This window comes from Cannabis sativa, chromosome X (assembly GCF_029168945.1).
Source record: "Cannabis sativa cultivar Pink pepper isolate KNU-18-1 chromosome X, ASM2916894v1, whole genome shotgun sequence".
NCBI lineage: Eukaryota > Viridiplantae > Streptophyta > Magnoliopsida > Rosales > Cannabaceae > Cannabis > Cannabis sativa.
This window is the reverse complement of record NC_083610.1, coordinates 30,305,561-30,377,649: the sequence shown is the minus strand read 5'-3', so window position 1 is coordinate 30,377,649 and position 72,089 is coordinate 30,305,561. Positions and strand designations below refer to the sequence as shown.

The following is a 72,089-nucleotide window of genomic DNA, read 5'->3' as shown; positions in this document are numbered from 1 at the left end:
GGAGATCAATCTTGGAAAAGACCGTCTTCCCCTGAAGTTGATCGAACAGATCATCGATCCTAGGTAGTGGATATTTATTCTTCACTGTTAGCTTGTTTAACTCCCGATAATCGATACACATCCTCATAGTTCCATCCTTCTTCTTGACGAATAAAATCGGAGCTCCCCAGGGTGACACACTAGGCCGAATAAACCCTATGTCAAGCAACCCCTGAAGCTGAATCTTTAATTCCTTAAGTTGAGCTGGAGCCATTCTATACGGAGCCTTGGAAACTGGTTCCACTCCTGGTGCCAAATCTATAACGAAATCAATCTCCCGCTGAGGTGGTAACCCTGGAAGTTCTTCGGGAAAAACATCTAGAAATTCCCGAACCACCTTAATGTCCCCTGGCCGAATGGTATCTGGCCGAGTAGTGTCCATCACCACGGCCAGAAACCCTAAACAACCGCCATGCAGTAATTCCTTAGCTGACATGGCCGAAATCACCGGGATCTGAGATCCTCGAACTGAACCAACAAACACAAATGGTTCTTCACTTTCCGGTTGGAAGATCACCATCTTCCTCTTGCAATCAATACTAGCTGAGTATTTAGATAGGAAATCAATTCCTAAAATAATATCAAAATCTACTAAGCTCATCTCTATCCAGTCAGCACTTAACTCTCTACCATCTATTCTGATCGGCATAGACCTAATCCACCTTTTGGAGATAACTAACTCTCCGCCAGGTCATAGGGTTCCAAAACCTGATTCATAACTATCACACGGTCTATCCAATTTACTAAAGATTCTGGCTGCCACATAAGAATGTGTGGCCCCAGAATCAAACAGCACTGAGTAAAATGAGTTATTAAATGAGAGCTGACCTGTTACAACTGAGGGGGTGGCTTCTGCATCAGCCTGAGTAATGGCGAACACCCTAGCTGGAGTGGGTCTCGTCGGAGCCCTTGGTGCCTCTGATCTAAGCTGGGGACATTCCCTCTTGTAGTGTCCGGGCATGCCACACTGAAAGCATCACTGACCTTTGCACTCACCCAGATGGTGCCTTTTACAACTGGGGCACTCTGGGTAAGAAAACCGGGTCTCGGCACAACCTTGACGACTGTCTCTACTCTGGTTCCCCCGGAATCTCTTGTTCTGCCCTGAGCCACCGGATGCAGTGGATGTTCTCCTCTTCTGGTCCATGGCCGAACCACTACCTCCCCTGCTAAAGCCTGATGCAGGAGGGGTAGGAGCCCCGCCACTCGCTGGAGTCCTAACTGACTCCGACATACATCCAACTGCGCCCTCAGCTCGCAGTGCTTTCTCCACCATCTCAGCATAGGTGGTCTTGTCGTCTGTAGTGATCATAAGGTCATGCTTGATCTTCACATTAAGTCCATCAAGATATTTTTCTTTCTTACTGAAATCGGTTGGCACAATTCTCGAGGCCAACCTCGCCAACCGATCAAACTCGGTGGTATACTCAGTCACGCTCATGTTTTCCTGCTAGGTCAGGTGTGCGAACTCTTTTCTCTTGGCACTTCTAACGGCCTCATTGTAATATTTCGCGTTGAAGAGTTCCTGGAACCTTTCCCAGGTCATGGTGGTGACATCATGAATCTGGGACACCATGTCCCACCAAACTAACGCGTCCTCTTAAAACTGAAAGGTGGCACACACCACCCTGTCATTCCCGGTGACACCCATAAAATTCAATATCCTGGTGATCACCGTTAGCCACTGTTCGGCTTTCATGACATCTAGACCTCCCAGAAAAACTGGAGGTGCTTGCTTCTGGAACCTTTCATACAAGGGTTCCATTCTATTTGCCGCTACCACTATCTCGGCCTGAGCAACAGGGGCAGGTGCCACAGGAGCTTCTAGCACCGGCACTGCAGGAGCACCCTGCTGCCTCAATCTCTGAATCTCCTGATCTTGCTCCTCTATTCTGGCTTGCATTTCAGCAAACCTAGTCTCCCAATTCTGGGCTTCCTGATCGGCTTGGGCAGCCTGTGGCGGGTTATCATCACCCCGACCACGAGCCCTGCCCCTAGGACCTCTACCACGGCCCCTAACATGCGGGGAAAACTGAGCTCCTTGACCCTGTTTTGACCCTACCGAGTTGCCCTAACTCCTGGTGTTCCGCCTGGCGTCCATCTAGTCTGAACAGCCTACGAAATCAAGAGTTGGCACATCAGGTCATGATCAAAGAGAGCTTACTAATGCCGCTTAATTTGGAAATTAAAAACATGCGCCTATTCTACTATGAGGCTACTAACATGCTTCCTATCAAGCTTTTCTCATTTCATAAAAATTAAATAAACTACTAAAGCAATAAAAGCTTACTGAACCGTAGAACGAGCTAACTGTTGATGATGATTGTACATGTCGTGACGATCTTAGGAAGACAACCTGGCGGCTCTGATACCAAATTGTAACACCCTAACTAGCATAGGTGTATTACGTGATTTTTAAACGTACTGTGCAGCTCGTTGCTAATCAACGAGGTTTATGGAAATCGTGATTAATTAAAATTTTTTCTTTTTAATTAAACTTATAAAATATTTCATACAAAATACTGTGGGATCCCATTTACAAAAAGCTTTACAAAAGTTACTGTCTAATACAAAATACTTGTCGCCTAGCGACTAATTACAAAAAGCACTGCTGTCCCGAGGATCGTACGCCCCAGGCCTAACCGCCCCGACATGTACAATCTTCACCGGCTCGCTCTCACGGTTCCTCAGTCTTGGCCTTGCCCTTACCTACACATAAACATAGCATTGTGAGTCGACAGACTCATAAAGAAAAGCATAAATCATAATCATACATAAATCCCGAGTTATGATCAGACGCCCATACCCCTGACCATAACCCTAACTGTCGGGTCCCGCACGATACTGAGTCCCGAAATTTCATAAGACGGTACTATTGACAAGTAACAGCCCATACTCGGTTCACTGGTCATACTCCAGCTGCTAGTCATACTCTAGCCTAACCGATGTGTTACAGTATCAACCTATACTCGGTTCACTGTTCATACTCAAGCTGCTAGTCATACCTAGCCTAACCGATGTGATATGGTCACATAACATTGTACCACCAACCCTAGTATAAGCCTATACTCGGTATACTGGTCATACTTCAGTTGCTAGTCATACTCTAGCCTAACCGATGTGATATGGTCGGATGGTACGAAGCTAACATACGTATCTAACGTAATCTAACAGGCTTCCTAACATGCATGCTAAACATGTAATACATATGCATACTGTTATACTAATCTTACCTCAATTCCGAATTCAGGTGTGCCGGTCAACCTGACGTGAACGAACTGCGCGGCGGTTTACAGGCTCCTAAACCATAACAATCACAACACTAATAAGTGATACGCTAAATCACTTCCCGGGGACTTAAACTAGAAACTAAAATTTTCCCTATTGATAAAAAGCATGGAAATACCCCAAATAACATAAAAACGAGAAAAACTAGGGTTCTTGAAAATCTTCCAACCGGCAGACCGGTTGCACAACCGGAATTCCGGTTCTAGGAATTTTAGAACCCCATCCGGAATTCCGGATGCACAACCGGAATTCTGTTTCCTCGCAGGATTCAACCAAAAATTCATAACTCACTTAAATCAAATCCAATTCACCCCTAACCTTCCAGACCTGCTATTTAGACCCTAAGGAACATTTCTAAAGCATCAAAATCGAGCTTCAAGCAAACAATCCAAAATCACCATTAAAGCATCAAGCTTTGAGGTCCAAACTCAAACTTGATTAAACAACACTATCATGCATTCAAATCAGTTCAAACATACTTAAACATGCATAATATAACCTCTGAAAACTACAACAAGCATCAACAAAACAACAGCAACAGATTTCAACAATTTCTCTTTAAAAACCATAGTTTTGAGTAAAAGTTTCCAAGCTTGAATCAAAGCATCAACCATACATCATAAACAGCTCCAAGCTACTCAAATAATCATGCTTTTAACCTCAGAAACAACAACAAAATCACAGCAACAACATCAACCTAAACTAAGCATGCAAAACATCATTTTCTTCCCAAAATTTCCAAGAAACTTAAAAGAAAGTTACAGAAATCATACCAACAACTTACGAACACTAAATCTTGCAAAAAGAAGATTGAATCACCAAGAAAAACCCCCACTTCCTTGCTGCTCAAGGTGGGCCGAAAGGAGAGAGAGAGAGAGAGAGAGAGAGAGAGAGAGAGAGAGAGAGAGAGAGAGAGAGAGAGAGAGAGAGAGCTTGAGATTTTCTAATTTTCTAAGTTTTGAAATTTTTAAATAAATGAGAGTGAAATGCAAAATATAACTCTTTATTTCAGCCAACAATTAACATAGTAAATCACATAATTTCACCATATAAAGTCCACTAAAGGATAAAATAACAATGGGGCAAAATGACCATTTTGTCTCTCCACACTAAAATAACATACAAGGGTACTAAAGTGTATTTTTGGGAAATTCAAAATTCCCGACCACTCTCGACATTCCCAATGTCTAATTAACCGTCCCACAATACTAACATACTAAGTTGTGATTTTACTGAGCCAAACACCGGGTTCCATGTTGCCGGGCACCGGAAATGCAAAATTATGAAAATCATAAATGACATAAAATGCATTTCAGAATTCAATAATAACAGCATAAATAATTATTTAAATATCTATAAATAATTTTCCATAATTAAATATAATTAACTGCTAATTCCCAAATTAAACTAAGCGGTCTTTGTTGGAATTTATTTTACCAGGATCTTAGATCTACTCACAAGTATGTTTATTAACATCCTAAATAAGAACTTTCTAAAACGATAAATTAAACACATATAAAGTTTAAGAAACCTTACATTGGGTGCAGTGGAATTAAATGACTCCTTCCGTTCAGATCTCTAACCCTTGTATCCTTTCTGTAGCAGAGTATTATCAAGATCTGAACCTGGATCTCTTTCTCTGAATCCTTGATGTTGAATCTCCTTTGCTGATGATCTTTCTTCACGATCTTCCTCACTATGATTGAGGTATTGCTTGCTGTGTGTGGGCACTACTCTAATCACTAGGGTAAGTTCGAAAATCAAAGGAAGAAAAGAAAGAGTGAGTGGCGGCTAGGGAAGAGAGATAGGAGGCTCAGGTTTTTCTGATTCAGAAAGTGTAATTTTCCTAAAGCCTTCACTATCTATTTATAGCATTCCACTAGGGTTAGGTTTGAATTATTTGGCATTAAAATAATGAAAATATCAACTTAAAAAGCCTAAAAAGGTGGCCGGCCATGGCTTAGTGGATTGGGCCTTGCTTTTTACAATTTTGCAATTTTAACACCTTTTGTATCTGATTTTCTCAAAAATGCCAATTTCCTAATTCAACCATTTAAATGCCAATCCTAACTATTTAATAACTATAAATAATTATTAAATAATATTGTCATTTATCATATTTATTAATTGAACCATACAAAGTATCATAATTAACAAATATGCCCCTATTAACTCTTTCTTTACAATTTCGCCCTTACTTAGTGAAAATTTCACAAATAGACATAGTCTAACTTGTGAGTTATAATTGATTAATCAAAACCAATTACATGAGTCTTACAAACAATATTATCTCAACTAGTGCGGGGACCATGGGTCTATATAATCGAGCTTCCAATAAGTAGATCAAGAATTTAGCACTAAAATTCACTAACTTATTAATTCTTCGTTGAATCCACGCATAGAACTTAGAATTGCACTCTCAGTATATAGAATGCTCTATATGTTCCACCATATAGACACATCATTAGTTATCCATTGTTATAATCCTAATTTGATCAATGATCCTCTATATGAATGATCTACACTGTAAAGGGATTAGATTACCGTAACACCCTACTATGTATTTTATCCTTAAAACACTTGACCCCATATAAATGATATTTCAGCTTATGTGAAATGAGATCTCCACCATTTAATTTCGTTTGGTCAAGCTCGAAGGAGATCATCCTTTGCTTACTATTCGCCAGATAGAAGCTATAGATTCCATGTTTATGCTAGCGCTCCCACTCAATTGCACGACCGTGTTCCCAAAATGTACGTATCACCCTGACCTAAAAGTAGGCTTAACTAACAAATCAAAGAACACGAATAGCCTTTCAAGATTGAGCCTAATCATAACAGGATTAAGATCATTTGATCTAGGATCAACTTGGCGATATTGACTTGAATAGATTTTACGGTAAGTTTAATTAAATCTAAGTCAAAGTTCAATATCGATCCCTTCCGATGCATACTCCATGCATCCAACCTGAGCTTTACTTTAACCAATGTTCTGGAAAGAACATAGTATTTCTCCAAATACAAGTAAACTCTTGTTGTAGATTATCATATCAGTAAAACCCTGTGTCTGATAAATCTAGAAAACTTTATTCACATAGTCATGTTTACTTACTTTCCAATGTGATGACAGCACAATAAACATGATCAAGTATGTGAAAAGGGTTTAAGATGAATTTATAAATCAAATAGACAAGCAATTGATAAAGTGAACCAAAACATATACAAATGAATGAAAAATACTTCTGTTTCTTTATTGATGTTGAATAAAATAGATTACATTGAAATGGAGTTTTATTTAGGGCATAAAACCTAACAAACTCCCACTTGCACTAATATAAAACTAATTAGTACATATCAATTAATCCTAAATTCTGACGGTGCTTTTCAAAGGCTGTCACGGCCAGGACTTTGGTAAATGGATCAACTAGGTTGTCCTCTGTGTCAACTTTCTCAACTAGTACATCCCCTCTTGCCACGTATTCTCTGATAATGTGATACTTCCTTTCAATGTGTTTGCTTCTCTTGTGGCTTTGAGGTTCTTTACTGTTTGCTATTGCTCCATTGTTATCACAGAGTAGTACCAGAGGCTTTTCCATTCCAGGAACAACACCTATGCTGGTGAAGAACTTTCTTAGCCAGACAAGTTCTTTAGCAGCTTCGGCCGTCGCTATGTATTCGGCTTCCATAGTTGAGTCCGATATCGCGGTTTGTTTAGCACTTCTCCAAACCACTGCTCCACCCCCAAGAGTAAACACCATCCGGATGTAGATTTCCCGTCTTCAAGACTTGCTCGAAAATCCGAATCAAAGGTAGCCTATGGGATTTAAAGCACCACCCTTGTAGACTAACACAAGATTCCTTGTACTCTTTAAGTATTTCAGAATATACTTAACTGCATTCCAATGTTCTTGTCCTGGATTAGACTAATACCTGCTCACGATTCCAACAACATAACAGATGTCAGGTCTAGTGCATAACATTGGATACATTAGACTTCCAACTGCAGAGGCATAGGGAATTTTCGCCATGTCCTCTATCTCTTGAGGATCAGTCGGAGACTGTTCCTTAGATAGACGAATACCATATCTAGAAGGCATGTTTGCCCCATTGGCGTTGTTCATGGAGAATCTCTCTAAGACTTTGTCTATGTAGGTTGTTTGAGAGAGAGCAAGAGATCTGTTCTTCCGGTTTCTGATAATCTGAATACCAAGAACATAGGCTGCTTCTCCCAAATCTTTCATATCGAATTGAGTGTTGAGCCATTCCTTGATGTGAGCCATTTTCTTGACATTGTTTCCAATGATCAAAATGTCATCAACATAAAGGACCAGGAATACTACTATTTGGTCTTCCTTGAGTTGGTAAACACAAGGTTCATCTTCATTCTGAAGAAAGCCGTAGGTCTTGATGATTTCATCAAACCTTTTGTTCCATGAGCGAGAAGCTTGCTTAAGTCCATAGATAGACCTGTTTAACTTGCAAACTTTCTTTTCCTGCCCAGGAAGAACATAACCTTCCGGTTGCTCCATATAGATGGTTTCTTCAAGTACCCCATTAAGGAAGGCAGTCTTGACATCCATTTGCCAGATTTCATAATTGAAAGCAGCAGCTATTGAGAGAAGAATTCGGATGGATTTGAGCATGGCAACAGGACTAAAAGTTTCCTCATAGTCCACGCCTTCTCTTTGGGTATAACCCTTGGCTACAAGTCTAGCTTTAAAAGTTTCGACTTCGCCTCCAGCTCCTCTTTTCTTCTTGTAAACCCACTTGCATCCTATCGGATGATAGTCGTCAGGTGCGTCTACATATTCCCAGACTTTGTTCTTTTTCATGGAATCCATTTCTGAATCCATGCCGGCTGACCATCGTTTCCATTGCGGACTAGCCATTGCCTGTTTATAGGTTCATGGATCGTCATCAATACCGTCACCTACGACCATATTGATTTCACCATCCAAGCCATAACGAGCAGGTTTTGTTGAAACCCTCCCACTACGATGAGGTAGGGTTGTCTTCTGAACAGAAACTTTAGTAGTAGATTCCTCAGTTTGTTCAACTGAGGGAGTGGGATTGTCTTCTTCACGAGTGGAAGAGGACGGTGTTGGGTTTTATGCCCTAAATAAAACTCTTTACAATCTGATTAGTTATCAATATAAGAAATTTGAAGTGATTGATGTTTGCATGAATTCTACATGCTAATGGTTTAAATATGTTTATTACATTTACACACAGAATCAGTTAAATCCAGATCATATGTTTATTCACAATTACAGTATCGTCAACACAGTGGAATGTGATTGTGTTCATATGTATCAAAAGACTTGGTCCCTGTTTCATCAGTGTTATTGGATTTACACTAATGTGATAATCAGCAATGATGTGTACTTACACTTGGAGTAAGTGTTATGTTCTTTCCAGGACATTAGTAAAGTATACTAGTTTCGAATGTATGGAGTATACATTGGACTGGACCAATATTGCAACTAAGTTAAGATATTACAAACTTACCGTTATACATATCTTTCCAAATCAATATCAGTAGTTGATCTTAAGATTAAAAGAATCTAAATCCTGATATGCTTAGGCTCAACTCAGGAGTGTTATTCATGTTCTTTGATTTATTAGTTAAGCCTACTTTTGGGTCAGGGTGATACGTATATTTTGGGAACATGATAGTATGATTGAGTGGGAGTGCTGAACATAAATATGGAATCTATAGCTTCTACTGGTGTATAGAAGTCAAGTGATGATTCCCTTCGAGCTTAGCAAATAGAAGTAAATGGATGAGCTCTTGTTTAACTGAGTAATTATTAGATCACTAAACACCATTTACAGGTAGCTAAGTGTTTTAAGGGGCAAAATACATTGAGGGGTGAGAACGGTAAAGAAATCCCATCTCGATGTAGATCATCTATATAGAGGATCTTTAAATCACAATAAGATTATAACAATGGTTAAATGAGATAGCATATTGATATCGTGGAACATATAATATGCTTTATATAAGTCTGAGAGTGCAATTCTAAGTTTTAAGAGTGGATTCAACGAAGAATTAATAAGTAGGAATTTACTTGGTAAATTTGGTTCACTTATTGGAAGCTCAGCATATAGATCCATGGTCCCCATTCTAGTTGAGAACATTCTGCTTGTAAGACTCATTAATTGATTCGTGATTGATCAATTATAATTCTAAAGTTAGACTATGTCTAATTTTATGAATTTTCACTAAGCAAAGGTGAAATTGTAAAGAAAAGAGTTTCTAGGTTTATTTATTTATTAATGGACTTTATATGTCTAATTAATAATTAAATTAAATGACAATATTATTTAATAATCTATTTTAGTTATTAAATAATTAGTTTTGGCATTTAAAAGGTTAGAATTGGAAAATTGGCGTTTTTGAGAAAATAGAGATAAAATTTGATAAAACTGCAAAATCAAGTGGGGCCCACTAACACACCATGGCCGGCCACTTATTGTGGAATTTCAAATTAATATTTTCATTATTTTAATGCCAAATAATTCCTAACCTAAACCTAGTAGTTGCCTATAAATAGAAAGTGATGGCTCAGTCAAATTATAAGTTTTCATATCATCTTCTGACAGAAATTTCTCTCTTCAGAAAAACTGAGCCTTCCCCACTTTCTATACCTGGCCGAAATCCCTATTCTCTTTTCCCTTCATCAATTTCGAACCATGGTGAGAGAGTAAGTGCCCACACACAGCAAGCAGTAACTCAATCATAGATTGGAAGACTGTGAAGGATCAAACTTGAAGAAGAAGGACATTCGGGCTCAGATCTTGATTATACTCTGCTACAGAAAGGATACAAGGGTTAGAGATCTGAGTGGAAGGAGACATTAATTCCGCTGCATCAATGTAAGGTTTTCTTAACTTTATATGTGTTTAATTTATCGTTTTAGAAAGTTCATATTTAGGGTGTTTAAACAACATACTTGTGAGTAGATCTAAGATCCTGGTAAAATAAATTTCCAATAGACGGAACATTGGAAAAACTTATATCTGATAGCAATTCCTCTAGAACAAGTTTACTTTTCGGTTTGTAGTCTTTAATATAGTTCTCTTCAATGAAAGTAGCATTTGTAGAAACAAACACTTTGTTATCCTTGTGACTATAAAATAGGCCACCCCTAGTCTCTTTAGAATTTCCGACAAACATGCATACTTCAGTACGTGATTCAAGTTTGCCTTCTTTCTTTCTTAAGACATGAGCAGGGCACCCCCAAATTCTGTAATGGCGTAAACTAGGTGTTCGACCATTCCAAAGTTCGACGGGTGTCTTAGGGACTGCTTTAGATGGAACAACATTTAGAATGTCATTTGCCATCTGTATAGCATATCCCCAGAAGGACGTAGACAGAGTTGAATAACTCAGCATAGACCTAACCATTTCCAAAAGAGTGTGATTTCTTCTTTCTGCAACTCCATTTTGTTGTGGAGTGGCTGGGGCAGTGTATTGGGATTCAATTCCAAGTTCAATTAAATGATCTTTGAACTGCATATCCATATATTCTCCATCCCTATCAGTTCGCAAGATCTTTAATGATTTACCTAATTGGTTTTGGGCCAAAGCATGAAACTCCTGAAACTTTTCAAACGTTTCAGATTTCTTTTGCATTAGGTAAAGAAAACTATATCTAGAGAAATCGTCAATGAAAGTGACAAAATACTCATAACCACCTCGGGCTTTGACATTCAAAGGTCCGCAGACATCGGAATGCACTAACCCTAGAGGGATTTTGGCACGCTCTCCCTTTGCAGAGAAAGAACGATTAGTCATTTTTCCTTCTAGGCAGGACTCGCATACTGGCAGTTCACCTAAGACGACATTTTTCAATGGACCGTCTTTGGTGAGCCTATTGAGTCTATCAAAGCCTATATGACCTAAACGTAAATGCCATAGATAAGTTTGATCATCATTATCAATCTCTTTTCTTTTTAGGTTTCTAGGTCTAGCTACACTGAAAAGTTCACTATTTAGTGAGATTTGAGTACTCGGTCTTAAAATATAAAGCTCTTGTTCCATTATAGCAACACATATTTGAAATCCATTACGAGAAATTGAACAATTTGTACTCGAAAAATTCAATATATAAGATTGTGTTTGCAAGCATGAGACACTAATCAAGTTTCTACTAAAGTTTGGAATAAATAAAACATTTTCTAAAATTAAAAATCTTTGTTGAAACTTGATGCGGGTTTTTCCTCTAGCTTTGACCGATACTAATTCGCCATTGCCAACTTTAAGCTTTAACTCTCCTGGAAGCAGATTTTCCCAAGTTTCAAGCAACTGCAGTGAAGAACATACATGGTTAGTAGACCCAGAATCAACAATCCAGATGGATTTGTCTTTCTCTAAAACACATGACTCAAAGACAAAAGCATTACCTTCGTTTGAATTGTTTAGAAGCCTGGGACATCGTTCTTCATGATGTCCCTTTTCATTACAATTCGAACATAGAAGATTATGTCTGATAATTGTACTTGAAGAAGCAGTTTTGCTAGATCCTTCATACCTAGTCCTTTTCCTTCGATTATTGATTGCAAACCCAGGGGGACCCATTGCAATCAAGTTCCGTTCATGGGCTCGTAATTCTGCTTCGAGCTTGTCCATGTCGGAGGAGTTAGAATTGTTGATCATGTAAGAGATAACAAATTCATTATACTCCGGAGGAAGACTATTAAGGATAAGTTGGACCCATTGTTCTCTTGATAAATCAATTCCTAGTAGATTTGCCTTTTGGAACTTCAGATTCATCATTAACAGGTGCGAGTTAATGCAACTACCAGGATGCATTTTCACACTATAGAGTTCTTTTGCTAAGATAGTAACTAAGAGAGGATCGGGGTGAGGGTTATTCATAATGACACTACAACACATCAATAAAATAGAAGTAAGGTTTTGGCTCATAAATTCATACACAGTTTAGAAAATAACAAGTAATGACATATGTTATAGAAATACTAAATCTAACATAGTTTATTTTCCAAGGTATTTCAACAAACTGATACAGTGTCCCATTTAGGCGACAGTCAAAGCATCATCCATTGAATAGAGTTGTCAGCTCATCTAAAATGATAGCCATTCTAGCAACCTTTTATTCGATCAAGATTGGAATTCAGCGTTGTCCCGTTTAGGCGAGAGTCAAGGCAATTCTATCTTATGAGCTTCCACCATTGTTTCATAACTTGCAAGTCAAGTATGGTCGCCACCATTAGGGTGATCCATACCATACAAAACACTTACAAACTACTTATCATGCGAGGTTAAACGGTGCGAAATTGCTAATGAACATTCCTCCATTAGGTAGGATTACTCACTAAAACAAACGCGGTGTAAAACTCACAATGGAGATCGAATGTTTCTTGATTAAAAGCTCATTATTTAAAATATTATATGTATTTTGTATAATCATTTCAATTCGATATTATAATAATGAAAAATTACAAACTAAAGTTGGTTTAAATAAAAAATCAACTTTAATTAATTTTCAATTATTATTAAATTTGAAAAATAAATTCAAATAAATATCGAACAAGTTCCATAATATAATAATGAAAAATTACAAATCAAAGTTGGTTTAAATAAAAAATCAACTTTAATTAATTTTCAATTATTAATTAATTTCGAAAAATAAATTCGAATAATAAATGGAACAAATTTGAAAATATCTTGTTTAAGTTGTTTTAGAAGAATCTAAAAAATCAACTTAAATATCTTTCAAATCAGATTTAATTAAATTAAAATTAAGTTATAACCACTTAATTTGAAGATATTCCATTTTAAGTTAATATTCGAAAAGATATTAACCTAAAAAATATCTAAAATATTCCATTTTAAGTTAATATTCGAAAAGATATTAACTTAAAAAATATCTAAAGAATCTTAATAACCAATGCCTAAAATTCCTCAACTTAATTTTGAAATTTTAAAAATCCAAAAGATATTCAGATTTAAGTTGGTTAGTTGTAAATAACTAAATATCACCTTAAATAGGAATATTTAATGAAAAATTTAAATTAAGCTTCAAAAAGAATCTAGATGGTTATAATTCTATATTTAATTAAATACAAGAAAATACATATAGTTTAGCTTAGAATATAAAATTCTTTAAACTATGATTTTCTAAATTAATTTCAAAATAAATGAAATTAATTATGTTGCTAATCAATTTTAATTAGGTTAAACTAGTGTAATTAACCTAGTACAGTCATTCAAATCAGGCAAATGGGCCTTCACAATTGGGGTGGTTCATGTGAGGGGGTGTTGGGTTCAGTATGTCGTACCCACTTCTATGGCTCCCAACTCTCACACAAGGCCCAAAAGAGAGGAATTTAACCTTAATAAGAATAACTGTTATTAATTGAATAGGCCCAAAAACTAAATGGGCCTAAATAAATTTTATCAAGAACTATGATAATTTATTTTAGCAACAACAACCTATATGCATCTATAATAAAATTAAACACATAGGCTCACACAGGCACACTTTGGATGGGTCCTATCATGTTGCTAGGTCATACACAGATGAAAGAAGATTGTAAATATACCTGTTACAAATTATTATCTTCACCAAGGGAGCCATCAGATCATTAGATCTGGCAAAAAGTAACCATTGCTTTTTGCAATCAAGTAATAATAGGTTTTAAAAACTTACACACAAGCTAAAACACATACTCCTGCAACAAGGTTAGTTGGATAGTTGGATGTAGGATTTATTTAATTTTAAATTAAATAATTAATTTCAAAAATAATTAATTAAATAAAAAAAATTCGAAAATTTAAAAATAAAAAAAAAATTCGAAATTTAATTAAATATTTAAATTTAAAATTAAACCTACAATTTTGAAAAATTAGGTTTCAACCAACCTAAATATCATTTCAAAAATTTTGCTAACTACTTTTAAATTTTAAATGTTATTTTATAAATAAAAATTAAATAAAAAATTAGAAAAGATAAATGAATATCTTTTCCAAATTTTAAATGTAATTTAAATAAATAAAATAACAAAATTTAAAAAATTAGCAAACTATCTTATATCATTTAAAAATTACATGATTATAGTTATCTTATTTTAAATTTATATAAGGTCAAATTATTAAAAAAAAAGATTTAATTTAAAATATTTTAAATCTGACCTTAAATTTAAAAATAAGATAAGATATAATCAAATTTTAAAATAAGATAGATTATTAAGCAAAAAGATAGATACTAACTATTTTCAAATTCAAATTACACTAATATCTTGAATTAAATTTAAAAAATATTAAATTAATTCAAAATGATAATTAGAATTGAATTAGGAATAGTAATAGTATAAATACAGAACTACACAAAAAATTGGAAGTTAATTCCATGAAAAAGCATGAAAAAACGAAGAAAAATGAAAAAATTGTGAGCTGTACGGACAGTTTTCGCGATCGCAGGAAAATTTCAGCACAGCCCCGATTTTTTCGAATCTTCAAAAAATCATAACTAATTCAAATTAAATCGAAATTGAGTTCTGTAAAAAAGTAACTTGCTTAATTTTTTCCATAATATCCAATAAAAATAATTCCAAAAACAGAATCGCAATTATTTTTTACGAAAATTCACAAACATCAATCAATCATCAAATAACACTCAATACAACATGATACCATCCAAAAATAAACAAACAATCGTTTTAAAGTCCAAATTTCTTGCAAGTAAATCAATTACCATGGCTCTGAGGCCAGTTGTTGGAATTTATTTTACCAGGATCTTAGATATACTCACAAGTATGTTTATTAACATCCTAAATAAGAACTTTCTAAAACGATAAATTAAACACATATAAAGTTTAAGAAACCTTATATTGGGTGTAGCGGAATTAAATGAATCCTTCCGTTCAGATCTCTAACCCTTGTATCCTTTCTGTAGCAGAGTATTATCAAGATCTGAACCTGGATCTCTTTCTCTAAATCCTTGATGCTGAATCTCTTTTGCTGATGATCTTTCTTCACGATCTTCCTCACTATGATTGAGGTATTGCTTGCTGTGTGTGGGCACTACTCTAATCACTAGGGTAAGTTCGAAAATCAAAGGAAAAAAAAAAAGAGAGTGAGTGGCGGCTAGGGAAGAGAGATAGGAGGCTCAGGTTTTTCTGATTCAGAAAGTGTAATTTTCCTGAAGCCTTCACTATCTATTTATAGCATTCCACTAGGGTTAGGTTTGAATTATTTGGCATTAAAATAATGAAAATATCAACTTAAAAAGCCTACAAAGGTGGTCGGCCATGGCTTAGTGGATTGGGCCTTGCTTTTTGCAATTTTGCAATTTTAACACCTTTTGTATCTGATTTTCTCAAAAATGCCAATTTCCTAATTCAACCATTTAAATGTCAATCCTAACTATTTAATAACTATAAATAATTATTAAATAATATTGTCATTTATCATATTTATTAATTGAACCATACAAAGTATCATAATTAACAAATATGCCCATATTAACTCTTTCTTTACAATTTCGCCCTTACTTAGTGAAAATTTCACAAATAGACATAGTCTAACTTGTGAGTTATAATTGATTAATCAAAACCAATTACATGAGTCTTACAAATAATATTATCTCAACTAGTGCGGGGACCATGGGTCTATATAACCGAGCTTCCAATAAGTAGATCAAGAATTTAGCACTAAAATTTACTAACTTATTAATTCTTCATTGAATCCACGCATAGAACTTAGAATTGCACTCTCAGTATATAGAATGCTCTATATGTTCCACCATATAGACACATCATTAGTTATCCATTGTTATAATCCTAATTTGATCAATGATCCTCTATATGAATGATCTACACTGTAAAGGGATTAGATTACCGTAACACCCTACTATGTATTTTATCCTTAAAACACTTGACCCCGTATAAATGATATTTCAGCTTATGTGAAATGAGATCTCCACCATTTATTTTGGTTTGGTCAAGCTCGAAGGAGATCATCCTTTGCTTACTATTCGCCAGATAGAAGCTATAGATTCCATGTTTATGCTAGCGCTCCCACTCAATTGCACTACCGTGTTCCCAAAAATGTACGTATCACCCTGACCTAAAAGTAGGCTTAACTAACAAATCAAAGAACACGAATAGCGTTTCAAGATTGAGCCTAATCATAATAGGATTAAGATCATTTGATCTAGGATCAACTTGGCGATATTGACTTGAATAGATTTTATGGTAAGTTTAATTAAATCTAAGTCAAAGTTCAATATCGGTCCCTTCCGATGCATACTCCATGCATCCAGCCTGAGCTTTACTTTAACCAATGTTCTGGAAAGAACATAGTATTTCTCCAAATACAAGTAAACTCTTGTTGTAGATTATCATATCAGTAAAACCCTGTGTCTGATAAATCTAGAAAACTTTATTCACATAGTCATGTTTACTTTCTAATGTGATGACAGCACAATAAACATGATCAAGTATGTGAAAAGGGTTTAAGATGAATTTATAAATCAAATAGACAAGCAATTGATAAAGTGAACCAAAACATACACAAATGAATGAGAAATACTTCTGTTTCTTTATTGATGTTGAATAAAATAGATTACATTGAAATGGAGTTTTATTTAGGGCATAAAACCTAACAGTCTTTACACTAATAATATAATAATATTTTAATATTATTCAATCAAAGTGTAGAAGCTTAATTGGCTTATTAACTTTTTCCCATATAGATTTTCTTCCGCTTGCCTCTGTCTAAAATAATATTAAATTCATCATCAAGTAATTAAAGAAACTTAAAAGTTCTCTTTGATAATTGGAGAGGCCTTCTACACCATATTGGTTGTAGTAAATATATGAGCTAATATTAGGGATCAAGCGACTCATCAACATAATTTTTGTGATAATGCTAGAGCAAAACTACATCATTTTTATTTCGGCTTTTAATAGCATGAATTAGCCAAAGATAATGTGCTCCCTAGCCTTTGAGCCTTCATAATTCTTGTGTTAAACTTCAACATCGACATGAGCTATCCTTGAAGACCTTAAGCAAAGTTAGAAGAAAGAGAGAAAAAAAAAAAAAAAGCTAGCCATGTTGTTCTAAATAAGAGGATCACAATATATGCGGTGGAAGGTAAAAAGAGTGAAAGGTTGTAGATGACTGACACGACTTAAATTGATAGAGTCAAATCTCTAGTTTTAGATGAATATATAATAATAAGAAAACAAATAAAATTATATTAAAAATACAACTATGTCCTCATAAAATAAATGAAACAGAGGTTATAAAGGTCAAAGAAGCAGGAGGCCATTAAGCCTCTTATTATATATTAGATATGTATAACGCACTCATATATATATATATAAAAATACACCGACTCACATATATATATATATCGACTCACGTACACATATATATATTTCTTCATTCATCCATATATATACATATATAGATGTGTTAATTGCAATCCAAAGATTCAAAGCAGTAATGTAATCTCACACGTGACGATATGAATTTATTCTTTCTCAATCAAAATATATTTTACCACGAATAATTTTAATAATAAATTCATGAACAAGAGTATATATATATATATAAGAAAATTCTTAGGTGAGAGCATCACATTTGCTCTCACTCATGAGAGTATTTTTTCAACCCATGATTTTTAATCTAAAGGTAATAATTTGGTGTAGTTTATTTAATTATCATGAGGTATCACACATAGGATTTTTATTATTTATTTTTAATTCTCCTATAATCTAAGCATGATCTAATTTTACCTTTTTCAAAATTGAATATGTTAGTTTTGTTTTAAATTCTCCTATATTCAAGGCATCATGATCTGATTTTTTTTTAAATTATTTCTACCAACTCCCTATTTAAATTGTTTCCAACAAAATTATTTCAACTTCACTCTCTATTCAAATTATTTTCAACAAAAATTATTCAAATAATATTCAAATTATTCAAAAAAAAAATAGTATTTCTAAAAATAAAACCAAAAGCTTCATCTATTTCTGCTGCCACCACAACTGACACTACCGAAACCACCGAAGCCAACGCCGGACTAAACAGGTTCTATATGTTAGGCTCCCTGTCATTTTTCCATACTCAAAGATTATTTCAATTTCCATTGAACTTATCATATTTGAATTATTTATAGTATGGAAGCTGTAACTTTGGATAACATATTGAAAACTTTACAAATGTTGGGAACATCCTACGATGAGTTGAAAGAAAGTGTCTGTACAATACGATCTAATATGCATACCCTATCTGAGGAGGGTAAAAGGCGTGATGAGGATCGAAAACAATTTCAATCAAATATTTTAAAATGTTATCTTGGGAGTATGGATGAGAGTTCAAATGAGCTAGATAAGAAGAAGAGCAGAGAATTTAGAGTTTAAAAAGAATCTGGTATACTCATTAATGAAAATGTGAAGAAACAAGATCATTTCAATCAATAGTATGTTGGTGAGAAGTCAACTATTGAGGCTGTTGAATCGAATTTACCAACACCTTCACCTGCAGTTGATTTTTTTAAAAGTGTCAATGGTAAGACTTCCACAAGTGTATGGGGTCCTACAGTGAAGAGTGGTTGTGTGCGTGGAAAACGATTAACCTTTGACAATGCAGTGTTTCAAAAGACCACTCAGTTTGGTCAAACTTTTCTTGAACGTGAGATGGGAAATACAGTAAGTGAAAAAGTTAATGGTTTAATCAGAAAAAATTGTATATATGTATATTAACTCCTTATGTTCACAACATCTTTTGTTAATATTTATAATATACTTAATGTAAAAGTCATCAACACGCACGATTAAGCGTTGAGTGAAGTCTACTAGTGATGAGAAGTCCGTTGATAGTGTTGGAGCAGTTGAAATGATCACTTCTACTAAGAATGCAGGAGATAAGGTGAACATATTTATATTTATTTTTTTATTTGAAAAATCATAAAATCTTATGTTTTTTTTTTCAAATGTTAGGAGAAGAGAAAATGTCTGATGAAGTCTTATTTGGGAGCAGAGTTGAAGAGGGTTGCGTTTGATATGCAAGAGTTTGGTTGTTTAAAATTTCTATCCCACATTTTGGTTCCAGTTATGGGCCAATATTAGAGTACATTTTTTATAAAAATTTAGATTCATAGTATGTTATAATTTTAATTTATCTTTTAAAATTTTATTATTTGTTAAATTTTGGCTAAACTCAAAATTATGATTTTGGGGTGCACTATTTATTTATTATTGCTTACCTTCATTGATATCTTGTGATTTTGAAGTGAACCCATAGTGGACACGGACTTTCAATATCTTAATCGACGGTTATTGTCAACATTAGCTCTTGAAGTTATGCTATTTGGCGAGGTAGATGTTGTAACTAAATCTGTTCTAACTGATTTGGGTTCTTATATGGTGAACACGTTTACAATAATAATTTTTTTCCTTTAATTTATAGATTTTGAATGTCGTTTGTGACATGCTAAGCTGAAAGATTGGGATCGAAAGGAGGGCATAAGCGGTGGTTTTTGAATACATGGATGAGTGTAAGTTTATTTATGAATGTTATATTTAATTTCATTATTGTCTAAATTAATTTAAGTTCATTAATATAGGTGTCATTTATCTTGTTTGGGTGTTTAGTGTTCAATTAGTATTGATAAGCTATTTCTAAGTACTGTTAAAGGGAATCGTGATGGAGGAAAAGAGTCTGCACGACAATTCTATATTGGAGATCTTGCTATTTGCAAGGAAGTGAGATTATTATAATATGAAAGTTCTTTTTTTGTGAGGAATGTATTTTTAGCGTTATGATTCATTTGGATATGTTGCAGATATTAATACCAATGCACAAGGATATGCATTTTTTTTTTCTTTTTAACGTCTCTGTGGAGCATGAGGAGGTTGAGATTTGGGATTCTTTACTTAACAATGGTAAATCTAGTGGGGAAGACATGGTGAAACCTGTGGTTAGTTATGTTTTTGTTTTGATGATTAATATGTGATTTAATTTGTCAACAAAATTATATATTTACTTATTTATTTGATTTTTTCGTATTTTTAGTTGGCGAAATTAGACTCATTGTTGGCTACTGATATTGCAACTTTGAAGTTGTTCTCGGAGAAAACGTCCCAAAGCAAATGGCTTAATTTTTCAATTACTGGGTTCAATGTCAAGACAATCACTATACCTCGACAAACTAATTCTTATGATTGTTGAATATTTGTCATTAAGTGGTTGGAGCACCGCAGTGTTGTTGATTCCAAGGTAATTTTTACCAAATAATTATAATAGTTGTATGTTGTCTATTGGTACCAGTACTTAAATGACTATATTCAAAATTTTAAATGAAGATTTGTTAATATATATGTTAATGAGTGCACATTTCTCAAACTTGTTTCAGTTTCATTCACACAATGAGAGGGCACGTATTGCAGTGAAAATAGTTACATCTGAAATGAACAAATTAAAAGATAGAGTGAACTTCGCTTCCTTCAGAGATCGCAAGCCCTTCACTCAGTGTGGTAGTAGCTAAAGACAAATTCACCCATGAGATGCCAGGAAAATTTAGTCTATCACTTTGACAAGGGATTTTAGTTTGGATATGTTTTTTCATTTACGTTTTGATTTTAACTCATCAACATCATCATGATCCTAAGAATTTGTTTCATTTTTGAGTTTCAAATATTCAAGTTGGAGATGATGATGAAGTTTATCCAAAGGTTTGGTTTTGTTTTAATTTTTATAAGTGTTGATGTTTCTCATTCTAGTAGTAAATGTATAGTGTTCTTTGTTTTAGCACTTGAAAATAGTAGACATGAATTTGAATTAACATTGATTTTGTCTTTATTTTTTAATCTCTTTTTGGTTTATTATAATATATTGATTTACTAGAAAATCAGTGGTTCCCCATATCAGAGTAGTAGTTCTCAATTCTTGGAAGTGGCTTCACCACCCTATTGTTTCTACTGTGATTTTGCAATAGTTATTTTTTTTATTTCTATTTGATTTACTATAATATATTGATTTTGCTTGTAAATACAGTTGTCTACCTCAGCTACAATTGAGTTGAGCATTTCATATTTGAGCTTCCTTCATTTTTTCCTCTCTTTGTTTTTCAGGTTGGAGTAATAGAAAATAAAAATAAGTTTTAAACTATTGGAATGTGAAAGACTTCAACTATTGAATCCACTCATGTCTAACAAATACTGTTTGTCTTGCTGCAGCAAAAAGTTAACAAAACTTAAGCAAAAATCTCAGGTTAACAAGAACTCCATTAAAGTGCATAAAACTCTTCCAAATTCTATGCTATCAAATCTATGAACCTAACCGAAAATATTCCTATGCCAATCAAGCTCAAAAATGCTATTGCATAAAGAAATTAATACACTAAGACATAGGGTGCTTCAACAACTCAAGCCATAAAATGAAAACAAAACAAAAAAAAATAAAAATAAAGAAAATTAACTCTATTATCATTATGTATAATTTTAATTTTAATATTTTAATGTTTGTTTTTTTAACAAAAATATTTACTCAACTTGTTCTTTTTATTTCGACATTCAAAGTTTGAAACAAAGTAGAAAATAAGGATTTGATGAAAACATAAGTTGATGTATTGTAGAAACATGTTGAGTCCAATAGAATCTTATCATGAATCAAGTAACTATAAACAAAGACAACGAACCACCAACATTTGAAGTTGGAACAGCCACAATAATGGATGATTAACTTTAGTAAAAATCAAGTGAACAATACAACTAAATCACCAAAGGAGTCTTGCTCTTATGACAAATGACTAACACATAACCAAGTTTCCATTGATGTGTAGGAGGAGTGAAATCAGTATGCACTCCCCCACCACTGCGACCAAGTTTCCATTGATGTAGGAGTGGAATAAGTATATTGTTTATGGCCAACATTGTCATCTTCTAATGGTAATGTACTGGTTTGTCTTTGACTTTGGTCAAACATTTCTTCGTCACTTAGCCTTTCTTCACCATTGTCACTCTCTAATACATCATCAGATTGTTCAGTCTCGTCATCATATTGGTTGCCAAAATCTTCATCTTCATCAGCCCTTTTAGTCCTTGTTTGTGGGCATATTTTCTTGTTATGTCCTGATTTCTTGCAAATTGTGCACTTCCTTTTATTCACAGCCTTGGAACCCCGCATTTTCGCTATTCCTTTTGTCTTTGAGATGTGTGGGTCTTCTACAGTTATATCATTTTGCTTAATTTTTTCTTCCTCTCTGCCTCTCTTATTTTCTACCTTATCATATTTTTGCAAGCTAATACTCATGTTCTCCAACAATTGTAAAATTTCATAGTAAGCTTCATGTGTTTTAGCCCCAATGTATGCAACTTCAGCCATTTTTGTGGTTATCCTACTAAATCGAGCCTGCACTTCTGTTGACGCATTCTCACATTCACGATAATGCTTTGTCTCGACCTTCTCATCTCCATAAGGAGTTTTTGTCCACCTTGTTACTAGAAGTGACTTGCGTATATCCTGCACTTTCATATACTTCATTGCTGCGAAGACATGTCGACATGGTATTCCGAAAGATAGAAAGTGTTGACATTCACACACAAAAAATTTATTGTTAGAGCTTACTAAGACTACCCTTCTTATCCGGCATTCTGGATATTTTAATAACTCCAACAAAGTTCCATTATCAGTCTGAATCTTGCTTTCCTTCAAGTATCTTGCCTCCTTAACCATCTCCTCTCGGACTTTGTAATACATGTTTCTCGTGTACACGTTAGATAGGTACTTCTCAATCTGAGGGAAGCTTGTTTTCCCTAATTGGGGAGTTGTATGCAATCTATCATAATCATCTTTGGCCTCTCTATATAGAATTAAGGAAAGTGACATGTCAACAGCTCTTACAAATACATACAACTTTAGGTTTCGGTTGAGCTTTTTCTTCAGTAGAGCATTAACCCCCTCACTGTGTTGTGTAGTTGACATCCCACAGAAAAAATTTCCCCTTAGAAAAGTTTCTGCCCAATTTTTACGTCTTTCATACAAGTCATTGGCATAACGGGTATTTTCCAGAATATACTCTGTCACCAAAGCGGCCCATTTCGCCTCAAATACCTCTTCCTCGTAGTATTTGAACACAAGTTGCGTTAATTTTTGAGCAAATCCAGGGTCGGTGACATTACTTACTGCATTATTATGCATGTGCCAATAACATAGCCTATGAATTGTATCCGGCATCGTCTCCTCCACCATTGTCTTAAGCGCTGGATCAGAATCAGTGACAACAGTCTTTGGATGAACCCCATTCATACACTCTAAAAATTGTTGTGCTGCCCATATGTAGCTTTCTGCTGATTCATTGTCTAGTAATGTAAAAGCAAATATGATAGTTCTATAATGGTTATTAATACCGATCCACACCAATAACGGTTTTCCTTATGCATTGGTCTTGTAGGTTGAATCCAAAGCAATGGCGTGACCAAAAGTCTCATAGTCAAATTGTGCCCGTCCATCTGACCAAAATATGTGTTGAAGTCTGTTCCTTTTATGAACAGAGTATCTTCCAAAAAATCGATCATCATTGTCTGCTCTAAGTATCCAATTGCACGCCTTGCATCTGAACTAGATAGTCTCACTTGTTCCATGTTTGATATTTTGTTGTAAATGTCTGACTTTGTGAAGGGCATCTTCTCGTACCCCCCAACTTGAATAGCCATGTAAGATAATATATGATAAGTCTTAACACCAGCTTCCCTTAACAATGTAGCAGTCTCAACGTATCCTGCTGTCACCACTCGATTTGATCGAAGAAATTGTTTGTGATTATCAGCAGGGAGCGCATGTGAATGGGTTGTGATAAACTCTCTGCAAATCCATGTATTCTCACCTATCACTCGGTGGACCCTGAAAGCAACTTTGCAATCAACTCGAGTATGTGCCTTTGGCTCTCTCGTCAGATCATTCCTTTGTACATGTTTTTCCATTCTCTTCCCTCATCGTGAGCACAACCACTCTCTTTCTTGTAAAAGACCGAACTTGTTAAAGCGCGCGTGTCCTTTACGAATGCTAAATCCAATTAATTTGGAATACAAATTAATTAATTCCTTTGCCATTTCCAGTGAGTCAAAAACATGGCCAACTAAATCATCTCTTGTTAGCAGAAACGGATCTTCCTCGTCAATTTCATAAATTTCAAAAATATTTTCTTCTTCATCATTTTCATAGTTCTAATTGCCACAAGTATTATTGTTGTTCATCATTTCTTCTGCTCCTGCTCTATTGTCTACCATGTTGCTCTCATCATAGGGTTCCTCACCATTCATATCATCTTGGTTCATCATGAAATTCTTTTGCATCAATACTCAAAGGTTGTGTATAAAGAAAAGATAACAGTTTCACTATAACACTAATACAAATATGAATAACAACCACATCATTCAAAAAACATCAAATAGTGCAGAACTTTTAGGTATTAATTTTCTTTTTTGAAATGATTCAACAAACTTTGACTTTAATATTCCTAGAGTTGTGTTTAGTTATATACGTTTAAATGACTACCTATTAAGAAATAAAAATTTAAATTAATAAACAATTAATCCTACATACGTTTGTGTGTATCTAAAGTAAATGATATTAATTCAATCTTCCCGGGATCCACCTTGATCCCATCTTTACTCACAATGTGCCCTAGGAAGGACACCTGAGATGACCAGAACTCACATTTCTTGAACTTGGCGTAAAGCTTATGTTCTCAAAGTCGTTGCAGTACCATTTGAAGATGTAACTCATGCTCCTCTTCTGATTGAGAGTACACGAGGATGTCGTCGATAAACACAATCACACAGATATCGAGGAAATCCTTGAATACTCTATTCATCAGGTCCATGAATGCTGCAGGAGCATTGGTTAGTCCGAATGACATAACCAGAAACTCGTAATGTCCATACCTAGTGCGGAAAGCCGTCTTCGGAATGTCCTCCTCTCGGATTCTCAACTGATGATAACCCGAACGGAGATCAATCTTAGAAAAGACCGTTTTCCCCTGAAGCTGATCGAACAAGTCATCGATCCTAGGTAATGGATATTTATTCTTTACCGTCAGCTTGTTCAGTTCCCTGTAGTCGATGCACATCCTCATAGAACCATCCTTCTTCTTGACGAACAAAACCGGGGCTCCCCAGGGTGACACACTGGGCCGAATGAACCCTATGTCAAGCAATCCTTGGAGCTGAATCTTTAATTCCTTAAGTTCAGCTGGAGCCATTCTATACGGGGCTTTGGAAACCGGATCCACCCCTGGTGCCAAGTCAATCACGAAATCAATCTCCCGCTGAGGTGGTAACCCTGGAAGTTCTTCGGGAAAAACGTCCAAAAATTCCCGAACCACTCTGATGTCCTCTGGCCGAATGGTATCTGGCCGAGTGGTGTCCACCACCACGGCCAGAAACCCTAAGCAACCGCCGTGCAACAATTCTCTCGCTGACATAGCCGAGATCATCGGGATCCGAGATCCCTGAACCGAACCAACAAATACAAACGGTTCTTCACTTTCCGGTTGGAAGACCACCATTTTCCTTTTACAATCAATGCTCGCCGAATATTTAGATAGGAAATCCATTCCTAAAATAATATCGAATTCGACTAAACTCATCTCTATCAGATCAGCGCTTAACTCTCTACCATCTATCCTGATCGGCATAGACCTAATCCACCTATTGGAGATAACCAATTCTCCGCTGTAACGTGGTTCCAAACCCTGATTCATATCTATCATAGGGTCTACCCAATTTACTAAAGACTCTGGCCGCCACATAAGAATGTGTAGCCCCAGAATCGAACAGCACTGAATATAGCGAGTTGTTAATAGAAAGCTGACATGTGACAAGGCGATGGGCCGGCATCCGCATCGGCTCGCGTGATAGTGATAGTGAACACCCCGGGCCGGAGTGGGTATCGCCGGAGCTCTCGGTGCCTCCGGGTCGAGCTGGGGACATTCCCTCTTGAAGTGTCCGGGCATGCCACAATGAAAGCATCCCTGACCTTTGCACTCGCCCCGATGGTGCCTCTTGCAGCTAGGGCACTCGGGATAGGAGAATCGGGTCTCAGTACCACCAGGACGACTCCCTCTGTTCTGGTTCCCCCGGAACCTCTTGTTCTGACTCGAGCCACCGGAAGCAGTGGGTGCTCTCTTCCTCTGATCGATGGCCGAACCACTACTCCCCCTGCTATAGCCTGATGCAGGAGGGGTAGGAGCCCCGCCACTAACCGGAGTACTCGCTGATTCTGACATGCACCCCACTGCGCCCTCAGCTCGCAGTGCCTTCTCCACCATCTGAGCATAGGTGGTGCTGTCGTCTGTGGTAATCATCAGATCATGTCTGATCTTGGGATTCAACCCGTCCAGGTACTTCTCCTTCTTGCTGAAGTCCGTCGGCACAATTCCCGAGGCTAACCTCGCCAACCGATCGAACTGAGTAGTATACTCAGTGACGCTCATGTTCTCCCGCTGGGTCAGGTGAACGAACTCTTTCCTCTTGGCGCTTCTGACCGCCTCGTTGTAATACTTTGCATTAAAGAGTTCCTGGAACCTTTCCCAGGTCATGGTGGTGACGTCATGGATCTGAGACACCATGTCCCACCATACCAACGCGTCCTCCTGGAACTGAAACGTGGCGCACACCACTCTATCGTTGCCGGTGACACCCATGAAATTCAGAATCTTGGTGATCACCGTCAGCCATTGCTCGGCTTTCATTACATCCGGACCTCCCAGGAATACCGGAGGTGCTTGCTTCCGGAACCGCTCATACAGAGGTTCCAATCTATGGGCCGCCACCACTATCTCGGCCTCGGGCAAGCAGAAGGTGTGCCACCGGAACTACGGCACAGAACCGGCAGGGGCACCCCGCCGTCTCAACCTCCGAATCTCGAGGTCTTGTTCTTCGATCCGGCTTGCATTTCCGCAAACCGCAACTCCCGGCCGGGCTCCCGATCGGGCCGGGAGCCTGGGCAGCCTGTGGCGGGTTCTCATCACCCCGGCCACGAGCCCTGCCTCGGGGACCTCTACCTCGGCCCCTAGCAGGTGGGGGAAACTGAGCTCCCAGACCTTGATTCGACCCTACGGAGTTGCCCTAACTCCTGGTAGTCCGCCTGGCGTCCATCTAGTTAGAACCGCCTGCGAAACCAAGAGTTGGCATATCAGGTCGTATTCAAGGAGAGCTTACTAATGCCGCTTAATTTGGAAATTAAAAACGAAACATGCGCCTATTCTACTATCAGGCTACTAACATGCTTCCTAACAGGCTTTTCTTTTTCATAACTGAATAAAATAAACTACTAAAGCAATAAAGGCTTACTGAACCGTGAACCGAGCCAACCGCCGATGATGATTGTACATGTCGTGACGATCTTCTAAGACAACTCCGCGGCTACGATACCAAATTGTAACACCCTAACTACCTTAGGCGTATTACGTGATTTTTAAACGTACTGTGCAGCTCGTTGCTAATCAACGAGGTTTATGGAAAAACGTGATTAATTAAAATTTTGCTTTTTAATTAAACTTATAAAACCACATTACAAAAGACTCGGGATCCCGATTATAAAAATATTTACAAAAAGTTTAACTGTTTAACTGTTACATAAAAATAAGGGTCGTCTAACGACCAGTTACAAAATCAGCCTTGCTGTCCCGAGGATTGTACGCTCCAGGCCTAACCGCCCCGACATGTACAATCTCATAAGCTCGCTCACGGTCCATCAGCTATAGCCTTGCCTTTACCTACACATAAACGTAAACTGTGAGTCGACAGACTCAGTAAGAAAAGCATAATAATACTCATACATAATTCGTACTGCCGTGTCCAACACGATACTGAGTCCCGCTACTGCCATGTCCAACATGGTACTGAGCCACTACTGCCATGTCCAACATGGTACTGAGTTTTGAACGTTCACAGGGACGGTACTATTGACAAGTATCCTCCTGATCGGTCGAACCGGTCATACTCCGCCGCCGGTCATACTCCACTCGTACCGACGGGATAGGTCAATAGCACGTAACCACCAACCAAATGTCGCCCGACGGCCGAACCGGTCATACTCCGCCGTCGGTCATACTCCACCGTACCGACGTGACAGGTTGGATGGTTCGAAGCCTATATACATAACTAATGTAATCTAACAGTGCTTCCTACATGCACGTTAAACATGTAATCTACATATGCATACCGTTATACTAATCTTACCCGGATTCCGATTTCAGTGTGTGCCACAACCCGACCGGAACCGAAGCCGAGTGGCGGACATCGGCTCCTAAACCATAAAAATCACAACGCTATAAGTGACACGCTAAATCACTTCCCGGGGACTAAAACTAGGAACTAAAAGTTTCCCTATTGATAAAAAGCATGGCAATACCCCCTAAAACATAAAAACGAGGAAAACACGGGTTCTGAAAAATTCCCCAACCGGTAGACTGGTTGCCCAACCGGAATTCCGCCTGGGAAATTCAGGACCCTCATCCGAATTCCGGATGCACAACCGAATTCCGCCTCGCAGCAACATCAAATTTTCATAACTTGCACAAATCAACCCCAAATCACCTCAAACTTTCCAGACCTGCTCTATACCTTCCCTAGAACATATCCAAGGCATCAAAACAACCCAGAAACCTCAAACATGAAAAATGCCATTGGAGCTCAAGCTTTGAGTTCTAAACTCAAACTTGAGCAAAAACACCTAAACATGCATTTCACTAGCTTAATTCTACTTAATCAAGCTTATCTAAGCCTCTGAAAAACAATTAAAAACAACAGCAACATCACAGAACAGATTCACAATATTTTCACCAAAAATCACATTTTTGCATAGAAAACTCAAAGCTTTGAACAACCTAACTAACATGCTTCAAACAGCTCAATTAACATCAATTAAACATGCTTTAAACCTCAGAAATCAACAACCAAGCACAGCAATAATAACAGCCACAAAAGCATGCATTTTACTCATCTTTTCACCATTTTTTTTTCAAGAAAACAAAAGAGGAAAAATTAAGAAACACCTACCACAAACAAGAGTTCCAAAGTGATGATGAATCTAGCTAGAAATTGATGGAAAAACCCAGCCCTTTGAATCCCATGCACCAGCCGAAATAGAGAGAGAGAATGAGAGAGAGTTCTCTTTTTCAAAGTTTTCTAATTTTATGCTAAGTGTAAAGTTTGAGAGAAAAAGAGTTTTAATGCATATAACACCTTATTTCAGCCAAAATAATTATTTAAAATAAACATTTAATCCATTTAGTAAATCATATAAGACAAAACACTAATGGGGCAAAAAGACCATTTTGCCCCTCCACCATAAAACCACATAAATCATACTAAAGGGGTATTTTTGAGACATTCTAAATTCCCGGCCATTCCCGACATTCCCAATGTCTAAAACCCGTCCCCAAACTACTAACATACTAAATTGTGATTTCTACTGAGCCAAACGCCGAGTTCCAAAATACCGGACACCGGAAATGCAAAATATGCAAGATACTGAATAACATAAATAACAGTATAATAAATTATTTAAATAGCTATAAATAATTTCATAATTAATCATAAACAGCTGCTAATTTCCAAATTAACTAAGCGGGCTTTACAGGCGGGTTGTGCGCCGCTAATGCCCACCGCTAATACTATTAGCGGCAGGGTCCGCCGGTAATAAACGGGCGGAATTTTTCCCGCCCATTCAGTTCAAATTTTATTAGCGGCGGACCCCGCCGCTAATAATAGTTAAAAAATAAAAACATAATAAAAAAAATTATTACTATTAACGGCGGGATACGCCGCTAATACCCTTATATATATCCCATCAAACCCTCATTCCCCATTTCCCCATCTTTTCTCTTCAAAACTCAAACACTAATTTTTCATCCCCATTCCGGCCACCCCTTTTGTTCTTGTTGTTCTTCCTCAAAAATCCTCCCAAGGTATGTGTATTTTATTACTCCACCCATTTTTGTTGTTTTAGTTGATTTTTGTTAAAGATTGATATGTTTTATTTAATTTTATTACTCCCATTCCGTTTTTCTTTTTGTTGCTTCAATTGATATTTTTTTACTTTCTTTATTTTTGAACCTAGCACCAGCCACAGACGGAGGAGGGTTGTTTTCGTGCAAAAATTCAAAATAAACGGACACAAAGTCCCAAACAACTCATGTAAGTCATCTCCAATCTCCATTGTTTTTAACATTTTTTAAAAAAAAAAATGTCTTTGTTTGTTTCAAGATCACTGTAAATGATTTAGGGTTCGAATTCTTAATTTTTGGATTTTTTTTGTTGATCTGCTCTGTCTGTGTATATATATATTTGTTCTTTGTATATATATCTGTGTATATATATTTTTGCTCTGCCTGTGTATATATATATATTATATCAGTATATATTTTTGAAAGATAATATATTTTTTTGTGTATTATATATAGTTTATTTAAATGTATATGTAAAATATATATGTGACTTTTATTTAGTTGTATATATATAAGGTATATGTAATTATGATAGATTTATTTATATTCTAAATATATTTTATACAGTTTATTTATATATATATATTTTATTATATGTTATTTGTGTATGTTTTTAAGAATTTTAAGGAAGTGGACACAAATTTTTTTTTTTTGTGAAATGTATGTTTTTATTAATGTGTATCTTTTTTTGTATTATTTTTTATTTTTAGTTTATTTAATTATTTTTATTGGGTTTGTTAAAGATGTAATATCTTAAGAAAATGAGAATAATGAAAATATTAAAAAAGTATAATTTAAAATATATTTATTTTATTAAGATAAAATTTTAAGTTTAGGAATTAATTAAAAATTAGTTTATATTTTAATCAATAATATAAAATTGTAAATTATATTAATATGTTTTAAAAAAGTTAATAATTTATATTTATATAAGTTTAGAAGTTAAGTTTAGTAATTTGACATTTTTTAATTAAATTAATAAATAACTTTAATATTTAAAATTCTAAAGTTAAATAAAAGGAATTTATTTATTTTTTAATTTTAATATAAATTATAATTAAATGAATAAAATTTTTATTTAAAGTTTTAAGAAATAATTTGTTAATATAATTTTATGTTGGTTTAATTTTATTATCATAAAAAATTAAGAATAATGAAAAATTAAAAAAATATATAATTTAATATAATTTTGTTTTATAAAAGTAAATATTTTTATTTTAGGAATTAAATAAAAAATTATTTTAAATTATAATTAATTATATAAATTTTCAAATAATAATAATTTGTTTAAAAAAATTATTAATTTATATTTATTTAAGTTTAGAAAATATGTTTAGTAATATGTTATTTTTTAAATAATTTATTGTAAATAAATGAATAAATTTTTTATTTAAATTATTAAAAAATAAATTGTTAATATTATTGTTTAAGATGAAATAATATGTGTCTAATTCATAAAATATTCATAAAATTTTATAATAATAGTTAATAATAAATGGTTGAAAAGAATATATCAATCCTTGAGTATACTTATAAATATATACCATATGTGCATATGTGCTTTATTCAACTCCTATTTTTAACCAAGTTGAGCTGGGAAATCTAACACTGGATTTATCATCAGATCAAGCATATGTGTCTTCTCCGCCACGGGCTTCGGGAACTCGTAACGATAATAATCTGGATCAAGACTTTATAATTCGAGACCTTAATGAAGATGTTATGGAATAATTTGTTTATATTTTTTAATAATTTAGTTTAATTTTGAGACAATATTGTAATAGAATTAATGTTAAAGTAATTTATTTTGAGACAATTTTAAATTAGTAATAAATTTTATTGGATTTAAATTATATTAATTGTAATTGGATTTATTATGTATTTATATTAATTATTTATTTATATATTTAAATAACGTTATTTACAAAATTATTTTTTTTCAATTTTTAATTAGCATTAGCGGCGGGACCCTGCCGCTAATGCTCTCTGCTGTCTTGAAACACGAAACTGACAAAGAGCATTAGCGGCGGGGTCCCTCCGCTAATGCTCCGGCGCTAATGGTATTATTAGCGGCGGACCCCAATTCGGCCGCTAATGTTATTAATAGCGGCCACTCATTAGCAGCGGACCAATAGCGGGGGAGATCCGCCGCTAATACCCTATAGCGGCCAATTTGTGGGGTATTAGTGGCGGAGTGGTCCGCCGCTAATGGAGTTAAATGTTGTAGTATTTTTTTTCTCGTTCAACAGTCTCAATTTAGTGGTAATAATTCCCAAGGTCACGATTTATGTAAGTCTATTATTCGCTCCTTCTAATTGATCCATCAAACCTAAATAACATGTCATGTTTCAATTTTTTATTGATTCAAATAATAATTTAATTAAAAAAATTAAAATAATATAAAAAAACTAAAATTTTATTTTAAAAGCATTAAATAACTTTTTTTTCTTTTCTTTTTCCTCTTCGTCTTCTTCACACGATTTCCATCCATGACCCTCACCCCACCGCCATCCCCAGCCACGACCCTCACCCACCCCCATTCCCAGTCACGGTCACCATTTAGCATCGAGTCGAAGACAACCAAAAAACAAAACAAAACCCTGTTTGCTACACCCACGAACCAAATCTCTGATAAAAACTTAAATATAATTTTTTTTGACTCAAAGCACCACCACCATTTTGACCCAAAAAAAAAAAGGAAAAATCAAATATGTGTATACACAAATGAGAATAACTAAGAGAGGGAACCAATTAGATCTAATTGGAGCACTACCACCAAACCTTGGTTCTCTGTTACACTTAAAAGAAAAAGGACAAATAAAAAATTAGAAAAAGAGATACTTGAAAGTGGAGCTCTTTCGCAGTCATCCATTGCCCAGATCTCTAGCCTCCGTCGATCACAAACTGTCGAGAACCACCAGTCGTCGGAGGAGGGTAGGGCACCGATGTTTGAAGGAAAAGGAGAGAGAGAGAGAGAGAGAGAGAGAGAGAGAGAGAGAGGACCATTGCCCGACTATGGAGGCGTTTCAAGTTGAGATCTGAAGCTCTTTCCAAGTCACCCACTGCCTAGAGTACCAGCCTGTCGTCGTCCCCATATTTGTTCATCCCAGTGTCATTGATCTGTTCGACCCAATCAGTGCCAAGAGAGAGAGATGAAAAAATATGAAAAAAGAAATTACAGATTTGATGCTGAGGAAGAGAGAGAGAGAAAGAGAGAGAGAGAGAGAGAGAGAGAGAGAGAGAGAGAGAGAGAGAGAGATTGGAATACGAAGAGAAGTTGGGGTCGGTGGCTGGGAATCGTGTGAAGAAGACGAATAAGAAAAAGAAAAGAAAAAAATATTTTATGATTTTAAAATCATTTTTTTAGTTTTTTTATTATTTAAAAAAAATAATTAAAATTATTATTTGTACTAATAAAAGATTGACACATGGTACTTTATTTAGGTTTAATGGATCAGTTAGAAAGGGGGACAAACGAACTTACAGAAAACGTGATCTTGAAAACTATTGCTGCCAATTTTCGAGATTGAAAACTAGTCTGCATCAACTCTAAATTTTTAGGGACCTTTACCGCAATTATCCCTAATATATATTATAATTACAAAAAAAATATTCACGCTTCTTATCGTTTTATTTTAGAGTTAACACAATGTTGGACTCTATAATATTTTGTAAAACAAACATAATGATACTTAGAGATTGAGTCCAACGTTTTTAATCCAAACTCCAAAACTTTCTCTAACGCCTTACTAACTAAAACTATTAGATTATAATCCTCAATATGAGTTCATATGTATATTTGTGTGGCTTGCTATACAAAAATTTGATCCAAATAAAGTGATCATTTAATAATTATGAGTCAATGAGTATTAAAGTGTCATGGGCTAAATGTGTACATACCTTAAAAGAAATTTCTAATTTGTGTGGCTTGCTATACAAAAGTTTGATCCAAATAAAGTGATCATTTAATAATTATGAGTCAATGAGTATTAAAGTATCATGCGCTAAATTAGAAATAATTAAAATTATAACTTAACTATGAGGTTATATATTGGTAGTGATCCCAAAAAAACAAGAGTGACACTTTATTTTTGCCCCATCAAGAGAGAAAACTAGGGAACTATTAATCTTGTATTCATGGAAGATCATTACACAAAGATCTAATCTATAACGTTATCGTATTTTCTAAGTACTGGATTACACAAAGAACTATATGGGAGACACACATCTCAAACTTCTGTTGAGTGGCTCCCACAAGAAGTCATCGTTTCCCACAACAATAATTTTTCTTAAATGAAAACCATTATATACATGTAACGGCTAGTAATTAAAACCATAAAATGTACTTTTTTTCCTAGAGTGAAATTATCCATTCTATACGTCTAAAGAGAGAATTCTGAAAGGTACCATGCCTATTTTTTCAATATAATAGATGACAACATAGCATGGCCAGTGCTGATCATCAAAAGCAAAATATATAATACTATCAATTGACCATAAGCTTTTAATGAGGATGGGGCTGAAGATCGAATCATCGAAGTACATCATTAAACATTTTTGTAGTTTTTGTAACATCTAGAAGTACGAACGTAATAATATTACTAATTCTATGTTAGTGACATATAACTAATAATTAATTACTAAAAGCTGATAAAATCTAGAGGTGAAGTTTTTGAATATCCTTGTTGGCATGATTTAGGCGACCCACTGTAATATTGTATCATATCATCAGCAGTACTAACACATGGTAACACTATTTGACTTGTGGTACGTTGTTGCACGCCAGCTGCTCTTTTTGAAATTCTTCTTCCTCTCTCCATCTTACTCCTATTTCTCTCTTCCTTTAAAATCAAAGGTTCTTCGGTAATGGTTGACAGATCACCTAAAAAGTTCACCATTAATTTTGTACATAAAATAATAAATTTGTTAATTACATATGTACATAATTATTAACTCCATTTTGCGTACGGAAAGTTCCGTAAACTAATTAGGCACGCCTTGTTAGAAAAAAGAAAAACATTTACGAAAGAATATTTGAATTTCAAGTCATGATTATTATAATTGCTTCAATAGTAAGGATTAGATTTTGGAGTTCTGTAGCAACACTTTCAACTCATTAATCACTTTCATGTGTTAATTTTGAGACTCACAAATTACAACATATTTAAACCAATGCACAATTTAATCTATATTATGTTATAAATCTTTGTATTATTAGTTGAGAATATGCATATAGTGATAATCAGTACTACGTACCAATGATGATGATTCTAAAAATTGTGTATAGTGTATTTATTGATTTTTGGCCTAATTAAATGGCTAGGGTAATTCCTTAAGAAATATGTACCTCTTTTGTCCATCAAATTGGGCCTCATCATCATTTTTCTGTAGTACTGTCCCTCATCATTGCCACTAATCATCTTCTGCTCAACTTGTGACAATCTTAACCGAGATGTGGCAAAAAGCCACGTGGCGTCCACCTGTTTGCTGATCATTCGCGCAGCATAATATGGAATCTTCTTGGTGATCACCTCCGAACTGATGAACATAATGCAGTCCATCAAACTCTCTTTGGCCAATCCTTTCATGTCATAAGCCTGCGATCTTCTCCACAGGCTTTTACCATGAGAATTTGGCGGAGTCGAAAGGCAAAGAGCTCTGGTCGAGTCTGTAATGGCAGAATCCGGATCCTTAAGCAACAATTGGCACTGAGCCCTATTACTATAAAGAACTATTCTCTCTTTAATCAACCTTAAAGGACATAAAGCTAATGCTTCAGAGTACTTCCTCCTAGCTTCTCCTATTTCTCCTAAACAATACAAACGGTTTGCTTGTTGTTTAATCAACCCAACCAAAACCCTTCTCTCCTCGAGCTTCTCTTCAGATATTGCCTTTTCTTTTCTCCTCTTCTCTACCTTCCAATCCCATAAATCTTCCAAAACCTTTTGAACTTTTTTAGTAGTAATAAATGACTTCACTGACTTCTTTTCCTTAAAATAAGTATAATCCAAAAGGAGTGCCTTTGTGATTTCTTCACCCACGTTTGCTCTATCTCCAAGGTCTTTAAGTTCGATTAAATCAATAAGAAACAAGATAGCAATGTCAATAACTTTATACCTTGTATCGAAATCTTTGAGAAGTAAAAGAAGGCAATCGATTCCCATATACTGCCAATCGTCAGAAGACCTCGAGAGAATACAGAGATATTCTATAACATCTTTCATGTCAGCAATTCTTTTCCTCCCATATTTATTGTAACACAAAATTCTAATAAGTCCAACCCCAGCAGGTGAAACATGGTTCGCCAGTCCACCCCACATCCAACAAAGACTTCTCAAAAACTCCTTCTCACAAATGATATTATAAGACCTCCCTTTATAAGCAAAACAGTTGAGAAGATAGAGAGACCAACATTGAATTTGGCTAGTCCATTCCTCCGCCTTGAAGTTCTCCATTTCTCTATTTGCAACTGACCCTCTAGTAAGTAAGTCACAATGATATTTTAGCCTCCTTTTATTATTACTTTTATTATTATTATTATTATTATTATCCTTAACTCTAACAAAGTCGTCGTAAACGACATCTACGCAAGTAGAAGCTAAACGCATGGCTAACCTTACCACCTCTTCCTCGTATTGAGCCAAGGCTTCGAAAGTTCTTTCATAGCTGGCGAGGTGACCAAGAGCTCGAACCGCAACCCTTTGTTCTACCCAACTCATCTTTCTTCCTCTAAGAAGCTCCATCAATGGTGGAATGACGCCCGACTCAACGGCTTTCTCAGCAAACTCGACCCTTTTCATGGTGTAAGAACCAATGACATGAGCAGCGTAGTAAGGGATGTATATGTTTTGGTCCCTGCAACGCCACTCGTCGTCGTTTAGAGCTTTGTGGATTAAACTAGTCATGCACTCAAAAACGCCAAGCGAAGGGAGCTCCCAGTCGCCCGGGTGACTCATGGCGATGTACCAAAGACCACTAAGCACCAAAACATTTTCCTGTTCGCCTATAACAGGCAGTTTCTTAAAGCAGTTGGTTATTTTGGTTCTTCTTTGTTTAGAATCTGGCTCTTTCATTATGCAGAAGAAGCAAAATGGGGTCATACATGGGGTGGTACTGATCAAATCATGAGTTTTGGAAATAAGATGAGTTGTTCGGATATTCTCATGTTTTGTAAGGGAGGAATCCATGGAACAGAACAAAAATGAGATGATTGTGTATTGCTTAGGCAAACTAGCTAGGGTTTTTACTTGTATGACGAGGAAATTAGTCGTAAGGGAATAAAAGTGTTTTAATCCAAAAGGAAAGAAAAGAACGTTGAGATTAAGGGAAAAGTACTTGGAGAAGTATATATGTAATAAGGACACCTAGCCTTGCTAGCGGCGCATGTAGAGTATTTAAATCGAGAAAGCTATAGTAGCTAGCCAGGTTTGGAAGGGGAGATGAATATGCCCAATTAATAAGATATATGCTACATAGTTATATATAAAATATATAATGAACATTTCTGGGAGAAACCTTGCCCAATATATCGACATAGTGGTGTCTCATATTATATACTATTAACTAACAGAAATGCTAAAACTAAAAAGTACTACTAATGTGTTTACTAGCTTACTATGTGTTATTATTTCCAATTAATTAAGTATCGGGTGACATATAATAGTATCGCTAGGCGACATATCTAGAGGTACTAAACACCAATATTATTGCCCCATAGTAATGCTCTATTACAAATATTAACATTACAAGTCTAAACAAAGCTGCAACTGCAACTGTACTAGACCTAAGTGCTCTTATATAATTAATCACCACAGTTATTTCTATGCAGTGGATGTCTATTAATTCTCTATTTATTTTTTATTTATTTGTTGGCTGCTTGTGATCGAACTGTGATTTTGATTTTATTTATCAAATGTTTGTCCTCCTAGTGGAAAATATGCTTTCTAGTTTCTACATAAGAAAGAAGTGGTCCTCACCACCCCACTATATATAGCTTTTCAAATTCTATTAATTTTATTCTGATAGAATTAATTAAAAACATTGGCACCTTTCCACTTTTATATTTATTTAGTTCATACATAATTACATTAAGCTGCTTTTTTGTTATTTCCACCCTCTTAGTCAAAAAGCTGCTATTTTTCTAGTTTAGGCGACAAAAGATCATCAGCTAAGAACGGTAGAATTCAAAATAGTTAAAAGAAGATTCTATCAATGATCAATCTAAGCCATATACAAAACAATTAATAAACCATTATTTAAACATGTAAGGACAAAAATCCTTGGTTTTCTATGCACATTTACACCATCATGTTGTCTAGAACATAGATTTTCGTTCAAGTACGTTTGTCGAGAGCTGTAAGATGAGATACTCCAACTCCACTCAAAAGCCTTTCCAAAGCCTACACTAACTTCTGTTCTTTCACTTGTGAGATTTTAAAAAAAAAAAAAAACAACCATATGAATATGAAGAAATATATACATATATATATATATAGTGGTGTGCGTTGTTGCGAAAGAGATCATTTAGTGAGGGGAGGGAAGGGACCACAATATGAATATGGGCTATCAATATATATTTTCTATTCAACATACAAGTAGGATCATGTGGTCCCTTTACAAATATTCCCCAATCCTGCAAATTCCAATAAACTATAGAACTCCATAACCAGTAAAAGCTGAAGTTATAAGAAGAAAAAAGATTAAAAACGTAGTACAAATGGTGATGGTCTCAAGAACATGCATGCGGCTTATACTACATTACAACACATTTATGTATTAGGAGCGGCATCACCCCTAAAATCATAGAAAATCACCTATAATGAGGCGACAAGTTACCCTTAAAAAGTCATCTCTAATAATTCGCGTCTAAAAATAGTATTATGGGCGACAATATCGATCTTAGAAGTAATCTACTAAATTTTGAACTTTATTTTTAGGGACAATAAAGTCGTCCCTAAAAAACCTTGTCAGAAAAGTATTTTTGACTTTTAGGAGAGATATAGATTTTTAAATTAAGAAAATAATTATTTATCATATATAAATGTATATATATTTACATAGGGACACGATTTTGTCCCGTGATGTACTTTCACGGAATGTATTTCGTGATGTACGGTAGCCGTTAGATGGGGGAGTTATTTAATTTGAGGGTTGGGGTTGATCTAGGGGTAATTAGGGTTAAAAAATGGTAACGTACCCTGAGACCCATCTAATGTATCACGAAATACATTCCGTGAAAGTACATCACGGGACAAAATCGTATCCCTAATTTACATACACACAACCATAAATATATTTACTCACACACACCATATACATATTTATATATGTATATATCTTTATATATATATACTCAAACACACCTATACATATATACATAAATATATATATACAAATATATAGTATAAATATGTATAACATAAATATATATACTCACACACACAATATAGATTGATATACATATATATATATACGCAAACACAGAACATATACATATATATAAATAAATATATACACAAAAATATATATATATATACCTGTATAAATATATATACACATACAAATATATATTCATATATACATGTATATATAAATATTTACATGTACACTAACATAAATATATACACAAATATATATATATATATATTCACATATATATTTGTTGCTTATAATTTTTTTTAATATATATGAAAATCCCAGAGTCGGTCAGGTGGCAGGAAAGCCTAAATGTCAAGAGTAATTAAGGTAAACCTCTTAAGACAATAGTTCGAGACCTAATGGTCATGTCCGGAAAGCCCCTCCAGGAGTTTCAGTCGGGTCATGCTAAGTCAAGAATTATGTTCATCTCAAGGAGCTAGGAAAAACATTCGGGTCCGGTCGTTAGACCCCGAACCTGAGTTGACATGGGCGCATTAAATGCGGCATGGGGAAGACTGTTAGAAATTATTTTACCAAGATCTTAGATCTACTCACAAGTATGTTGATTTAACAACCTAAATATGAACTTCTAAAACGATGGAAAATTAAACACATAAAAGTAAGAGAAATCTTACATTGAGTGCAGCGGAATATATGTCTCCTCCCACTCAGATCTCTAACCCTTGATTCCTTTCTGTCGCAGAGTATAATCAAGATCTGAGCCCGAATATCCTTCTTTGTTGAATCTGAATTCTACACAGCCTTCCTCACTATGATTGAGGTATTACTTGATGTGTGTGGGTACTACTCTATCACTTAGAGAATTTCGAAAACAGAGAAGGTAGAGAGAGAAAGAGAGTGGCGGCTTGAAGAGAGTTTTTGTGTGAGAGAAAATTCTGTCAAAAGTGTTACAAAAACTGAAGCATTTACCTTCTATTTATAGAAGACCACATAGGGCTATGGTTGAATTACTTGGCATTAAAAAATTAAAAAATCAATGGGTAAAGGGAAGCAAAGTGGTCGGCCTAGGCATTGTGGAAACAAGGCTTGCCACTTTTACAACTTTCCTTTTCCTACATTGCTAGTTTCTTATTTTGTCAAAAACTGCCAATTCCTTTATTCAACCACATAAATGTCAAATCTAATTATTTAATAATTAAAATTAATTATCAAATAATATTTTGTTATTTATTTATTAATAATAAAACTAATTAAAGTTTCCTAATTAATAAATATGCCCTTCAAATTCTCTATTTACTGTTTTTCCATTAATAAGTGATAAATTCTCAAATAGACACAGTCTAACTTGAGAATTATAATTGATTAATTAAAATCAATTAAATGAGCCTTACAAGTAATATTGTCTCAACTAGTGAGGGGACCATGGGTCTATATATCCGAGCTTCCAATAAGCAGATCAAGAATTTACTTCTTAAATTCACTGACTTATTAATTCTTCGTTGAATCCACGCATAGAACTTAGAATTGCACTCTCAGTTATAATGCTCTATATGTTCCACCATATAGACACATCATTAGTTATCCATTGTTATAATCCTAATTTGATCATGATCCTCTATATGGATGATTTACATTGTAAAGGGACTTAATTACCGTAACACCCTACAATGTATTTTATCCTTAAAACAATTAACCCTGTACAAATGATATTTCAGCTAAGTGAAATGAGTACTCCACCATTTATCTTCGTTTGGTTAAGCTCGAAGGAAATCATCCCTTGCTTACTATTCGCCAGATAGAAGCTATAGATTCCATGTTTATGTTAGCGCTCCCACTCAATTGCACTACTGTGTTCCCAAAATGTACGTATCACCCTGACCCAAAAGTAGGCTTAACTAACAAATCAAAGAACACGAATAATACTCTTGAGATTGAACCTAACCATATCAGGATTTAGATCATTTGATCTAGAATCAACTTAGTGATATTGAATTGAATAGATATTACAACAAGTTTTATAAATCTATTTCAAAGTTCAATATCGGTCCATTCCAATGCATACTCCATGCATCCAACCCGAGCTTTACTTTAACCAATGTTCTGGAAAGAACATAGCATTTCTCCAAATGCAAGTAAACTCTGTTGTAGATTGTCATATCAGTAAAACCTAGTGTTCTGATAAATCTAGGAATCCTTTATTCACATAGTCATGTTTACTTTCCACTGTGTTGACAACACAATAAACATGATCAAGTATGTGAAAGGGGTTTGAATGAATTTATAAATCAAATAGACAAACAATTGATAAGGTGAACCAAAACATACACAAATGAATGAAAAATACTTCTATTATTTTATTGATATTGAATAATTTGGATTACATTGAAATAGAGTTTTATTTAGGACATAAAACCCAACAAAGACGTCTACGAATGGTTCTAAAAAGACGTGTGAGATGCATTAAATCCATTATTCGATGATTACACTCTGATTTATGAATCTTATGATAGTTGCATAATGAACTATTGCATCAATCAAGGAAGGTTAAGGACTTACCTCTCCAAACACTTAGGAAAAGCCTATACAACCTACCAGACAGACATACATACCCTATAATCTGAATCTGGAAACTTGTGAAAGTAATGCTTCCACACTTGCGATAATAGTAACATTTTTGCCTTCTATATTTTGGAGAAGGGATCTGAAAAAATAGTATAAACACCCTATGTAAAAAACTACTATATTAAATAGCAATAACTCGTGGACTAAGGCTCATTAATGCCCAAGCCACGTAAATATAATTGTATTAAATTTAAACTAAACATTTAAATAGCTATAATTAATTAGTTGCTAAAAATCTCGGTCAATATTTTATTGTTTTCATTGAGAGCTATAGAAAGCTTTCCATAGAAGGAATATCATAAATAAATCCTTGGTATGATGGTGTTAACTAGGAACCATGCACATCAACCACATTTTCCTTAAGGCCCTAAGGGCTAGATAAAGAAGAGGTGGCTCCACGTGTAGAGGTGGAAGAGCAAGATGAAACTAATGATCCAAAATACGATGAAAACCAAGAGAATTGTGAGGCATATGATGATCGTAGTTATACCGAACATATAGTGTTAAGACAGAAAGTCGTTGACCATGAAGCTGAGTTAACAGAGCAAAAGGAGCAAAACAGAATGATGCAAGAGATAATGATCACCATGGAAAAAGTGATGGAAACTATAGGCATTCATGTGCATCAAAACGCAGGACCCATTGGGCAAGACAAAATAAGAGAGGAATCTCTACAACTTTCAGAATGTCAGAGGCACATGAATCGGGAGCCAAGCCCAATCTGATACCCTTCCGAAGGTTCCCTAAAGGCAAACCCAATAGCCATTCCTGAAAAGAATAGGAAGGCTCAAGATCCATGAAGAGTCCGCTCTGATCTCCCTAAACAGAATGGTCCACAGAGGGGCAGGTTTCGAAAGGGAAATGTTGGTCCTCAGGATCGGGGAGACTGGAAAAAAGTATCCGTGCACAAAGTGCTGAGGAAGAGTCACAAGGATCCTTCTATCGACTTGAGATAAAAACTTGACACCAAGCACTGTGATCTTAGAAATCACTTAGAACGAAAGAAGAAAGCTTTAACAATCTCCAATAGTGCATTGAATGACGGCATCCTAGCCGAACTCGCCATCCCCAAAAAAGATATAGCGAAAGTCACTCGAACACAAAGGGGAGATGATTCGAAGTCTGATTGCGAGGACTGATCTTGTGCCAGAAACATACTTGAAGCGGAGCTCCCAAAGAATTTCAAAATGCTTGAAATAACCTTATACGCTGGAGACTCGAATCCTAGTGATCACTTATCCAGATTTAACCGTGTAATGACGGTCATGAGAGTCAGTAATGACACAAAGTGTTTGTGTTTCCCGTTGACATTAGGAGGGTCTGCTGAGGAGTGATTTAAAAAGTTGGAACTTTGATTCGTGGACTGTTGGAACAAGTTAGTTTTAGAAGGCAGTTCGTGGCAGCCAAGAAAATAAACCTTAAAGTCAGTGCTTTAACGCAACATTAAATAACTACTAGCTAGTTGAAACTTTAAAAAATTATTTAAGAAAGAAGCTTCCAAAACAAAAAAAAAAAGTAGATGATGGGCATCAGTTGGCGTTGCTACAAGCTGGTATCTAGAGCAAACCCTTTTCTGGAATGAGAATCATTAAGAAAGAGATGCTAGTCTTCAGGACTTCAAGAAGAGGGCCCAAAAATATATTAATTTATAGGAAGCACAGATAATTACTTTCGGAGGATACTACGACTGGCAGTCCAAGGTATGCTTTCGGAATGCAGTTTCTAGGAATTACCCTTCCTGTTGTGTTGCAGGTAAGTGGAGCGCCCAATGTATAATTTTTAGCAACACCAGGATATACCCACAACCTTGCTCTTACCCCAGCTCAGTCTAGTTTTGGAGCGCTAGGGGGTAACCTGGCTCCCGGAGTGAACTCGCAATATCCCGCTCAATTTGCACGACTTAAAGCAACTGCAACAGAAACTCTTCAGACCTCCCAGAGTAAGAGGTCATTGAAAGAAAGCATACAGACTAAGAATAAGAGGCAAAAGAAACGCTACACCTCCCAGTATACTTAGTATACCGATTTAGTGGACACTCAAGAATGTGTGAACTTAGCCACAAGGCAAAACATCCACTACCAGAGACCACCTCCTCTGTACCGGGATAGTTCACGGAGGGATCCCAATAAAAGATGCAAATATCATAATGATATTGGCCATACTACCAATGAATGCAAAAGCTTGAAAGACATTATCGGGAGCCTAATAAGGCTAGTTCACTTATACGAGTGGATAAAGGAAAGATTGTCGCACATGAATGGAGGACAAGTCAGAGCACCAGCACCTCTCAGAGCTCAAGTTCATTTGGGAGTCCTCCCCCAACACCATCCAGTGCCCGAACAGCCTCCTAGACCAAATGGAAGGGTAGCAATGATCTCAGCAGGGCCACATATTAGAGGAACCACATGAAATGAGTTGAAGAGTTATGCTAAGGCCCTAGATCATGATGGAGAAGTATGGGAAGTTAACCAACTCCCAGCACAAAGGCCTTGACTCATGGATCAACCCATCACCTTTACAAAAAAAGATGTCAAGTTAGTGCATTTCCTTCATAATGACCCATTGGTGATTGAAACTCCCATTGCCAACAAAATTGTTGCCAAGATTTTGCTGGACAATGGGAGTTCAGTAAACCTTCTGTTTAAAGACGCTTTCATTGCCATCAAACTCACTGATAAAGACCTCTCCCCGAGTGGTTCAAAACTCACAAGATTCAATGGAACTACCCTTACTTCCTATAACCATGTGCCCGGATACCCCCCAAAGAACATTCAAGTATTTCACCTTCGTTGTAATAGACTACCTTACAACTTACAATGCAATTTTTGGACGTCTAGCTTTGGTGTATTTTGGAGCCATTACCTCAATCAAGCATATGTGCCTCAAATTCCGCACTCAAGCGACGGGGATTGGAACTATTCGTGGAAATTAAGGGGAGGTAAGAAAGTTTTATAATGTCGCTACTCAACAAGCTGTTTTCATGGTTTAGGGAACTGGAAACACAACCTTATAAAAAGGATAAGATGATTTGGATCTTCGTATTGGCTATGAGACCCTTTTAAAGCCTATGGAAAAGCTCGAGGAAGTAGGAATTTGCAATCAAGACCCAACCAAAGTTATCCGCTTAGGAAAAGGCGTGAGTCCTGACAAAAGGAGAAAAATTATAAGCACCATCAAAAAATCAACATATATATTTGCATGGTGTCATGGAGATATGACTGGAATAAGCTCGCATGTGATCACTCATGTCTTAAACATTAATTAAAGGACATGCCTCCAGTACAGTAAAAAAGACATCCTTTGGATCTGGTAAAATTAGAAGCCTTAGAAAAGGAGGTGGATAAGATGCTATTGAACACCTTCATCAGAGATGTGTACTATCCAGAATGGCTAGCTAACCTAGTTTTAGTACCCAAACCAAACGGAACATGGCGAATATGCATTGACTTCACAGAATTGAACAAGGCCTACCCAAAGGATTGCTTCCCGTTACCCAGAATCGATCAAATGGTGGATGCCACCTCTGGATTCGAGCTATTTTCCTTCATGGATGCGTACTCCTGGTACAACCAGCTTTCGAATCGACAAAGGTTTATAATTCTATCTAGTCATTCCATTTGGACTAAAAAATGCAAGAGCCACATATTAGTGCATGGTGAACCAGATGTTCAAAAATTTATTGAGAAGAAATAGGGAGGTATATGTTGATGACATGCTGGTCTAGGTATACTTTAATTGAGATGTTAGCTTTTGTCTTTTGATGGCATCAAGGAAGTTGCGATCATACTTTCAGGCGCATACAATTAAAGTATTCACAAACCGCTCTGATAAGTCCTTTAGAAACTGGTAGCCTTTGAGAGACTTCTCAAATGGGTGATGGAGCTTAGTCAATTTGACATATAGTATGCTACCTGTATTTTGATTAAAGGACAAGCCCTCACAGACTTCATGGATGAATGCAATGAAACGGAAGCAACAACTGACTTACTAGACCCTGGTATTCCTACTTGAAGGGTATATGTTGATGGAGCATCAAAAGAGAATGAATCTAGGGTTGGAATAACAATGATATCTCCAGAGGGGTTGAGACTCCAAGCCGCCTTAAGGTTTAAATTTTTAGCTTCCATCAATGAAGCCGAGTATGAAGCCTTACTAGCAGGGTTGAGACTAGCCAAAGTCGTGGGAGCCCACAAGATAGAAGTTTTTAGTGGCTCTGAACTGGTTATTAACCAAGTGTTTGGAGAATATCAAATTCAAGAAAAAAAGATGGCTGCCTATGTTTCAGCCATGAGGGAGTTGCTCCAGGAATTCAAGAGTTACAAAATTGAACAAATTTCCTGAGAAAAGAATGCTCATGCAACTACTTAGCTAATTTAGTATCAAATCGAGAAATGGAAAAACTGGGAGTAGTTCTTGTCGAGTACCTCACGGTGCTAAGTATTGTATCGAAGGCTGAGATTCCAGTGAATGAACAGGTATCAAGTTGGATGGACCCAATAATTAACTATTTGACAAAGGAAGAATTGCCTTAAGATCATGCGGCTTCCAGAAGGATACAATATCAATCCCCCTGTTATCTTATAATAGACTTTATCCTTCATTGGAGAGGCCTAAGCATGCTATACCTAAGTTGTGTCTTAGACTCCAAAGCTAAAAAATTTATACGGGAGATTCACGAAGGATTTTATGGAGATCACATGGGGGTTCGAGCATCTCTAATAAGGTTTTAAGACAAGCATATTTCTGGCCTGCTATGAAGAAAGAATGCATAGACTACGCCCTAAAGTGTGACCCATGCCAAAGGTTCACAAACATCCCAAGGGCCCCACCAAATGAAATCACATTGATGACAAGCTCTTGGCCCTTTGCGGTATGGGGCATTGACCTTATAGGATCTCTACCAATAGGAAAAGGCAGAGTAAAGTATGCAATAGTTGTCGTGGATTATTTCATGAAGTGGACAGAAGCAGAGCTAATGAAATCCATAACGGCCAAGAAAGCCTTAGATTTTGTAATCAAAAATATTGTCTGTCGGTACGAACAGGGCCAGTCCTAAGGTATATGGGGCCTAAGGCGAAATTAAATTTTGGGGCTCCTATATATAGTTTAACTATTATAAAAAGGGATTCTTTTACAAATACACAAAAACAACATCAAAATTACAAGAATACGATTTCACGGAATTTTAAACATTTTTACGATTTTTTTGATTTTATTTACAGAAAATATGATCTTTTTATGTTGTATTCTTGTTAATTTGTTGTTGATTTTTTGTTATTTGTATGTTATTTTTTATTTTTTTTTTGATGTTATTTAGATGTTATTTTCATGTTACTTTTATGTAGTTTTCTTGTTGTTTTCGTGTTATTTCTATGGAAAACCGTAAAAATGTAAAAAAAAAAAATCTATAAACGTAAAAATGTAATTTTTTTTACAAAAAATGGTACCTTATGTAATTATTCCTTAGAAAAATAATAGTTCTAGTGCTTAGTGTAATGGTAAAAATTTTAAAAACTCTTAAGAGGTCCAAGGTTCAATCCTTCATAACTAGACATTAAATATTTTTTAAAAAAATTAAAAAGTAGAGGTTGGGAATTGATCCCAGACCTAACTTTAAAGTAAGACCTTTTACCACCACACCAAACAATTTTTATTATATTTTCTTCTTATTTAATACTTTATCTATATATTAATAGTTTTTTCACAATTTCAGGGCCCAAGGCGCACGCCTAACCCGCCTACCCTCAGGGTCGACCCTAGGTACGGACTACCCCATATGATAGTCTCGGACAATGGCAAACAATTTGACTGTCAAGCATTCACAGAATTTTTCGAGAAATACAAAGTTATTAAAAGTTTTTCTAGAGTTGCAAGACCTAAGGCGAATGACCAAGCAGAAGCCGTGAACAAAATATTAAAGGTCACCCTCAAGAAAAAAACTCTTGGCTTGCAAAAACAATTGGTCGAACGAGCTACCGCATGTACTATGGGCGTACAAGACCACAACCCGAACAACTACCGGACATTCTCCATTTTCAATAGTGTACGGATGTAAAGCTATGGTCCCTTTGGAGAATATAATCCCCTCCCATAGAAGAACTACTTATGATCCATCCACAAACCAAGCTCTATTGCAGGAATCAATGGATCTCGTAGAAGAACTCTAGAAGGCGTCACAAATACGCATGGCAGTGTACCAGAGGAAAGTGGCAAACCATTTTAATTCAAAAGTCAAAGATCAGAAGTTTGCATTTGGAGATCTAGTCTTAACGAGAATATTTCCTGCTTCTCAAGAACCAGGGGTGGGAGTACTCGACCCAAATTGGGAAGGACTATACGAAATTGAAGATGAAATAGGTGTTGGGCTTTGTGCCCTAAATAAAACTCAATTTCAATGTAATCTTTTCTATTCATATCAATAAATAAACAGATTTAATTTCATTACTTTTTTAATGTGTTATTTGGTTCATGTGATCATCTATTTACTTATTTGATTAATAAATTCATCCAAACCCTTATCACACTGATATTCTTATTTATTGTGTTGTCAACACAGTGGAAAGTAAACAAGATTGTGTGATTAAATGTATTCCTAGATTTATCAGTACACAGGGTTAAATGATATGATAATCTACAACATAGTTTACTTGCACCTTGGATAAGTGCTATGTCCTTTTCAGGACATTGGTTAAAGGAAGCTTGGGTTGGATGTATGGAGTATGCATCGGAAGGGACCGATATTAAACTTGGATTATATATGATAATCTTACCGTCATATCTATTCAATTCAATATCACCTAGTTGATCCTAGATCAAATGATCTCAGTCCTGAGATGGTTATATTCGATCTGGAGAGTGTTATTTGTGTTCTTTAATTTTTTTAGTTAAGCCTACCTTTTGGTCTGGGTGATACGTACATTTTGGGAACACGGTAGTACAATTGAGTGAGAGCGCTAATCATAGATATGGAATCTATAGCTTCTATTTGGACATAGAAGTGAAATGATGATTTCCTTCGAGCTTGGCTAAATAGAGATAAATGATTGAGCACTCATTTTAGTGATTATATTAGTTCACTAAAATATCATTTATAGGTGGGTAAGTATTTTAAGGATAAAATACATTGAAAGGGTGTAACGGTAATTTTGTCCCTATACAATGTAAATCATCTATAGAGGATCATTGATTATTGGGATTATAACAATGGATAATTAATAGTGTATCTATATCATTGAACATATAGAGCGTTCTATATAACTGATAATCCAATTCCAAGTTCTACAGTGGTTCAACGAGGAATTAATAAGTTAGAGAATTTACTTGGTAAATTCTAGATCTGCTTATTGGAAGCTCTGTTATATATGTTCATGGTCCCATACTAGTTTAGAGAAACTGCTTGTAAGGCTCAATTAATTGATTTTAATTAATCAATTTTTATTCTAAAATTAGACTACGTCTAGTTTATAAATTTTCACTATGATATGGCTTGATTGTGAAGAAATGGTATTTTAGGGTTAATTTATTAGTTAAGAGACTTTGTGGAGTCTAATTAATAAATATTATAAATGACAATTTTATTTGATGATTATTTTAATTATTAAATAAATAGTTTTGGCATTTATAAGGTTGAAGTTGTAAAAAGTGGTATTTGTGAAAAATAGATAAAATAGTTGAGAAAAATGGCAAAAACCAAATTTGTATGGGGCCCATTAAGTGGCCAGTCATATGTGCTTATTTTGCTCCATTTTTTGTCAATATTTTATTCTAAATAAATCAACCCTAACCCTATGGAAATTAGTATAAAAGGATAGCTATGGTCTCATTATCCAACTAATGCCTCTAAAGCTAAAAACCTAGTTTTTCTCTCTAGGTTTGATGAGACCTCTTCCTTCTTCTTCTTCCTTTTGAATTTTCGAAATACCATAGCCTTCTTCACAAACCAAAATTCAGCCATTAGTGATTGAGTACATGCCCACACATACCAAGTTGGTCTTCAATCATAGTATGTAAGACTGTGAAGAATCCAAAACAACAAGAAGGAGAATCGGGCTCAGATCTTGGTGATACTCTACTACATAAAGGATACAAGGGTTAGAGATCTAAGCGGAAGGAGTCATTTAATTCCGCTGCAAGGTTTCTCATACCTTTTATGTGTTTATTTTCATCGTTTTAAAAATTCATATTAGGATGTTAAAAACATACTTGTTAGTATATCTAGATCCTGGTAAAATATATTCCAACAATAGGCTCCGAGACCTACAAGCTAAAACACGTGGGTAGATCCCTAATCTCAAGAGCATGAAATGTCGATCACCTCTGCAAGTACTATCAATAGTTAGGGGTTTGGTATTTGATTTCATCTTTACATTTTCCAAATTAAAGACACCTTTTTGTGAATTGAGAACCTAGTATAATATACATGTTATTATTTTGAATTTAGACTAAGTGATCCAAAAATTATTTTAAGTAACTTAGGGGGTACTAGAGGCATATATATGCATAAATATGCAAGTAAAAATAACAAAGAATGGTAAGTATATATACCTATAAGTGCTGCTTATAAAAAACAAACAAAAGAAGAATAAAAATTAAAACATTGTTCTAGCGAGAGTAAAAATAAAGGAATTGTTAGAAATGGTTGTTAATTAATCTGCTATGGGAGGAAGATGGGGACCCACTCGTTCGACTAGCATCTGTTCAAGCTTCTTATTTTTCTCCCAAAAATTGAGCCAAGGGGGCCTAAAGATCCGACATAAAAGTGAGACGAGGTTCAAACTTGTTCGTTTTCTAGAACATGAAGGCTCTATCCTAGAAACATTTTAAACAATGCTTATAGGTCACCATAGTCAACCAGGCCTCTCTCGTAGCTTTTGCGGCCTCCTTTTTGGCTTGGTCTCAAAATTCACGTAGCTTTTTCTGTTCCATGGACATGCTTACCATAGTTTGGATGTCAGCCTGGTGCAATTCCTCAAGAGTTTTAACCTTGGACACTAATCCTTGATTCTCCTCCCCAAGCATTAAGCAAATCTGTCTCCACCTTGGTTAGCTTAGCTTGAACAGAGATTAGGGTTTCATCCTTGGCCTTCAGTGCCTACTGATCTTGCTCTGTAAGGGCCTTTTCTGCCAGTGTGTCATTTTGAAAAGTCTCCATTTCACCTTCAGCCTCTCTGAGCTTCTTTAACACCGCCCAAGGCCACATTGCTCTACAACAGAGAATCCTTACTCGATCAAAGTCTTGGATAGGCGGACTGCCTTTGTAGTCAAAACATAATTAGGATTAGTGTTGGGATTTTATGCCCTAAATAAAACCCATTTCAATATAACTAATTTTCTATCAATAGAAGATTAGAAGTCATTTAAGTTTACATGTTATTTTCATGATTATGGTTTAATATACAATTTTTGATAAATCTAGAAAATATAGTTATTCACAATTACAGTGATGTCATCACAGTAGAAAATAGTTATGATTATATGCTTCAAAGTATAGTCTCATGATTTATCAGTGTACTAGATCTACACTAACGTGATAATCAGCGATAAAGTTTACTTACACCTTGGATAAGTGGTATGTTCGTTCTAAGGCATTGGTAAAGTATACTAGTATCAGATGTATGGAGTATATATTAGACTGGACCGATATTGAACTTGGAAAAGATACAATAAACTTACCGTTATATCTTTCTAAGTCAATATCACTTAGTTGATCTTAGATCAAAAGATCTTAATTTTGAGATGGTTAGGTTCGAGCTTAACTGTATTATTTATGTTCTTCGACTTATTCGTTAAAGCTGACAAAATGGATTGGCCCAATACTTATATCTTGGGAACATGGTAGTCCAATTGAGTGGGAGCACTAATCATGGATAAGAAATCTATAGCTTCTATAATGACATAGAAGTGAAATGATGATTTTCTTGGAGCTTGGCTTAATAGAGATAAATGGAAGAGCTCTTATTTCAGTAATTATATTAGTTTACAGAAATATCATTTATAGGAAGCTAAGTGTTTTAAGGATAAAATACATTGAAGGGTACAATGATAAATTTTTCCTTACTCGATGTAAATCATCTATAGATGATCTTTGATTATTTGGATTATAACAATGGATATTTAATAGTGTATCTATATTTGGAAAATATAGAGTGTTATATGTAACCAAGAGTGCAATTCCAAATCTATAATGGAGTTAGGAGGCATTAATAAGTTAAGAAATTTACTCGGTAAATTCTAGAACTACTTATTGGAAGCTTGATTATATAGGCTCATGGTCCCCGCACTAGTTGAGATAATATTGGCTTGTAGACTCAGTTAATTGGTTTTAATTAACCAATTAAAATTCTAAATTAGACTAAGTCTTGTTTATGAATTTTCACTAAGCAAAGGCTAAATTGAGAAGAAATAAGGTTTTAGGGTTTATTTGTTAATTAAGAAACATTGTAAGGCCATGTGCGTGCGGGGAGTGTTCATACTCCCCTGATTTCACCATTTTTTTTTTTGCCATTTTTCAACTTTTTAAATTATTTTCAATGAAATAAAATTTAAATTTTGGTAGAATTTTAAGTAGATGCTTATTTTTCAAATAAAAATCTAATTATCAGATTAAAATTAATTATTAATTTAAATTGGTTTTAGATATTAGTAGGCTTTAAATTTGAAAAATTTATTTCTCAACAAACTTGCCATTGTGGTTATTTTGAAATTTGATTATTTTTATTTGATTTATTAGTTTTAAGGGTAAATACTATTTTGGACCCTGTGTTTTGCAAAAGTTATCAGTTGAACCCTCTGTTTTGTTAAAAGACAAAATGGACCCTGTATTTTCTAAAATGGTACAAATAGGATCCTGAATTGATTTTTTGTCAAAATAAAATTTAATTATAATACAATCTATTAGTGTTATGACAAAATTGTTTACATTTTCTGTATCTTTTCGTATTAGGAATTCTTTTCAAGTTGATTATATTAAAAAAAAAAAATTGTCAAAAATTAAGCTCAGGGTCCTATTTTTACTATTTTGGAAAATACAGGGTCTATTTTGTCATTTAACAAAACACAGGGTCCAATCGGTAACTTTTGCAAAACATAGGGTCCAAAATAGTATTTACCCTAGTTTTAATTATAAGATCATATATTTACATATTTTATTAATAAAATTTGAAATGATCTTATTTTCACATTAAAATTTAGAATAATAAGCATTTTTGCCTCTTGAACTTTTGACACTACCTAATTTTGCCCCCCAAAATATACGGTTGTTTAAAAATTGTCTCTAAAATATAATAGTTGCATAATTATGCCCCTTCTGTTAGGTTCTGTTATCTTTACATTTAAAAATTAGCATTTTTATCCCCTAAACTTTGACTAATATAAAATTTTGTCCCTTTTTATTTAAAAAATAATTTTAAAATTATAATATTCTATATTTTTAAGCAATTATAATAACTTATTAATTTTGAAAAAAGAATAAAAATTATTAAAAAAAAACCCCACAAAAATATTAAATTAATTAAAAATATATTAATTTTAATTAAAATTTAAATTATTCCTAAAAAAATATTTTCAAACTTTATTTTATTTATAAACACGTATCTTAAAAAATCAAATAAAATTATTGAGAATCTAATAAATAATTTAAATAATCTAATATTTTTTTGAAGAAAAAATCAAACTTTTCAACCCTTAAAATACTAAAAAATAAACATATATAAATACCCTAAGCTGACACATATAAATTTTTTTTTTTTTGAGAAATGCTAATTACAACCTCCTATTACAACCTCTTAGTCAACCTCCACGTCCAAAATCACATGCCAAAATATTTTTTTTCATAGCGATATTCGTTATAGTTACAGTATCATCCCTATAAATTTTTGAAAAATGTTGAATAGTTTACAGTACCCAAAACATAGTTCCTAATATTCCAGTTTACCACACACATTCAAAAAACTTCAAACGTATTTTCGGCACTGTAAACTATTCGAAATTTTTCAAAAATTTACAAGGATGATGTTGTAAGCATAAGAACAACCCTGTAAAAAAAATTATTTGGACATTAGTTTTCGGGTGTGGAGTTTGACTAAGAGGTTGTAACAGGAGGTTGATGGTAGCACTCCTCCAAAAAAATTTATCAACAAAACAGTATTACAATTTGTAAAATATGAAGGCATTATAAAAAAAGCAAATTATACAATACCTCATCATCTTTTTCAGGTGTTTGATCCATCATGAGTATTATAGCTATTAGATTAATTAGGAGTCACGTTTTGAGTATCTTAGGGCTGGTATTTGTCCACCAAAAAGTAGGGGTAATTAAAGTTTGGAAACTTGTAACCTGCCTCATTGTTTATTTTCATGTACTATTTTAATTTCTTTAAAAAAACGTACTATTTTAATTAAAATAATATTATATTTTATAATACTTTTTATTTTCTTTAATCATAACGAAAAAGTCAAAATATGTTATATTCATTATAATGGTAACATAACAAGTAGTATGTCTAAATATAAAGGGTAAATACTATTTTAGACCCTGTGTTTTGCAAAAGTTACTAATTAGATCATCTGTTTTGTTAAATGACAAAATAGATCCTATATTTTCTAAAATTGTACAAATAGAACCCTGAACTGATTTTTTGTCAAAATTAAACTTAATAATAATCTGATCTAGAGATGTTATGACAAAACTGGTTACACTTTCTGTATCTATTTGTGTTAGAAATTGTCTTAAAGTTTGTTATATTAAAAAATAAAACTGTTGAAAATCGAGCTTAAGGTCCTTTTTTTATCATTTTGGAAAATATAGTGTCTATTTTGTCATTTAACAAAATAGAGGGTTCAATTGATAACTTTTGTAAAACACATGGTCTAAAATGGTATTTACCCAAATATAAATGTTTCCTAATTTTAAGTTCAACTTTTCTTATAAAATATAAGAAAAATTTTATTTGGACCCCATAAAATTATAACTGCACCCCAATATTAAAAAATAATTAACTTAAATTAATTTTTTAATTTTTTTTTAATTTTTTTTTTAATTTTTTTTTTTTTTTGAAATTTCTTTTTCACATTATTTTCATTTAATATCAATAGTTGTTGACCGAGGTTTTCGGCAACTATTAAAATATGATTATAGTAAAGAGCTGTAAGAAAGTGAGATGAAGATTTTTTTACGTGGTTGGGGCGTTAATGAGCCTTAGTCCACGAGCCTCTGTTATTAATGGATGTATTTAATGGAGATTCTACACTTGAGAGAATGTCTTTCTCATAAATACAGAGAATGTTCTTGGTGAGTATTTTCTCTTCTTGCTCTTTTGCAACCCAAGATTCTCGACCCCATTAAATGAGCTTTGAGGGGGTATTTATAGTGTTTTGGTGGGGTAATCCCTAGAATTGTTCTTACACTTGTGTCTGTAAGTATCCATAAAGCTGGGCATTTCCGATGAATATACCATGGGTGATGCATGGTCAAATCCCTAGGTGTTGTAGGGCTTTTATGAAGAATGTCCTTTTTGCCTTGTGATTGACGTGACTCTTCGCAGAGTAGCCGTCGCTAGACTTAAATGATCATTACTGTAGCGCTGCTGTTTGGGGGTTGTGCCGTCAGACTTTATTGCGTGTTACAGTCCCAACACGCTTCCTCCCATGCAGCATTAAATGCGACTTGATTGCTCGGGAGAGACCTGACATGTCCCGGAGAGCCTTCACGCTATACTAGCTTCCTGGAGTACCTTGTACTCCGGATGCCTCCTCCGGGACCCGTGCTAACAGCGCTTCTTGGTGGCGCACAAAGACTTAGCAAATCTTTCCAAGTTATCTGATCCACGTATCCCCTCTCGACTGGTCCACGTATTTTGGGCGAATTCTGGAGCAACATTTACCCCCCAAGCCTTGTTTACTTAGTAAAAATAAACCAAGGCTTGTTCAAGTGTCTCCGGTTGACTCCTCGTTTCCCTAGCTCGAGCCTCGAGCGCGTGGGGGCAAATTAAATGATGTCATTTAATGCAGCTATTTGCTTTTTGCAGGAATGCCTCCAGCCGCCTCCTCGGTCTTCTGATACGAACCTGGGGGCGCGTGGAGGTGCGTCTGATAATGGCATTAAATGCAGCGATTCGCTTTTGCAGAGGTCGATTTGTTTCACACCCCATGATTGATGCGGCGCATTAATGGTGTCAGACGGATACTCAAACGTTTCCACCGCCTTAATGGTAGATTGATCTGATCCGTTGATCTTTGGGAATTCGAATCGTGCGTCTCCCCCACCGTGCGATTGGTAGGTGATGACGCCTGTTCCTCATGCGTTTTTGCCTATAAAAGCCACCACCTTTCCTTCATTTCGGTTACTTTCCATTCCTTGCCATTTCTGCTCGAATTTCCTAGAGAGAAAATTCCTCAAAGTAGCACGAACTGTCTTAATACCCAAACACTTCATTCAGTTTTCCGGTGTTTGACTTTGCCAGTTCTTCTCAACTCTCACTCAACCACATTCAGTACCTCCAGTTCAACGATCGACTGTAAGTTTCTTGCATCCTTAGATAATAACATGCTTATATTTACTTCGTTCGTTTTCTGGGTTCGTACTTAGAGGCTTCTGTGAGTGTTTAAGTTCTTCGAGTTCGGCTGTATGTTTACTGCGTTAGTTGTAGAATCGCCATTATAATGCCCCTGTTGTAGTTATACAGTTCTGTTTGAAGAGGGCCATGTGTTCTTCGTTTAACAGTCGCTTAGGGCATAGGATGGCTTTTCTCTTTTTTTTTTCTTTTTTTCTTTTTGCAAAACCACTTTCTGCGATTTCACTGCACCCGACACTTGTTCAGGGATTCTCTCCAGAGTTTCCCATGTGACACGTGTCCGGAGGGGGCCTCTTTCCAGTGGTTAGGGGACCCCCACTCCCTTTTTCTTGATTTAGGGTTTGGTATGGGACCTAACTGCTGGACTTTTCTTTTTCCCTTTTTGTTTTTTCTCAGAACACAAAATGTCTACTTCTGGCTCAAAATCTTCGAAGAAGAAAGGGAAAAGTATGGCCACGCTGGAGGAGGTTTCTCTGGGACCCGTTGCCCAGGAGGGGTACAAGCCCCGTGCAACTGGTTGGGAAGCGGCCGAGCTTCGATCGACCCTGACTTGTCCTCATCAGCTGGAGAACATTATTAATGTGGCTGGGATCAAACCCTCTACCTCAGGGACCTTCCACCGGCCTCCTCGTGACTCGGAGACGCCTAATCACAACTATGACGGCTTCGGGGCTTGGAGTCAGACCCATTTGATGACCGGTGCCATGCTCCCGCTCCAAGATTACTTTGTGAATTTTCTTGTATTTGTCGGCCTTGCGCCATACCAACTTATTCCTTAAGCTTACCGCCTGCTCTCAGGCTTATTTATTTTTTACGCCGCCCGTGGCTGGGGGTCTCCCAGCCCGGCGGAAATTTTATATTTTTATGAACTTGTATCCGTCCCCAAGAAAGGGGACAAACTTAAGGATGGTTTTTATGGGTTCCGGATCCACCCTGCTAATGAGGGGGTGGTTCCGTATAATAGGCAGACTCATGTTAAGGAGTACCGCCACCGCTTTTTCTTTTCTTCCGGGTTCAGGGCTGTGGACCACCCGGAGCTTCTCACGGAGTGGGTGCGGATCCCACCTTACCAACGGACGCTTCCCACTCAGGCTTTCCTTCGAAGGGCCCAAGCCTTTGCCTCCTACGACCACGCCGATCTTGATGTCGGGGGCCTAGTCACCACGGAGAATTGTAGGAAGGCCAAACTTATCATTTCTCACCAATCCGTGGATGACTCCAACCTCTCACGGGTCATCTGCCCCAATGTGAGGGCGCCGGTTGCGGAGAAGGCCTTCCGGGATGAGCTCATTGCTACGGCAGAGAAGAAGTACCAAGATTATCTCTACCAGAAGGCCCAGGAGAAGGCGTACTCTAAGGCCCAGGCTGCCTCCGGGAGAGGGCTTCGCGTGGGGAGTCCGGTGGTGCGAAGGAGCCAAGCCATCGGCGGGAAGTCCGAAGCTAAATTTTTTGACAAGATACTTCAAGAAGAGATTGAGGATCGTCCCGCCGGGGGGCCCCTTCGTCTTGAAGATTCTTCTGAGAAACAGACTTCCCGGCCTCAGCCTTCAGCCCCCGAACCAAACTCGGGTGCTCCCGGTGCTAGCACTTCCGGTGCCGGCGGTAAGTCTCCCTTGATAATACACTATGTTCCTTCCGTTGATGAATATACCAGTCATAGGCCCGTAGGGTTCGACGAGCGTCTTCGTAGATTTAAGATGCCGTTGACCCGGTGGGGGGATCATTTGAAGGAATTTTATTTTACGAACTTAGGAGATTACCTAGGTCGGTCCCGGATGGGCTCCGGCCCTCCGGAACCTATTCCCTTAGGTCCATCAGCTTACATAGCGTCCAGCTGGTTTCGGCCCTCGGACAGTTATCTTGGAGATGATGCTGCCAGCATTAAAGTTCAGGACTTTGCTAGGGCCGAATTAGGAAGTTCGGGTAGGAGTAGCTTATTTGCTGTATCTTTTATAAGCGGTTCCTCACGAACTTCTAAAACTTGCTTATTTTTTGGAACAGGTACCTCCATGGATGCCATCCTGGAACAGCTTGCCGGGGTTCATACTCCCGTGGCTCCTCCGGCTTTCACCCCCTCTCCCCCAGCCCCTTCCTTGAAGGTTCCTTCCGGCGCTCCTCTCGAAACCATTGACTTAGTGGATGACGAGGAGGTGCTTCTGGGAGAGGCCGTTGAGGGTGCAGGAGAGCCTCAAGCCCTTCCGGAGGTAGCAGAGGAGGACGAGGAGGAGCCTGAAGTGGCTCTGATTCGCAAGCGTAAGGGCAAGATGATTGCCCAGGACGAGCCGAAGAGGCCTCGGAGGGCCGATACTCCTGCCCATGGCCTAGACGGCGGGGTCTCCCCGATGGAGGAAAATCCTGCTCCTCCCCACATCGAGCTTACCCCGATTCCGGGGGATGAGGTGAGGCAGGAGCTTCGCATAGCCAAACACAACTACGCTATGGACGAGTACTCCCGGGGGTATGCCGAAGTGGAGGCCCTTAGGAGGATTCTACGAGCTGAGGTTGAGGCGAGCATCAACCACCCGGAATACCATGATCCGTGGAACCTCAATCTGGACCACTTAACGGACTGGTTCCGTCCTCTCCTAGGGCCTACTTTGGCTCCCTTTGCCGCGGAGATGACCGGCGAGTTCGCTTCTCAGCTTACACGTTGTGCGCCCAAGCGGTTTGCCACTTGTGCTTCCCTGAACTCCATCTTCCAGGTCCAGGACCTCAGCCATTCTCTCACGGTGGTAAGTACTTTGCAATTTTTTGCGTTTCCTTTTTGTTGTTTGTATTTTGTTTTCTTCCTTTGGGAAATTTTTCCTTATACTTCGTTATGGTTCAGCTTGCTGCTGAGGCTGGCCGCCTCTCCAGGAACATCATAAACCATGGCTTCGCTCTGTCCGATTTTGGGGACATGAATGACGTCAGGAAGGTCCTCCAAGACCTCACAGCGGAGAGGCAGATCTACCAGGAGGCTGCCGAGCGCCAGGAGGCAGCGGCCAAGGCCAAGGAAGAGGAGGCCAGACGGAGGGAGGCTCAGGCGGAGGCCATGATCCGGACGAGGCTCGGCGGAGAGACGGGATGGAGGCCCATCATCGGGAGGAACTAAGGGCTCAAACCGAGGCCGCCGAGAAGGCCGTGCGAGATCTCCGGAGGCCGGGGAGGCTTTGGATGAAATGGCCGCCAAGGTGAGATCTCTAGAGGAGACTCACCTCGGACATTGAATCCAAGGCCGCTCTAGCCGCGGAGCCGAAGGAGCTTAGGGATTTCAAAGAACAGGTCCACCGGGAAGGCCAAGAGGGCCGAGCTCCTTTCTCTGTTTCCTGCGCCGGTGCCCGAAGCGCTTTGATGATGGCGTCTACATGGCTTGGGCCACCAATGATCGTAGTATCAAGCTTACTTTTTATCCCAAACCCGAGGAGATGATTGCCGCATTTCGGGAAAAGAAGAAGAAGCTTGATGCCGCGCTGAGGCACGGATTGGACCTCGTCTTCCTCCGCGGGCTGACTGAGCTGCCGTATTATTGACCCAGATTCTACCCGTTTCTCTTATAACTCTTTTTTTTTGTTTGTACATATTTGCTGCTGCCTTAGAACAATTTACATATAGGCGGCAGCTTTCATTTGAAGGGGAGACAATTATATTTTAAGGCCTGTCCCCGGGCCATTTATATGTATATGACCTGCCCTTTGGGCTAGGATATTTTTTTTTTTTTTTTTTATATATGCGATCTTTATTTGTCACACTTAGATATTTTAACTGTCCTTTGGCTCGGGGTTTTTATACTTATGCTTTTTATTTTTGCGCATATTTTTTGACTCGCCCTTTGGGTCGGGATATTTTACTTAGTTTGTTTTTGTTTGTCCGTGCGGTATACCCTAGTACCCCCCTGAGTGGCATAGAAACATTGTTTTTAAGGCACTCAGTTTTATTTAATATAGAGGAGGCATACATTTGGACGGTACAAACCCTTTGAACAAAATCTAAGTTTAATTTGCTACTGGTAATATTTTCTGAGGTGATCGGCATTCCAGGCTCTTGGGACAGTAGTTCCGTCCATTCTATTCAGTTTGTAAGTGCCAGAACCGATTTCGTCCTCGATTTCATATGGTCCTTCCCAATTTGGTCCAAGTACCCCCACTCGGGTTCTTGGGTGGCCGGAAAAACCCTTCTTAGGACCATATCCCCAATAGCAAATTTTCTGTTTTTAACATTGGAGTTAAAATACTTGGTCACCTTCTTTTGATAAGCGGCCATCCGTATTTGAGACTCATCCCGGAGTTCTTCGACTTGATCCAAAGCCTCTTGGAGCAAAGGCACGATTAGTGGCGGATCATAAGTCGTCCTCCCGTGGGATGGGAATAATGTTTCCACCGGGACCATTGCTTCACAACCGTACGCCATTGAGAACGGCGAGCGACCGGTTGTGGTTCTGGGGGTCGTCCGTAGGCCCACAATACCCTTGGCAATTCTTCGGGCCGTTATTTTTACAAAGCCGGTAGCTTCTTTTTCAAGGTGACCTTTAGGATTTTATTGATCGCTTCCGCCTGGCCGTTTGTTTGAGGCCGGGCTACCGCGGAGAAGCTTTTTACCACTCCGTGTTGGTTGCAGAAGTCAGTAAATTCCTCGCAATCAAATTGCTTTCCATTGTCTGAGACTATTTTATGAGGCAAGCCGTATCGACACACTATGTTTTTAATAACAAAGTCCAATGCCTTCTTAGCAGTTATTGTCTTCATAGGCTCAGCCTCTGTCCACTTGGTGAAGTAGTCCACTGCTACTATTGCATACTTTACCCCTCCTTTTCCCGTAGGTAGAGACCCGATGAGATCTATTCCCCCGGACCGCGAAGGGCCAGGGGCTGGTCATCAAAGTGATCTCATTTGGAGGAGCTCTCGGTATGTTCGCGTACCTTTGGCACGAGTCACACTTTTGGACATAGTCTGTACAATCTTTTTTCATCGTTGGCCAGAAGTACCCTTGCCTCAATATTTTCTTTGAGAGGCTGGGTCCTCCCGTATGATCTCCACGAACCCTTCATGGACCTCCGGCATGATTTGTCTAGCTTCGTGGTCCGATACACACCTTAAATAAGGCATGCCGAGTCCTCTCCGTAGAGAATTTTATCCATCATTACATAACGATGAGCCCGATGCGAATCTTTCGAGACAAAGGTGCCCTCTCTTGGGGCAACTCACTCCGTGGTTATGTACTTTATGATGGGGACCATCCAACCGGGTTCTTGCCCAACCGTTTGTGTGGTCTCTTTTATTTTGATGCTTGGCTCCGCCAAGCGTTCCACTGGTACTACCCCCAGCTCTTCGATTTCGCTGTCCGAGGCTAACTTAGCCAGACAGTCCGCATGAGCATTCTTCTCTCGGGGGATTCTTTCTATTTTGTAGTCCGTGAACTCGTGGAGTAATTCTCGGACTATGGCTACGTACGCGGCCATCCGCTCGCCGCGAGTTTGGTATTCTCCGGAAACTTGGTTTACGACCAGCTGTGAATCACTGTAGACTTCCACTCTCTTGGCTCCTACAGCTTTAGCCAATTTTAGCCCTGCTATCAGGGCCTCATATTCGGCTTCGTTATTCGAAGCTGTGAAGTTGAATCGCAGTGCCGCCCGGAGCCGCAATCCAGTAGGTGATATCATAGCCACTCCGGCTCCTGAACCGTTCTCATTAGAAGCTCCGTCCACAAATACTCTCCAAGTGGGGATTGGTGGCTCCGGTGTATTGGCTGTCGCCTCGGCTTCATTGCATTCGGTGATGAAGTCTGCCAAGGCTTGGCCTTTTATGGAAATCCGGGGCACGTAATGTAAGTCGAACTGACTCAGCTCCATCGCCCACTTGAGGAGTCTTCCGGATGCTTCGGGCTCGGAGAACTTGCCGGAGTGGATGATTGGTCAAGATTCGATCGGATGGGCTTGGAAGTATGGTCTCAACTTCCTTGATGCCATCGGGAGGCGAATACTAATTTTTCAATAACCGGTACCTTGTCTCGGCCCCTACCATGCGCTTACTAACATAGTACACGGGGTGCTGAATTTTTCTTCCTCCCGGACCCGGTGCAAAGATCGACCGCATGCTCGGAGACGGCCAAGTAAAGGAACAAGTCTTCTCCAAGGACGGGTTTTGATAGGATAGGAGGTTTTGCCATGTGGTCTTTTAACCTTTTGAATGCCTCCTCGCATTCATCTGACCATTCAAACTTTTGGCATTTCTTCAGTATGTTGAAGAAGGGTATGCACTTGTCCGTGGATCGTGAGATAAAGCGGCTCAGTGCGGCTACCTTTCCGGTCAAGCTCTGCACGTCCTTATGTTTTTCGGATTGAGCTTCATGCTGTATCTCCGGACGACTTCGAAACATTCTTCTAAGTCGCTTGCATGGCTGTTGCATGCTTTGGATTTGACGAGCATGTCGTCTACATATACCTCCATGTTTCGTCCCAGGAGGCTTTTAAACATCCGGTTAACCATTCTTTGATAGGTTGCTCACGGCGTTTTTCGATCCGAAAGGCATGACTAGGTAACGGTATACCCCACTTATCGGCCCTGAAGCTAGTGCACTCTGGTCCGCCGTATGCATTTTTATTTGGTTGTACCCGGCATAGGCATCCATGAAAGACGGCGGCTTAAATCCGGACGTGGCGTCTACCATCCGGTCGATCTGGGCAGCGGAAAGCGATCCTTTGGGCGGTGCTTTGTTTAGATCTGTGAAATCTATACAAACCCGCCAAGTCCCGTTCGGCTTGGGCACCAGGACCGGATTGGCCAGCCATTCCGGATAGTATACGTCGCGGATCATGCCATTGGACAAAAGTTTGTCCACCTCTTTCTCTAAGGCCTCGGCTTTCACCGAGTCGAGCGGGCGTCTCTTTGTCTTTGTACGGGGGCATGTCCGGGTTGACATGGAGTACATGGGTGATGACATGAGGGCTGATGCCGGTCATGTCTTCTTGGCGCCATGCGAAAATGTCGATGGCGCCCTTCAGTGTTTTTATTATTTTATCTTTTTCCTCCGGATCCAGGCTCCTCCCTATCCGGAGTACTTTGGTGGAGTCGTCGTCGCACACTGGTATTTCTTCGACGTCCTCCATTGGTTCCACGACCCTTTCGGACCCTATGCGAGGATCCAACTCGTCCTCTTCAGCCTTCTCTATCTCAGGGGGCCCCCGGACCATGAGTACTGGCAAGTGGGTGGCAACATTGTAACATTGCCTGGCCTCTCCTTGATTTCCCCTCACCGTTCCGACTCCGGCTTCCTGGGTAGGGAATTTTAGGCATAGATGTCGGATTGAAGTAATTGCACCAAAGTCGACGAGGGCCGGTCGGCCTAGGATTGCGTTGTAGGCTGTTGGACAGTCTACCACCACGAAGGTGCAATACTTGAATGTGCTTTGGGGGGTATCCGGGCACACCAGAATCGGGAGCCTGACTTTTCCCATCGGGATTAGCGTCGTCCCGTTAAACCCTGTGAGCTGCGATCCACTAGGCGAGAGGTCCCGGTCGGTCAACCCTATCGCAGTGAAGGCTCCTTTGAAGAGCAAGTTCACGGAACTCCCATTGTCAATCAGGACCCTAGCCACCACCTTATTTGCGATGGGGGTCTCTATGACCATCGGGTCGTGGTGAGGAAAACGCACCGTCTTGGCGTCTTCTTCCGTGAACGTTATGGGCTGGTCCATTAGCCGAGGCCTTTGAGCCGGGAGTTGAGTAACCTCCCACACCTCACTGTGTCTTGCGGCCTCGGCATATCTTTTTCGCTCCTTGCGAGTGTTTCCTCCGATATGGGGACCTCCGGAGATCATGGCTACCCGTCCATTAGGCCGGGGCGGTAGTCCGGGTATATGCTGGGTGTCACCTGCGGGAGCCTGGAGGCAATACTCTGCCGTACCCCCCGGTGTTCCCGGAGGCATACCCCCTGCCACCTGCCCTGGATTAAGGTGGGGCAACCTATTTTTGATCCACTCATAGAGGTGGCCCAAACGGATCAAATTCTCAATCTCGTCTTTGAGATTTTTACACTCATTGGTGCTATGACCAATGTCGTTGTGGTACTCGCACCTTTTACTCGGATCTCTCCGGGAGCTGTCTTTGTACAATGGCTGGGGTCTCCGGTAGTGTGTATTCTGCCTTGTGGCAAAATATACACGTTCCTGAGAGTCCGTGAGCTCTGTGTACTAGGTGTATTGGGGTGTGTACCCCTTCTTTTGGCGCTTCTCTCCCGTTCGGGTGCTGCCCTTGGAGGACCTTTTGCTCCTCGACCCCTGGGTAGGGCCTGTTAAGCTAGCAGTCGGGGCAGCCTGTGAAGGAGTCCGTCCATTCACCCCGGACGGGTTTCCGTAATGGGAAGATGCCGGGGCCAAAGCTTGACCCTGGCTGTATCCGGGAGTGGCAGAGAACTGTATGCCACTTACCGGGGGAGTCGCGGTCGGGACAGTACCCGAGGGCGACACTCCTGGCATGTATCCCGCTATCCCGGTGGGATAATAGCCTCCGTAAGCCACGATCTGGGCTTCTTCGAGGTTAATATATTTTTGGACTCGCTTCTGGAAGTCCTGAAGGCTAGCAGCGCCTTCTTGTTGTAACTCGTTCCAGAAGGGAGTCCCAGTGCGGATTCCTGCTTGGAGAAGCGCAAGCTGTTGTCCGTCGTCGACCTTCTTGGTCTTCGAGGCTTCCTCTCGGAACCTCTTGATGTAATTCTTCAAGGTCTCGGTGGGCAGTTGCTTGATGTTGGTCAAGGCACTAACCTCCAAGTTGACCTTCCTGGCAGCGACAAATTGTCTCCGGAAGTTGGTTTGGAGTTTGTTCTAACAACCCACCGATCCTGGTTCCAATTTTTTGAACCATTCCTCTGCCGATCCGCTCAGAGTGAGGGGGAAGCACAAGCATTTGGCGTCATTGCTGACCCGCATGATTGTCATGACCCGGTTGAACCGTGACAAGTGATCACTGGGGTCGGAGTTCCCAGTATATGCCGCCATTTCGGGCATCTTGAAGTTTTTAGGGAGCTCCGCCTCCGGGATATGTTTGGCACAAGGCTCCCGATCCTCACCGTCCGAGTCCGGAGTCGTCTCCCTTCGCCTCCGGGAGACTCGAGCAATATCTTTTCGAAGTATGGCAAGTTCTGCCATAATCCCTTCGTTTACTGCACCCGAGGAGACCACGGGCTCGTATCTTTTTTGGTCAAGGTGATCCCGGAGGTCACCTTGATTCCCATTGATTTGATTTCTCAGATCAATGGGTGGACATCTCTGTCCTCTTCTTCCTCTACCCCCTGGTTCCTGGTGCACGGAAACGCTTTTCCGGTCCCCTCGATCCTGAGGGCCAAGACTCCCTCTTCGGGGCTTGCCCCTCTGCGGACCTTTCCCTTTAGGGAAATCCGAGCGGACCCTTCGCGGATCCTGCACCTTTTTCTTCCGACCAGGGGTAGAAGTAGGGTTTTTTGTTTGGTTTTCCTCAGCAGGGTGCCTTATAGGGCTAGGTTCCCTAGGCCTTTGCTGCTGGGAATTAGGCGAAGACGTCGCTGGCTCCCCGTCGAGCCCAGCGGCCATCGCCTTGGGATGCACGTGAATACCAGCTGCCTCCATGGCTTTCTGCATGGCTAGCATCACTTCCTGCATTTTTTGATTTTGCGCTTTCTGAGCTTCGATCTCAGCTTCATGATCGATAGCTTTTTGTCTAAGGAGCACCAACTCCGAGTAGCTTCCTCCGTCATAGGCATACTCGTCGAGGTGTTCCTCGTAGTTTTCATCGGGAACTATTTCTTCTTCTTCTTCCTCGGACTCCTCTCGCCGCCTCGAGGCTACATCTTCCTCATTGGGGTCTTGAGCGTCTTCTAGAGGGCGAGGATGACGTGTAGCTCTTGTCTCCACCATTGTCGTGAAGTTAAATGCTTGTTGTGAAGCAGCTTTCCTCAGCTCTCAATGAAAGCACCAAAATGTTGACCGAGGTTTTCGGCAACTATTAAAATATGATTATAGTAAAGAGCTGTAAGAAAGTGAGATGAAGATTTTTTTACGTGGTTGGGGCGTTAATGAGCCTTAGTCCACGAGCCTCTGTTATTAATGGATGTATTTAATGGAGATTCTACACTTGAGAGAATGTCTTTCTCATAAATACAGAGAATGTTCTTGGTGAGTATTTTCTCTTCTTGCTCTTTTGCAACCCAAAATTCTCGACCCCATTAAATGAGCTTTGAGGGGGTATTTATAGTGTTTTGGTGGGGTAATCCCTAGAATTGTTCTTACACTTGTGTTTGTAAGTATCCATAAAGCTGGGCATTTCCGATGAATATACCATGGGTGATGCATGGTCAAATCCCTAGGTGCTGTAGGGCTTTTATGAAGAATGTCCTTTTTGCCTTGTGATTGACGTGACTCTTCGCAGAGTAGTCGTCGCTAGACTTAAATGATCATTACTGTAGCGCTGCTGTTTGGGGGTTGTGCCGTCAGACTTTATTGCGTGTTACAGTCCCAACACGCTTCCTCCCATGCAGCATTAAATGCGACTTGATTGCTCGGGAGAGACCTGACATGTCCCGGAGAGCCTTCACGCTATACTAGCTTCCTGGAGTACCTTGTACTCCGGATGCCTCCTCCGGGACCCATGCTAACAGCGCTTCTTGGTGGCGCACAAAGACTTAGCAAATCTTTCCAAGTTATCTGATCCACGTATCCCCTCTCGACTGGTCCACGTATTTTGGGCGAATTCTGGAGCAACAATAGTTAATTTGGTTTTTTTCACATTTTTTTTAAAAATCATGTATGATTTTTTTTAAAAAAAAAAATTCTAATAAAATTTCATATATTTTTTTATTTTAATTTTTTATCTTAATATTTAAAATATATTTTATGTTTATTTTATAGGTATATTTTTCAAATATATAAGAAGGAAGAAAAAAATTTAACGAAAATTAGTACAAATTAAAAATATATATTTTATATAAAATAAAAATAATTAAAATGGGGTGTACTTATAACTTTATGGGGTGCAAATAAAGCTCCCCAAACATAATTACCACTATTATTTTGTAGCTACAACACAATAAAAAGATCATCAGTTTAATTATTGGAAGAACTGTTTTATTATTAGCTAACCTAGTAACAAAATTAAGGTAAAATTAAATATTTATACCATTTGAAAAACCGAGTTTTTGCAAATGCCAATAATTATTACAGAAATATACGAAATATAAAATTGTATACGTCTGCAGCAGCAGAATGTAATTCTGTTACTGCAAAGACCAATTTTGCAGAGACAAAACAGAACAAGCAAAATATTAAAATAACTACAGAAAATTAAATCATTTGACGCAAGAAATTTGTACGTGGTATCAGTGTTCTTTCAAACACTACTAGTCCACGGGGCCACGCCCAGAGAATGAAATCAATTAGTAAAGCATCAAAGTTTACGAAAGCAATTGACTTAAACAAATTTAGACTCCCTCTAGTGATTTGCCACAACCCTTTGTAATCCACCTTGCTAATCTGATCTCTGAAACACACCAAGTAGTGAACTCCCTTTAGCTATTGATGTGTGCTTACTTCCTCCCGAAGTAAGGCTTAAACAAATCTTCTCCCGAAGATATATGCTCACTTCCTCCCGAAAATGAGACTTGGAAAAATCTTCTCCCGAAGACCCACGCTTGTTCAATGCTTCTCTTCAACCTATTCTATGAATAGTATGAGATCATAATAAGAAAACCAAAACCTAGTTGAACACTCTAGATTTTTACAAAAGAAACACTCTTCTCACAAAGAAAGATATGAAAATATGAGACTAGAAGAGATAAAATCGTTTGGCTGCTCTCAAGGTCCTATTTATAGAACATAGCAACCCTAGAGACAACTACAAAAATAATTTCCCAGCTGTACAAAACTTTCTTAAAAAAATTCCTGATTTGCAGCATCAGAATCGGGTTTTGCAGTAGCAGATCAGGACCAGAAAGGAAACTTTCCAAATTGAACCAAGATCACGAATTTGGACTTCAAACCTGCCAAATAAAGATAATTTAATTTGTTCTAATAAATGCGAAATCAAAATCATCCATTAGAAAAAGGGAAAGTCAAGTTTCCCAAAATTAGACAACTTTCCATAAGAGAATTTCTTCTCTTACAAGAAGTTTCCAAACAAAGAAAAAGCCAGCTGAAAAAATGATTCTTTCCTAAGATAGAAAAGAGTAATAAAATGCATAAAATCAATGTAATAAAAATAATTTAAAAGGTCAATAAAATGCATTCATTAATTAAAAAATATTTCACAACTAAATTGCCAAAAAAGGACCTAACACTATTTTGAGTTTTATGTTTTGACTAATTTCTAGTTTACCTTTATTTTTTTTATTTAAAAGAATTATTTTGGATCATGTATTCTTGTAAAAAAATTACTTTTAAGACCTTAGTATCAAAATATTTTTAAATATAACAAAAATATCTTGCAGTTATAATAAGAGTTTATTTTAGACCCTACGCTTTAATATAAGGACCTTATATATAAATAATTTTTTTTTTCTAAAAAATAGGTTAAAATTAAGACATTAAAGTAAAATTTAGTAAAATTATTTTCAAATATGGCCAATGTACATTTGCATTTATAAGTGAATGAATTATTATATTGTCTGCAACGTCTAATTTTATAAGAAAGCTACGTATGTTTCGTGAATAGTGCAAGTCTTACTAATTAAGATAATTTCCAAATTGTGTTACTATGAAAACAAAATTATAATAATTATGAAAATTCAATAAAAAAAATTCTTTTAATTTGCATAACTACACTCAGGATCCAATAATGTTACAAAAGATATTATAATATTTTTTTTCTGCTAAAACGACATCAAATTCATTAAGAAGAAGCCAAAATTTTGGTGAGCACAAAGAGACTCACTTCCCAGAAACTGAGCAACCCGTTATAGCTATTAGACAAACCCCATATAGCATTAACATGGGTTGCTACATTACAATCCCTCTTAAACCAAACACACAGAAATATTACAAGAAAAAAGCATCTCCAACAGCTCAAAGAACTCAAGAGCCTTCTTCCACTCAGGGGGTTTACCTTTTTTGATTGCTTCAACCAGAGAACCAAATCCCAATCTCTGCCTTGAAAGTCAAAAATAACCTTAGCTCCCCACCACACCACCAACAATTAACCATGGAGAACCAATGACACATCAACTTTCTTAACAAAAACTTCCTTTGCATGGCCTTTTGCATCCACGATGACAACTCCAACAGAAGTAGAGGACTCCGAGAAAGCAGCGTCCACCATAACCTGCATCTTCCTATGATGGAAGGGAGACGAAGATGACAAACCTGAGGTCAAAAACTTTAAACCAGGACTTGGCAACTGATAGACCATCTTCCATTGTTCTTCATGTTAGTTTTATGGTAGTAAATCAGGTACACAGTAAAATAATAATTTACTGATTATCATTGTACCACAGTCCCAAGGATCTCCACGTGTATATATATATTAAACCCAAAATATAAATTCCATGAAAGAAATAAATACCTCTTGATGACTATCAGGGTATCTTCAAAACTTTTTGTAAGTTGGATCCAGTAATCTCACACCGTAGTCTTCCAAATCGATTCACCATACACAAGGAGTAGTGTGGGCTACTAGGACAAAGTGTATATGAAGCTTTTGTATAAATCTCAACACATGAGTAAGAACTATTTCTTATGTGATAGAGAGAAAAATATGTACTAGTAAAACCCTTTTTAGGCTTTCAGAAAAGTTGCGTGAAAATTTTATTCCCTAAAACTTGTATTCAGAACTTTGTTATACAATATATTTAAATAAACCCAATAAAAGTTTTATTTAGTTAATTATTTAATTTTAAATTTATTTATTAAAACATATTTAATTATTCGAATAAAATATTATAACCAAATTCAGTCATAGATATGTACATCTAATAATCGATTGAGGGAATCTCTCAACTACTTAAGAGAATATCTCAACTACTTTTTAAATTCAAATATTTATCTATTGAATTAATCAACGTAAAAAGATAAAACTAAGAGAGACGCCCTGGACATGTGGAGTGCATGTACTGCGTTTGGACACAATGCATGTGGCGCCTCCTATGTCTTGTCAAAGACAAGGAATGTGTCTTTTGTCGTGACAAGTTTTGTCTTGAAAATTTTTGTCTTTACCCTATTTAATTTATTTGAATAATAAATTATTTATTACAAAAATAAATAATTACTATTTTGATAATTCAAAATAGATTTTTCTGAACTTTCATATACAACTCCACCCCTTGACATTGTTTCAAGGTGGTGATCCGGAGACCATGGACCTATAATTCTAAGCTCCAATAAACTAGATTTATTTATTGAATCTCATCAACCAAATAATCATGTTTATTAAATTCATGCTTACTTCACTATAAATATGGAATTGAACTCTTAGTAATTATATAATTATATTTACTGAGTACATGAGGCTCTTGCTTCTATCCATAAGCTCAAAAATGTTCCCGTGATTGAAAAATTCCGAATCACCTTTTTCCAAGCCATGGAAAAAACGAGACTACCTGGTAATGTGCTCTGAAACAAGTTTAGCCCCAGCTACACCGGCATATGAGTCCAGTGGAAGGGATGAATGGAGGAGATGAACCTCGGGTTTGGAAGCATCAAAGGTAATGGTCTTTTTGGCTGCAAGGGTGTCTTTTCTCTTCTCAAGCTTTTTTAAGATTGCCTCGGCATCCAAAACTCTTTGCAAGCCAAAAGCTAGAAGATCTATTAGAGGCGAAGTATATTTTGATCACCCGAGGCACTTGCTGCTGGAGGGTCAAACTTTTGTTTCATAAGGGCCACTTGAGATTCCAAAGTATCTTGATTGTCTTTTTTGTTACATTTTTTCCTTTTTTCATTAGGATAGTAGTTGGGCTTCCCAGGAATTCAGTAAAATTCACCATTTCTACAAAGAGAACAAATGAGTTAGACTTAAGCGAGATAGAAAAGAAAAAAAGGGTAAGACACCCAAGAACAAACAAGATAAATCTCACCTAAACTATTATCTGAAAAGTTAGAGGAAGGGGGATCAACTCAAGTATCTATATACTCCCTAAAGCACTTTATCTCGCATTTCTTAAGTTTTGACCCATTACCCATTTCTACTATATTGGTCTGGAATACCATAATATGAGTTGCTGCTTGTAACTTGAACGTGAAAATTGAGATACCAACTATCAAACCTAT

At 37.2% G+C, this 72,089-nt stretch overlaps 2 protein-coding genes across 2 annotated transcripts; both read right to left on the bottom strand.

Moving 5' to 3' along the window:
* Positions 1-22,159: 22,159 nt before the first annotated feature.
* Positions 22,160-24,288, bottom strand: LOC115722056 (protein FAR1-RELATED SEQUENCE 5-like). The gene is made up of 2 exons (XM_030651176.1): positions 23,733-24,288; positions 22,160-23,667 (listed from the first exon to the last, which is right to left on the bottom strand). The coding sequence occupies exons 1-2, from the start codon at positions 24,286-24,288 to the stop codon at positions 22,160-22,162; spliced, it is 2,064 nt and encodes a 687-aa protein (XP_030507036.1).
* A 10,546-nt stretch (positions 24,289-34,834) lies between these two features.
* On the bottom strand, positions 34,835-38,127 carry LOC115712574 (uncharacterized). Its single transcript, XM_030640876.2, has 2 exons — positions 35,668-38,127; positions 34,835-35,202 (listed from the first exon to the last, which is right to left on the bottom strand). Exons 1-2 carry the CDS (start codon positions 37,505-37,507, stop codon positions 34,961-34,963), a joined length of 2,082 nt encoding a protein of 693 aa, XP_030496736.2. The 5' UTR covers positions 37,508-38,127; the 3' UTR covers positions 34,835-34,960.
* Between the last annotated feature and the right edge of the window lie 33,962 nt (positions 38,128-72,089).

Excerpts from the sequence above, each read along its gene's own strand:
- LOC115722056 (XM_030651176.1), bottom strand. The coding sequence starts at position 24,288 with ATGGAAAAACATGTACAAAGGAATGATCTGACGAGAGAGCCAAAGGCA. Across the intron at positions 23,668-23,732 it reads ACCAATGCATAAGGAAAACC|ACAATGAATCAGCAGAAAGC; the intron begins GTTATTGGTGTG and ends TTACATTACTAG.
- LOC115712574 (XM_030640876.2), bottom strand. The coding sequence starts at position 37,507 with ATGGATTCCTCCCTTACAAAACATGAGAATATCCGAACAACTCATCTT. Across the intron at positions 35,203-35,667 it reads CAATTTGATGGACAAAAGAG|GTGATCTGTCAACCATTACC; the intron begins GTACATATTTCT and ends TGAACTTTTTAG.